At 44.8% G+C, this 72,089-nt stretch overlaps 1 protein-coding gene and 1 pseudogene across 1 annotated transcript; one reads left to right on the top strand and one right to left on the bottom strand.

Moving 5' to 3' along the window:
* Positions 1–18,226: 18,226 nt before the first annotated feature.
* Positions 18,227–19,238, bottom strand: LOC144774354 (28S ribosomal RNA; annotated as a pseudogene).
* Positions 19,239–21,210: 1,972 nt separating this feature from the next.
* On the top strand, positions 21,211–22,149 carry LOC144773937 (olfactory receptor 52D1-like). Its single transcript, XM_078658992.1, has one exon. It carries the CDS (start codon positions 21,211–21,213, stop codon positions 22,147–22,149), a length of 939 nt encoding a protein of 312 aa, XP_078515118.1.
* Positions 22,150–72,089: the final 49,940 nt, after the last annotated feature.

Consider the following 72,089-nt stretch of genomic DNA (forward strand, 5'->3'; position numbering starts at 1 on the left):
CTCGCTTGACTTTCGGTATGACTAATTTCCCGTGGGTGGCGGAGCGGAGATTGCGAGAATGTAGGTATGGGTTGACGAGGTGTTGAAGATAACGGGGAGCCCAATTGTTCTTTATTTTGTGCATGAAGCTCAGGGCTTTAAATTTGATTCTGTTCTCTATTTTGAGCCAATGTAGTTTACGTCTGTGAATTGTGATAGAGGAGGTTCTTGGGACTTTACTCAGGAGTCTGATTGCAGCGTTTTGTACTAGTTGCAGTCTATGGATGACAGATTTATTTGCTCCTAGGTATAGGTTGTTTCCATAGTCGAGTCTAGATGTTATTAGCGCATTGACTACTGTTTTTCTGGTGGACTCAGGTAGCATCCAGCAGATCTTTTTTAACCATTTGATAATGGTGAAGCAGGTAGCTGCAACTTTGATGGATTGTGAGCGCATACTGAGTGTGTCATCTAGTAAAAAAACTAGATTTTTAACCTGGGATGCTGGAGTGGGGAGGCAACCCATTTCAGAGGGCCAATGTGAGGGTTTCCACAATGTCTTTTCTTTTCCTAGAACTAAGACCTCCTTTTTTTTGCCGTTAAGTTTAAGAGAATTTTGCTGCATCCAGCGAGCTATATTGGTGATACCAGTTTTGAGGTTTGAGGGAAGGTATTGTTGTGAGAGGAAAGTGAAAAGATGATTTGAGAATCATCGGCATATGAGAAGAGAGAGAGTCCTGACTTTTCTGACTCCAACTGATACTGATGATACTGTTGCTTATGCCTCCTTACTTCTACTCTAACTCCTGCTCATACTAATAACTGGCCTTGAATTTGAAAAAAATCTGTGTTTAACCTGACTTCCTGACTTGGGGCCATATGTAGGAGGCCCAATACCGGTCGGTGAGGGTGAAATTGGTTACATTTCACCGTTACCGACCGGTATTTTGGCAATTGAGATGTAGGGAGGATTCGGTATTGAGGAATCGATAAATACCGATTCCTTATGGCCTTGCATTTAAGGAATCGGTAATACCGATTCCTTAAATGCAATGTAGGTAGCACTTAAAACAGTTCACCTCACCCTTAAGGAATCGCTATTTACCACCAACCCTTAGTTGGTGGTAAATAGCGATTTCCTTTCAAAAAGCACTTTTTTGCTTTTTGAAGTGTGCCATGTGGCACACATCCATGCCCTTAGGGCATGTATGTGCGCCACATGTGCACACATGCACATTTCAGGGGTGCCAGAGGGTGTCCTTTGGACACCCTGGCACCCTTGAAATACCTCCCACGATTACCGAATCGGTAATACTGATTCGGTAATACCGAATTTTTTCGCATTCATTCCTATGGGCCTCCAAGCCCATAGGAATGAATGGGTAGGTAATCCCTTATTACCGAATCGGTATTACCGATTCGGTAATAAGAAATATTAAAGATTCGGTATTTTTCACCGAATTACTCCCTACATATGAAATACCTATTCCTAAATACCGAATCGGTATTATTCGGTAGTTAGGAATCGGTATTTCCAAGTTATCTACATATGACCCTTGGAGCTTTACTGAAATCTAACTCCTTTATTCCTCAAGCTCCTTGAAAGGATCAGAATTGGATGGGACAAAATGTGCCCAAATCCCCTCTGCTTGAGCATATCCTAGCCTGCACTTTTGACCTGATACATCTCAGCTGTGTGTCTCTTAGTGGGATGGGAGATGTGGTAAAGTGGCTAAGGGCTTTAATGCAGACTTAACATCCATGTGACCCTGATCTAACCATTTCTACTCCCAGTTTCTCAGTTCCTTCTTCTGTCAAAAATGGCAGTGCCTGGACTCAGCTGAGGGTATTGTGTATATTACAGGAAAACTCGCTCAGTTACTGATGGTTCCAGGGATGTCAGTAGTTTGGAATTAAATACAATAAACCTTAAGTGAAAGTGCAGCTTGTCCTTTAAACCGAACTTTAATTGAACAGGCGCTTTACATGTGAGGATGGTTTCCAGAGAGGCTTCAGCTTTCCATGGGGGCTCTGAGCAACGTAGGGTCTCAAGACATCCGTGTGCGCGGGACCGGATGGTGTTTACGTCCGACTAGCAGGGACTGCGCACTGGAGAGTGAAGAGGGACTCACGAACCCCGGGGAGTCCGCAGAGAAGCATGCACTTAGGTCAGTCCATCTGCTCCTTATTCCATCCAGCGCTGCACAGGGAATGAACTGAAATGAATTGACACATGTCAGAAAAAACGCCAGTGGCAGCGACAACACCTGCGCTATAAAACTATGGCGTCGCTGTAGATTGTGCAGAACCGCTGCGACTGGACCCTGTCTGTCTGTGTGTCTGTCACTCAAAAGAAGCCGAGCCGAAGTCCACGGGATGCAGGTCGGTGCTGCGCGCGGCCTTGTGAAAGGTTATCAGAGGACACCGGGATCTCTGTCTACGAGTGTGAGTACTCAACGCAGCCCCGTGCATGGCACACGCTTCCAATACATGTATACCTAAAGGACCCGTGCCACCAGCCGGACTCTTAGTAATATTTAAAACAAACTGTTTATCTAAAACAGAATGTATTCAAAGCGCTAAAAAAATAGGCATTATTTTTTACCCAAATGTATCGCAGTTCTTTCTTGGACAACAGCAGGACCACGTACATAGCCCAAGTCCTAGGCGATTTTAAACAGGCTAGTGGCAATTTTGTAGTAACGTTTGCACCATCAGTCCAATGCAAAAAAACTGCATTTTCACCATTCAGTCGGGGCAAGTGATGGTTCAAGAGTAGTGCAACATTTCCCAGCAGAGTAGCCCAGCACCAAAGCAAAACTGTCTGGCTCTGGTGCAATCCTCTCTTGTAGGGTTTACACCAGCAGCTTCCAGGTCTGTAGCTCAAAACCCACCGAGCTATTTGATGGTAAAGGTGTGTTTCTGCCTGAGCCTCATTGGCAACTGCAATTTGTCTGCGCCATGCGACGGAGAAGGGGGACCCCTTGGAGTTCACACTCCTGGGGACAAGATACAAGCTGAGGAGACAAGGTGAGGAGCTCCGGCCGGGTGCCTCCTGGCTAGGGATTGCCTTGGCCCTAATCCCCTTGAATCCACCCCCTCCATGGACATTTATACTCACCTAGGGTTCTTATGAACTGCGGTGTTTCGACTCTCCTACTCCCGCGATTGATCTCGAAACCTCTGAAGAACCATGAATTTTTCTACCGACCACGGAGCCCCAGTAACATGGCCGATGCCCGGTGGAGCTGCCTAGTCAGCTATAGAGGAGATTGGCTGTGGATCACCTCCTCGTCCGTCACCTACCCAGCCGGACATTGGGCATAGTTTCCTCGTCTCTCCGTTATGTCTCCTTCCTCCCCCTCCTTCCAATGAATCACCGATGGTCTGCTGATGGCAGGGCCGGCCTTAGGCATGTGCAAGCTGTGCACCTGCACAGGGCCACCAAACCCCAGGGGCCGCCACGCCAATATATATCCTTAATATAATAATCCTCTGAGGATGGATACATATTTGCGTGGCGGCCCCTGGCAGGGATTTGGTGGCCTCCGGCTCTGTTCCACTTCCAAACACCCTGAGCCTACCCCCTCTTCACTGGCCTCGGCGCTCCGCCCCGCCCGGACCCCCTCTTCCGGGGTCCCCCACCTACGCTCCCTGCCCAGGGCCACCTTGAACCTAGAGCCAGCCCTGCTGATGGCGGAGCAAGATGGTGACCTGGGTCCACCATCTTAGTGGCTTCGACTGATTCTCTTTATTTAATGCAATATTATATGGCGCGAACATTAACCGAAGGTGTCAGAGCGCTTTACAAAAGAACCAGTTGCGTTACATAAGGCCTTTGGATTATAAGAGTTATATATGAGATACAAACAGAAAAAAATTGCAAATTTACAAGGTGTAAAGTCACTCACGGAAGAGATAAAAACAGGAAAATATAGCACATGTACAAGTTGTAAAGTCACTCAAGGAAGAGATAAAAACAGGAAAACATAGCACATGTACAAGTTGTAAAGTCACTCAAGGAAGAGATACAAACAGATAAACTCTAAAATCACATAGGAATGGTAGTAAGTACAAAAGTCTATTACATATACTAGTGGTTAGAGTTCTATATATACAAATAGTAAATTGACTCAGGATTACATTTTAACACTAATTAGGCTTGGACAATGATATAAAACATATTTACATATACATATATATTTAAGGCAGTCCAGCAAAAAGAGAAAAATTATCTCTAGGGTCATCAGGAGGAGTCGTGAGGGAACGAGGAACAGAACAAAGGTCAGACAAAATGGTGGGTCAGGGTCGTGGGTATAGACGGAGACAAGCTCCAAAAAAAATGTTGGGATGCACAAAAGTTTTTTACAGTCACTGCAACACTGGATGTGGTGATTGCTGGCCCCCAGCCGTTTTGTTTGACTCTCTTTGACTTTTTGGTTTCCCTGTAGTTCTTTCCCCCTTGCTGGTCTGCCTGACCCAATCGGCATTCCAACCCCTTTTTACTTCCCTCTTCTACCTTCTATTCCCCATAGGACGTGTGTCTATTTTATGCTTTGCTTTAGGAACTCATGATGTAATCTCGGTAACTCGCTAATCCTCATGTAAAGCGCTCTGAAACCTCCAGCGCTATATAAAACTCTGCAAATAAGTAAATAAATAAATAAATAAGCCTTAATGTGTTTGAGGCAGTCAGGCTGAACATTTATAAAGCATTCCACGCAGTACAGACCCCTTCTTGGCGCTAAACACCCTACTACCAGAAAAAAAAACAGCTTGTAATGGCACTATATAAACATGCAATCACAACAGCAACAAGTAACTTTTCTGACAGAAACATGCAATATAATATCACTGAAAATGCATTGAAAAGTAAGTTCAAATGTACCCTTCGAAAGGACATCTTGTCACAAATCAGTGAATTATAAAGTTATTAAACGAATATAAAACTCGGAAATTATAACACAAGTAATGCACCCACTCTGTAGAACGATGTCTTCAACACAATGGGAAAAGTCTTTACTATGAACTTTGAAAATCTAGCGCCACGAAGTGTCCCCCTTGTCACAAGCCATCTCTTTACAAACCAACTAAATACATAAACCTACCTGTGGAATTTCTGCGTTTAAGGTTTGGAAATAGATCACATGTAAATTAATGGGGTCCAGCATAGGTACAAATCCTCATTAGATTCTAGGCAAATCACTGATTATGCAACTGGAATGCAGCACACACCACTTCTTGGCGCTAAACGCCACACCACCAGAACTACTGAGCAATGGCTTTTGATTCGTCTGCCCTGTGTTTGCCTTTGTGTAAATATGCAATGAAAAGCAGCATACAGAACCTGCCCCTCACTCCTCACAAGGTGTTCACTGATTGAATAGGTGTAAGTTTATTTTATTTTATTTTATTTTATTTAACTCACCCTACCGCTCGAATCTACCTTGAAGCCTGAGTTTAGAACAAGGTGCATGGGGTTTCCAAAGTTGAAACGATGTTTCTGCAACCTTTTTTGAGCCATACGGAAAGTTTATGACTTTGAGAAGTTTGCAAAATACTTTCTGCATCACAGCTGTGTGAACATGGTGTGTTACAACAATTTATGCAACATATTTCCGTATTAAGGAAAATAAAATGCTTCTGCAAAAGATACAACAGTTATTTTTTACAAGCATATGGAATCTACACTTAGATGGCATCAATTTGTGGCTTTTTTTTTACTTTTGTGACAAGTGTGCATCAAAAAAATAATAAAAAATAGCCATTACACCTCCTTACCAAGGTCAGGGCAGTAGGCTTTTCTATTGCTTGTTGTAGATCGTTAGTGATTCAGAACTGCTTAAAGGGATAGGCTTTTTTGTCTTCACACTTGAAGGCCCCTTTAAAAAGCTTTTATTGGTTAAACGAAGGCAATAAAACCATCATTACCACTCCGATAGAAATCTTGATTTATACAAAAGGATTTAAAAGCAGCCTTTCGCTCACTCAAGCGGAAACGTTCGCCAGCCTGGCAGAGCAAACCTAATGCCAGTCAGAAAACTTTATTTTGCCAATACAAAGTAGGCATAAAAAGTGTACTACATATACAATACAATTTACAACATTACAATACAGATACAAGTTCATGACCATTTACACAATCATAAAATCATTTCGTTTTTAAAAAATAAATAGTTTCAGGTAGTTATAGATCTCTTTTTTAGTGCCAGTAATAAAAAAGATGCTAAAGAGAAACAGATAAAAGGATCAGGAAGTAGCAAACCTAATGCATACAGGGATGTTCTTCGAAATCCTACTACTCAACACATGTGATCACCCTCTCCCCTACCTTCCCTTTCCATCTTTTGTGCATAGAACATGCTGCACCAGTGCAAGTTCCACCCTCACACACACAACAGGTACAGAACACGTGCAAATGTCTTTCACAGACACTACAAACAAACACAAAACTAGTGCAGCACCACTGTAAGCTCCCTTCAAAATTAGAACAGGTAGAGTATGCCCAGTACAATACAGGATTCTCTCGGACATGCACACTACCATTACTACACAGCCAACAGCAGTGCAAACGTTCCTTTCTCAAAACTGGTCTTGCGTGCATAGAAGCTATGCAAGCTTCCCTGCCTTACAGGGTATGTGCCAGATAGGCAGTAGCAGATAAAGATTCCCTTACAGAAAGAACTGGTACAAAACATGCAGCACCAGGGCAGACTCCTTTTTGGGCTTTCTCTCTCACACTCAGGTCACACTCTCATGAACTCACACTCTGGTGTGAGAATAATGCACCTTTCCCCACACACAGGTACACCATGAGCTGCTCATTCAAAGTGCCCCCTATATCCCCATTACAAAAGCAGTAGAACGAGCTTCATTCATGTACATCAATGACATGTATGTTTCAAGCAATAGCTCTGCAAGCTTCGTAAACACACACACACACACACACACACACACACACTACAGTAAAAGGCAGTGTCAGAGCAGCAACATTGCAAGCTTCTGTCAAACTTGCACAACATGAACTAAAAATCAGCAGAATTATGGGCCCGATTCACACAACTAACTTAAGACAATATCCTAATCTTACTACCATTTTGGTATTCACAGAAGGCACTTACTCATTTTGGTATTCACAAAAGTTAGGAGTCTTTAACTTTACTACTCCTAAACTGAGAAAAATCCTAACTTTAAGACTTTCGGTATTCACAGAAGGCATTTAGGAGTCCTAAATTTAGGACTCCTAACTTCTGTGAATACCGAAATGAGTAACCGCCTGATTCATCAAGCAAAATTGCGCTCGCAATAGCTGCGAAAATGCTATTGCGGGCGCAATTTCCCCAATCGGCATTCACCACGACAATAGCGAAGTCGCAAACACATAATAGCGAATCCGCAAATAGATTCGCAGAATCCCGGCAGGAGAGCATTAGCGAATCGGAAAATGCGACAAACCACGGATACCGCGAAAAAAATTGCGAATTCGCTATACAATCGCAATCGGTAATCATGAAAATTCGCAAATAGCGAAAAAACCCAAAATCGCTGTTTGCGAGGCGCAAATTAAGGACAACCCAAAGCAGGTGGTAACCATAAAAGCCATTGAATTTTTTTTTTTTTAAACCGTTGGCCAATCAGTAACAGGTGCAGGCCTGACCAAACACACATACGGAGAATCAGCAGCAGCATTTGGAGTCTCACAATGCCAGGAATGTACATGGTGGTCAGGCGCCAAGGCTACAGCGAGCAGCACGGAGGAGACGCAGAATCCAGGACAGGATATTCCGCCAGCGGGTCACCCTGCTGGGCCAAACCAGAGAGCAAATATATGCAAAGTACCGCCTGAATGGGGAAATGATAATCCAGCTAATACAGGACCTTGACCCCCTGATGCAGCACCCAACAAGGCGGACCAATGCCGTGCCTACACATGTCCATGTATTGTGTAGCCTGCACCTCCTGGCCTCTGGGAGCTTCCAGGGGATAGTAGCGGTTGCTGGGGGGATATCCCAGCCCACCATGTCCCGCTGCCTAAGGAGTTTCCCTGACGCAATGCTGACCCAGCTACACCAACACATCACATTTCCCACCAGCCAACAGGATTTGGATTCGACCAAGCTACAATTCTACAATGTTGCCCATTTCCCACATGTGATAGGATGCATTGACTGTACCCACATCGCCATCTGCCCACCAGCTGCAACGGAGTACATGTACCGCAATCGCAAGTCCTACCACTCCCTCAACATCCAGATGGTCTGCAATGCTAAGACATACATCACGGACATAGTGGCACAGTACCCAGGGAGTACCCATGACTCATTCATATTCCGGCACAGCGGCCTCCACACACGACTGGCCAGAGGAGACTTTGGGGAAGGACACCTACTTGGTAAGTACACTTTGTTCACAATGTCACATTGCGATGAAGTAGCTGCGCTGCACAGGCACTCACCCTCTGCTCCTCTCATTCAGGTGACAGTGGCAACGCCCTCCGTGAATACCTCCTCACCCCATACCTCAACCCTGCTACACTACAGCAACGGCGTTACAATGTTGCACACATACGGACAAGGAATTGCATTGAAAGGACTTTTGGGCTACTGAAGAGCAGATTCTGCATACTGCACAAGACAGGTGGGGCCATGTACTACAGTCCTGATGTGTGCTGCCGCATTGTGGCTGTCTGTGCAATACTACACAACATTGCTACCAAGCGCAGTATACCTGTAGACATCTCTGGCAGTGAGTCGGAAGGGGACGACAGGCCACCTGCAAATGGGCGTCATGCACGCGGGGAGAACCCAGCTGAAGGCCACAGACGCCGCAACCACATCACAATGAACAGTTTCTAGTGCACCCACTCCCCTCACCCAACAAATCACAATTGCATGCAAATGGAAATAATGACAGGACGCCAATGTATGATGCAAGAATAAATATTATTGTTTGATTCACAATAATAGTGCAAGTTGCCATCCTTCCTATGCAATCAGTATTGCCCCATACTGCTGCATCCAAAACACAGGGCAGGCTTATAGTGTCAGCCTGTGCCTGTAAAAGTACATGTTAGTCAGGTGCGCCTCTGGCGCGAATCACCCAAGCGCCTCTCCCGCTCCTCCTCTGCCACCGCACGTGACCCTGCAGTGGGCCTGGTGCTACGTCGTAACACCGCTACCTGTGAGGCAGACTGGCTGCTCAGACTTGAGGTGCCCTCGCTGGCATCGTCCCCCCCCCGACATTGCCAGGTACAGGGAGGTGGAGTGCCATAACGGCAGTGGTGAGGTGCTCTAATACTCTGGCCACATCCTCGCAGCATTGGATTAGCTGCTGCTGCTGCGCCAGGGACCGTCGCGATAGCTGGGATGTCGCATTGACGATCACGTAGTTAGACCTGGTGTATGACGACAGCCGCGTCAGTAGCTGCCGGTGGTGGTGGCACCCGGTGTTGCGCTGTGATATTAGCGCAGCACTGTTGGCCTCCATGGCTGCCGTCATGCGGTCCATCCTCTCCCCCACACCTGCCATGGCTGCCGTCATGCGGTCCATCCTCTCCCCCACACCTGCCACATTGCGGCCAATATTATGTAGCTGCATCTGTATGGCCCCTTGCCGGCGTGCCTGCATCTGGTGAATGCGTAGCATTCTACGCTCTATGCTCATGCTCGGCATCGCACTTCCATCCCCCTCCTGCCGCTGCGTGCATTGTTCTGCAGGCGAACCCTGCCATGCCTGCTCTGCTGGCTGCCCACAGTGGGTGGGCGCTGTGTCACCGCTGTCGCTGGAGCAGATGTGGAGGCTCCAGCTGCTGCGGGCCTGGCTGCAGGGGTTGGTGCAGCGCCTGTTGGTGCTGGCGCTGATGCTGTGGGCCTGGCTGCAGGGGTTGGTGCAACACCTGTTGGTGCTGGCGCTGATGCTGTGGGCCTGGCTGCAGGGGTAGGTGATGCGCCTGTTGGTGCTGGCGCTGATGCTGTGGGCCTGGCTGCAGGGGTAGGTGCAGCGCCTGTTGGTGCTGGCGCTGATGCTGTGGGCCTGGTTGCAGGGGTAGGTGCAGCACCTGTTGGTGCTGGATGTGTTTGTGACGGCACCTCCTCCGCATCCTGTGGTTGCTCATCGATGAGCAGCCTGTCACTGTCGCTGCTGTCTGCGCCACCTGTGACGGGAAGTGGACGTCCATTAGTTGCATGTATCTGTCACACGTGCAGTTGCTACATGCATGCTGGATGACATTCCCTGACTGGCTGTGGCATTGCGTACTTTGGAACCTGTCTGGCTGCATTGGGGTACTTGTACATTGTGGCCACACTACATGTCCCACAATGCTTTAGGGCATTACCTAATGTGCACCGATGGCATGACTTTGGAACATTATGGGAGGCTATAGGGTAATGGCCATTCATAGGGGACAGGGTCGCAGTCGCATGCCACTTACCTTGGCTCTCTTGGGTGGGGCGGGATGAGTCCAATCTGATGACCCCAATGCACGCCTCGGACTCCAACATGTCCTCGACGCGGTCCTCCATGGCGGTGTTTGGAGGGACTGTAGGTCCTCCCCCTCCAGTGGCCAGGGACTCTCCCAGCCTCTCGGCAACCCTCTCTTTGGCACGACCTCGGAGGTCGTACCACCTCTTCTTTAGTTCATCAAGTGACCTGTCTGCCACGCCCACGGAGTTCACTGTGGCCGCTATCCCGACCCATATTCTCCGCTTCTCCTGCTCAGGCACCCTCCTTGACTCTTTCCCACACAGTTTAGAGTGGTTCTCTACCACCCCTTCGATGAGGTGCTCCAACTCCTGTTCGGAGAACTTCAGTTTTCTCTTGCGCCCGGTGTTGCTGGGCCCTGGCACAGCCTCCTCTGCCATTGCTGCAGTGAGATTGGGTGTGGTATTCCAAGTTTGCAGGTGTCCTTGCAGGAGCTGACTCAGTTGCTGCCTCGAGGTCTGCCTCACTGTGGTGAATGGGGGTGGGAACTGGCTGCTTCCTGGTTGTGATGTCATCACTGTGCTCGAAAAGCGACTTCCCGTTTTCCCGATCCCGCATATTTGCGACTTCGCAATTAGCGATATCGCTATTTGCGATATCGCAAATCCTACACGGATGTTGCCGAAAATAGCGATTAATCTGCGATTTTCGACACTCGCTAACGCTTTTTGCAGCCACGTGCGAATCGCATTTTTTAATCGGAAAAAATCATGAATACCGATCTGCGATTTCTAAATTGCGATTCGCAGTTAATCGCAATTGGGAAATCGCAGATTCCGGTTTTCATGAATCAGCCTGTAAGTGCCTTCTGTGAATACCAAAATTGTAGTAAGTTTAGGATTTTGTCTTTAGTTAGTTCTGTGAATCGGGCCCATAGTTTTCTTATAGACGGAACAGGTATAGAACCAGCAGTAACAAGGTTGACTCCACACACTAAACAAGTCCAGCTCAAGCAGCAACAGCAGGGCAAGCTTTCCTTACACTCAGACACACCCATACAACAGGCAGAGCACAATGCGCACTCATGACCGATATAACATAAGCATAGTGTGCAGCAGTGCACGCTTCCTTCACAATCACACATTAACAGTTCAGCAATGGCAACAGCAATACAGGTTTTCCTTGCACATACAATAGTTGCAGCACAAGCAGCAGGACTGCTAAATTCTCTTCTGTACTTTCAGGCAAAGTGCAACTCCTGTAGCAGAAGCAGCACCCGTCACCTTTATAAGCCACAGGAGGTACAACACAGGTCGCAGTACTGCAGATTTCAATCGCACACACAGAAAAGAGACAGCATGTTTAGCACCATTTACACACAGAGAACAAATAGCATGGCAACCGTAGCGCATGCTTCCTTCATACACAGAACAAAAGTAGCTCCCTCAACTTTCTCACTTTTATCCACACAATGCAGTTACTGTTTTCATATTAGTTTGGGAGTGAAAGTGATAGGTTTAATGTCAGAAACATTTTTATTCTATTCTGTGCTTGCTTTTTAGACAACACATCATTAGCGGATAGTTATTGCCACAGGGGCAGATGAATGGGACATATCACACCTCATGTCTGCCTACATATGTGGGCATTGTTATAGTACAAATTGTTCACCCCCTAGGGTCCCTTGGGGCCATATTGTCAAGAAAGGGCGATACATTATCACTGCTTTTATCGACAAGAAACTGCAGCTAAAGCAGTGATAATATGTCCTTGTGAATTCCCATAGCAGCCCAGGTTGTGGTGTTAACCTGGGCTGCTATGGGAATTCACAAGGGCATATTATCAAGCCCATTGTCGCCGCTTTAGCGGCAGTTTCCTGCCGATAAAAGCGGCAATAATGTATCGCCCTTGATTGATAATATGGCCCTTGGTTCCTTAGAAGATAATAAAGAATTTATACTGTTACGAAAAAAGAAATGAAGGTGAGCTAGCTAGAAACAAGGCACATTTTTGGAGTCCTAATACACACAGCTCCAGATCTCTGTTGGGAGACAGCACTGTATACAATACTCCACAAAGCCAATCCTTGCTCAAGATTGGATAACTTTTGTGCCTATAAGGAGTGGCCCATGCATGTAAGAGTGGTGGGGTGGGTGGGGGTGAGCCAACAGATGACGACGAGGGAAAATAAAATATAAAAAATAAAAACCCTTCCCTTGGACTTCCTTGGACTTAGCGATGCGGGGAGCACAAGGTAAGAGGTTTTCTTCTTTTTTTTCTCCTCGTCATCTTCTGTCGACTCCCCACCTCTCCGCCCCACTGCTCTTACCTGGATGGGCCGCTCTTGGTGCCTATTTCAGTTTGCAAAGCCAATAGGTCTACAGTGGCAGACAAAACATCCAACATACATAATTTAATCAGCAAAACATAAAAAAAATATTTTATTAACAAGAACACAAACAATCTATACATACTACTCACACAACTACTGTAGAATACAGAAAACAAAAATAGAACCTCTCGCGAAGCTGAGACCTACAGTCTTATTTATCCAACCATTCACCCACTCAACCATCCACCCACCCTCTGTCCTTTTCAACACCCACCCCTGCCCGTCTATCTGCCCACTCATTGACCTTCCAAATAAAACCTCTGCCCGTCTGTCCATCCACCCTTCTTAAATTACCCAATCCCATCCATTGGTCCATCCACTCACTGTCCTTCCAACAACCATCCACAACTGTCCATCCATTTACCCACCCACTATCTTTCCAACACCCACCTCCATCTGTCCATCTATTTCCCATGCAGGTGTATAATATGCAAATATAGGTAAGTACCTGATGGCTATTAAAGATAGGTGACAGGCATGCACTATATTTGCCAGATAATAAGCATTTTAAATACACATATCAACAATGTAACTAACCACCCTCATAAACAAGCAGCCACGCGCACACACAAGCAGACATCCAGTTGTGTTTAGTGCATTCTGGAGCCAGCACTACAATCTTTCCAGGCTTTGGCATCAGCATATCCTGATGTTGCTGTATCCTGATGTTGGTATATCTTGACAACGGCATCTCAATGTTGGGGCATCTTGAAATCAGTATATCTTGACATCAGTATAGATTGTGGTCTAAACATCCTGATATGGGCGATTATTCTTTGTAGCTCTCATCCCTCTCTATTCACCATGCCACATAATTCCACTACACAAATCCATTACACACCACATAATTCCACAACTAACAATGCCAATCCAACCCATACAATTCCACAACACCCCACATACATCCACTCCAAACAAAACACATGGGTAAAAGACATTGTCATTTACAACTCAAAAACTCTAACTCTCACAAATGCAAGACCTATTGCATTGTCAATGCTAGTTTCCATTTCCTACCACATAGTATTTGCGACTCCCACTTATTGTTTACCTCCCTTCTTTTTCTTTATTTTTTATTCCTCTTTTGCCGGTTAAGTCTCTATTTCTTTCTCCCCTCTTTACCTTCCACTTATTCTTTCCTTTTTATGTCTTCCAGTGTTTCTTTCGTTATTTTTCTTCCATTCTGAACCTTCTCTTTATTTTTCCATCCACCTTCTTTATTTGTTAATTATTGAGCTTATGCAGACCACATTTATTGTGTTTTATATAGTCTTATGTCTCCTCTTGGTCATTTCAGAGAGCTAGCAAAGCTGTCCAAGAAGCAAGGGAAATTGGAGTCTTATCAGAAGGGCAGCACCCATCCCTCATGTTCTTGAATTGTGACCTTTGAATAGAAAGGAGTTCAGTTAAGCCTGAGTAGTTCAATATTTAGGGACCTACACACAGCTGGCTAACCCAACCTTTCTTTTTTATCATTTTTCACTTCTATCTCTTTCTATTTTCTTTCTTCTCATTCATTACTTTTCCTTTCTACTCATGATTTGTTTTATTGCTTTCTGTCTATACTTCTTTGCTTTTTTACTTATATTTTCTTCTTTCTTATCACTCCTTTCTTCTAGCCCGTTTTCTCTTCTTTTATTTTCTCACTATTTCTTCATCTTCATCTGCCATGATTTTTGTTTACTTTTCACTTTCTTCTTTTCTTTCACACTTTCTTCCATCTATCTCTTTCTTCTGTCTTTCTTCTACCTCCTTCGTCGCTTTCTTACTATGTCATGTATTTAAATGGCTTACTATGACCCAGGATGTCACAGCTAGTTTGACTGGCCCAGTAGGCCTAGTGGCAATGTTGGCTCTGGCTACTGGAACAGAGTTTTACAAAGCCATTGAATTTAATAGATCTCTACTAATTGATGTAAACTTTAAAGAATACTTGAAGTTCCCACCTGGCACATTTTTCTCTTTAAATATAATGAGGAAATTGGAATGCAGTTTATGAAATGTTAAGCTTATGTTGCAGATATTAGAAGTAACCTTGTTTGTGCCAAAAAAGAATAAATTAGAAAATTAGACGCAACAGGAGAAATTATTAAACATATTAAAATTAAACTACACCTGTGAATTATTTAGAGTTATCAAAAGGGCATAGGAGATAAAAGGATGCACCGTAACTAGGTCTATTTGAAGATACTATTGGAAAGAAAGTAGGAAAAGCACAACATATTAATTTTAATGACATTACTAAAATGATAAATTGACCCTATTGATAGGATGAAATATTTTCAAGACAATCTGATATGTCCTCTTTTTGTCTGCACTAGGGATATATTTCAGATGTCCAGTAACTAAAGATTCCATACCACAGAGGAGTTTCTTGTCCCTTACTTTAATAAATACTGACACCAAATAGTTTTCAGTAATAATTACTATGGGTTTAAATAAAGTTGCCATATATTGGTAGGGCAAGACCAGAAAAGATTGATCACATTCAGGATTTGTTTACCTATGTTCACCATTAGCGCATTTCAGTGACTTGACTTATTTTAAAAGAAATGCCCTAGTTGTTGCAAGACTGGTCATCAAGCAGGCATTTAACAAGTTCTATGGAAGATGTGTTTGCTAAGGACTTATTGATATTAATATCCATAGTATAAAACTACTACACAACAACCCTAATGTCATCATAAGCATAAAATTGACTTCTAACACAGGAATTGAAATAAAATGATTAATACAGCAACTCTGTCCCGTTTCACCATGTTTATTTGTGTTATTGTGATATTAAGGAACAAAGTAAGTATTTTGGTCAGGAAATTTTGTAAATAGATTTATGAATGCAGTACCAATTGTAATGGTCGCCATTGCTTGTTTTGTTTAGCTCATTGATTGGTAATTTTTTTCGAGTTAGGATTGAATGATTCATCTTTATATATTCTGGGACTCTTCTTATAATCAACCAAGTTGATAATATTTTGGGCTGCAGCCTTGGTTGATTTGTATGTTTATTGTAGAGATCATTTAAGCCAATATTGTCATGCCCCACTGCTTTATTTAAGTTAGAGTCTTTGAATGCTTCAGTTATTTCAAGAAGTGTAATTTCTTTATATAGCCGTTCAAAATCCCATTGTTCTGGTATTCTGTCAATAGGGATGAATTTCGGCGTTTCCTATTCTTTTTTTCAATGATATCTTTGTAGTATTGAAATATATAATCGCACTGATTTGGCAAGTGGCTTCGTCTGCACCATCAGTGATTATTCTGGCAATTTTCTGCTTGCCATTCTTGAACATTGCCTGGTAGTACTTAGAGCTGGCCTTTGCTTTTGAATACCTTTTCTTTAGCATTCTCTTGAGCATTTAATTTTTCTTATAATTTTTTCTGTATATTATTTAGGACTCGGACCGTGTGACGCTCCTCTTGAGCAGTACTTATAGGATTATTACCAGTTTCATTTGGATGTTCATTGCGATTGACTGACTTACGACTTCATCATCATCATCATCAAGATACTTTAGTCAGATCTACTGAACCATAAAAGTCACAGAAAAAACAAACAAACAGTATAATGCACCATCAAATAAAAGGGACATTTGTTAAAATCACTCAAAACAAGTATTAAGAACATCAGTATAATGGGGGAAATATTCAATAATTAGATCATACCTTTGCAGCACGTAAGATGTAATTTAAAAGAGCATAAATAGCAGTTTAATTTCCCAAACAGTGGAAATAAGCAAAGGCTGCAACATGAGATCTGGTGTCTAATACTCATAAAATTGGACACAGGAACAGCTTTGTTTGTGCAGTATAAAATTTGCAAAAAGGCAAAAAGTGCATGGCATATATCACTGGTATTTTCTGAGATACAAATCACAATTTCTTCCATCAGGTCCATAGCAGCTTCGTGATGCTGTGGAATTTTCAAATATTTTGGATCTTCGGATATTGTGTCATTTAGATCATCAAAGTTAGTTATTTTTGTCTCACTCTTTCTCTTGCTAAAGTCCTATTGCCTTTCTTTTGTTATTTCCACTAATAACTAAGGGTCATCATTGGAGTCATTTTCAGTGTTATTGAATGCGTGCTAAACATCCTTTGCCCGTTTTTGTTTCTTTCTCTTCGATCCCTTCTTTTTCCTGCAATTTGTTTCGTATTTTTATTGTCAAAATGCAAAACCATGAGCTCATTTATATTTCTTTTGTTTTCATACACTTTCTCCAATTCAGCTAGCAACACTTGTTCTTCCTTTGACTATAGTTTCGATGGTTTACTGCTTGCTAGAGCTGCAAGTCTAGCATTGGTTTGTGCTTTTGAAGGTGCATGTCTGGCACGTTGCGACATGCCAATTTTGTTTTGAATCTGAGGTCACAGAAGCTACAAAGGAACTGTAGCTATTTTTTTTAGTCTACCTTTACAATTTGAATAATGGCATACAAGTTATAGAATTCGGCTTCATTGTCACATTTTGAGCAATATGTTTTTAGGTATAATTGTTTATGTTTAGTGGAGACATGCTTTCTAAGTTTTTTAAAAGTTTCCATTATGTCTCCATATAAATCCCAGTTCTGTATGTTATTGGGCTATAGTCTTGATGCAATAGTGTCACTCTTGGCTGATGAGGCTACAAATTCAATACTTTCACTAAGGTCTACATTTTCCTCATCTTCTATTAGTACGGAGGATGAATAGGGTGACACAATGTGATTCGATTCATTGTTATTGTGTTGTTAGATTTAGGTGCAGAATTGGCAAAATGAGTAAGGAGGTTAATGATTTGTGGAAAAGACAGCACCTCCTTTCGCCATCTTAGTGGGATTTTCAAATCCATCTGGCATTGGGGTTGTTAACTTAATCATTTCTCACAATCATGCTGACAGCCACGATAGAACCTTGTTTGGCCTATCTCTATAGACTTATCCTCAAAGAGTATAGTGGTAGAGAGATAGTTACCAGTGGAACCACTTGGAGGTAAAGGCCACTAAGACTGAGAAGAGGTTAAGAGAGTCATAGTTACTCTCGCCATTTACCCGCGTATCCGTGACTTCTTCACTTTGACATTCAGGACACTGGGCAGAAATCTGATCGTGTCAACACTCACCTCAGAACTTTGTGATGCTTTGTTCAAATGAAACAGTCAGATTCCACTGGTCTACACCAGTCAGCTGCTCAGCACTAGCTGAGGTAGAATTCCATTCCTGCGCCTCAGGGGGGTGCATGGGGAGTGGTGACCACCACAGCTGCAATTATCAACAGGAAGGATCAGGCTCGCATCCAAAGTCTCTGCTGCACCAGAGGGCAATGACTCATCCAGCTGCGGTGCGTGTTTAGCCTCGCTTCGCAATCCAGCCTTAACGGCTCAGCTCTTAGAGCCAATCCTTGTCCCAAAGATATGGGTCTGACTTGCTGACTTCCCTTATCAGCATTGTTCCAACATGCCAGAGATTTTTCACCTTGGAGACCTGCAGTGGATATGGGTAAGGTCCAACGCAATATTGACAACATCTTCCCTGGACTTTCATGGGCCAGCAAGAGCTCACTGAACGTGGCCGGACCCACAATGATTTCCAAGGCTCAGGCCCCTCTCTTAGGATGAACCCACTCCAGGGCACCCTGCCCTTCACAAAGAAAAGAAGAAAAGAGAACTCTTCCACGGGGCACCCACCTGCTTCTCCAGGATATTTTGTGTTACTGTACTGGATACCGCAAAGTTGCCTGTCTCACTCTGGCTCCAGGGATCTTACCCCGACTCCCTTTCAATTGGCTGAGGGCAATTTAGCTCATCTTCTGTCCCTTCTGAATGGTGCTCGCCCATCTCTTAGGACCAGCAAACCCATGTTCAACTGTTGTTCACATAGAATCCTTCTCCACTTCAACCGTCAAAGTTCTTGTTTGAATATTTGCTACTACCACTAAGATCTACACTAGCGGCACCTCTCCCCGGGCTTCCATGAACACTGCAGCACCCCTCCTACTTGTCGCGGCTTAGACCTCACAGCTCATAGTGCAGGCAATGGTTGGGTATGTGCCCAATGCTCCAGCGCCATACATTTTCATGGCTAGTTGATTCAGCAGGTGAGTTGTTACACACTCCTTAGCAGGTTCCAACTTCCATGAACAACGTCTTACTGTCTATATCACCCAACACCTTTTCTGGGGTCTGATGAGTATCGCATCAGGCACCGTAACCCAGCTTCGGTTCATACTGCAGTGCCAGTTCTGCTTACCAAAAGTGGCCCACTTGGCACTCACATTTGATTCCTGGCTCCAAGCAAACCATTTAGAGTTTGAGAATAAGTTGAGATTGTTTCAGCCCAAAGACATCTAATCATTCACTTCACCAGATAAAACTGGGGTTTCCGAGCACCAGCTATTCTGAGAGAAATTTAAGAGGGAACCAATAGTAGTTGCCGACACAGTCCCAATAGGCAGAACCAACAGAATCGGAGCAGGTTTAAGCAGTGAATGACACACAAATAAACCATTCCACAGAAAAATAGGAAGTAGCAAGGGGAAAAACTATCAAGGAGCGAAGAACCCATTAAAAAAGAAAACCCCCAGGGCTTGTTTACAACACATCCATCCAATGAACTGAATGACTTTTATAGTGTATAGAAACAGGAAGTAAACGATGAGCAGGAAGTGAAACTGACATCTGAGATTGAGTAATTCCCTATAAAGGGATACCCACTCAGGAAATTAGTTTTCAACTAGAGGCTGGGAACAAAAAAAGTTAAGTACTACAACTCTGCCCCCCAGGCCTCCAACTACCTATGAGCCAGAACGCTCACAAGCAGCACTTCCAGACTGCACATACAGAGCCAGACAGAGAATGCAAACCTTTATACAAGCCTGAAACTCGGCCCTAAAGCGGAGTGCAATCGCGAGACTATAACTGCCACACCCAGACTCCTGGTGAGTACTCCATGGCCCGCTCCCTCACTGTACACAAGCTTATTACAGAACATTGACATGTCCCTTTTATGCCTTGCTGCAAGAAGTCTTGTCCCTACAGTAGTGTATCCTGCTTCAGTTGTGATTAGCTTGTTATTGGGATAGTATCTACGGTCTCCCTAGGCAAAGATCATTATTATATTATTCGTTTTCTTTATTACTGGTGGTGTGATTTTAACTATTCAATGGGATTTGAGAAGGATCTTAAATTACAGAAAGGGTTTGTAAGAGCAAGATAGTGTAAATATTTTCAATTTTCTGTACAAAAGGGTGGATAACTCTATAGGTGCCTACTTAGGCTGATTTGAAAGCTGCTGCTTTATGTGGTCTGATCAGGTGATAGATAGTCAATGTTTATTAGGTCGTGTATCAAACCTACTAAACACCAGATTGGAGTAGCATATTGACGCTGTGATCATTAGAGTGGGTAGGCTTGTCAATGAGGTCATAGCGATCCATGTAATCAATTATTATGTGTGTACATGAACAGGTGGGGTAATCGACCCAGATATTCCACTCTGCACAAGATGATTGATCAGTATGTTAGGTGAGGTTGATGAGCTAGAGGAGACCTCCATGGATACTAGCAAGGTTCTCTTTTGGGGGAATGGTAGGAAATTACAGGTAACTGAAGATTCCAGGCTGGATTATTGGATATTAGGAGGAGCCGTGGGCTGAAACCTCTGTTTCCCTGATGTGTATTGACATATAATATGTTGGGGAAGGCTGTCTCACCTCCTCTTCCATGTCCTTGTTTTTAGTTCATATGTTAAAGAAAGCCAGCAAGAGGTGTATTATATCTGTAGTGCGTTTCCAAATAAACCAGGATGGGGATGTGTTTGAGCTGGGGACAGGAGCATTTGAGTGAATTCATCAGTTAACCAAGGTTGATTTGAATATTTGTATTTTTGTTACTATACGTATTTATTATTAGAAGCGAGAGAGGTGGTTTTCAGCGAGGTGGGTCATTTTTACCCATCATCATTTAAAACCCATGCATTGCTGGCTTAAGTCCACATGTCATGGCCCATGTGATAGTGTCATGTGTATAGAATAATAACAAGTTCATGGTGATACTGAGTAAACAGTGATATTATTCTTTGATCATCTTTGCCGGATATTCAGTGGCAGTATCTTATCTACCTTCACCCAGTTCTAAATGTTGAAGATTATGGGAACATCATGGCAAGGCTCATTGGAGTGATATTCTAATCCAATCTTTTAGTGCTTGAAGAAGTATAGTTTACGTAGGGGTGTTCCCAAATTTGTGTTCAAGATATCGTTTGAGGCTCAATAAGTCTGTGACACCATGGGTAACCATGCACACAGGTATATGCTATAGGTTTAGGCATTTCAGTGACTTAAAGTTTAATAAAACTGGTCTGTAATGTAAAATGACATGCTCTTTTCATTATCTCTTCCTATATTGTAGGATGTCAAAATTAAGTTAATCATTGCATTTTAGAATGGAAAATTTGACATATATGTCTGCATTTATCATCACTGCATATGGAGAACTGACCAACATGAAGTATTTCTACATTATCTGTGCCCTGATTGGCTACATGATGATCCTCATTGCTAATGGTTTGCTCATAGCTGTCATCGTCACCCACAAAAGCCTTCACAAGCCCATGTACATCTTCATCTGTGCACTGGCTGTCAATGGAGTGTACGGGAGCACCGGCTTCTTCCCAAAGCTCATGGTTGACCTCCTCTCCGGCCGACAAACCGTTTCCTACATTGGCTGCTTAACCCAAGTCTTCTGCATTCATACGTACATGGGGTGTGAGCTCACCATACTAGGAGTGATGGCCCTTGACCGCTTTCTGTGCATCTGCAACCCCTTGAGATATCACAGCATTAAGACATACTCCACTGTCTGCAAACTCATTACTGCTGCCTGGTTTTACGCTATTGGCCTTGTCTCCATCAATTTTGTACTAACAGTCAGACTTCCTTTGTGTGGTATGACCATCAAAAAAATCTATTGTGACAACTGGTCTGTTGTGAGGCTGTCATGTACAGACACATCTGTCAACAACATATTTGGTCTCTTCATCACAGCAGCGATCAGTGGATTGGTGCCTCTTCTAATCCTCTATTCCTATGTTAGAATACTGATTGTTTGCATCCATGCCTCAAGAGAAACCCAGGCCAAAGCTCTGCAGACATGCACACCACATTTGTTGTCCATGATGAACTTTATTGTGGACATTCTTTTTGAAATATTCCTCCACCGGTATGAGTTAGTTGGCATGCCTCAAGCAGTGCGCATCCTGATGTCAATCCAATTTCTGGTGGTTGCGCCCCTATTGAACCCAGTGCTGTATGGATTTAAAATGTCTGAAATCAAAACACAGATTGCAAAGTTAACCAGGTCACGGAAAACTGCAGATGTCTAGCTATATTGCTTTTGGTTCACACATATTCAGATGTTGACTGGTGATAAGTAGTTCAAGGTGTTCAGCTACTTGTGTATGGCACAACACAAGTTTGTATAGAACTGGAGTAGGTCTTGATGGCTCTGAACAGGGCATGATTTGAAGAATATGAATATCTTCAAAGCAAAAGGAGTTATGAATGCACAAAAAATGCATTCTTTGTTTTCCATATGAAGGAAGTATTTCAGAGGCTTGTTAAGGCATGGACAAATGGGCAATTGTCCAGTACCCCAACCTTCCAAGTGGCTCTTTGGTAAAGTGATCTTTCACACCTCCTTCTAGTTTTATTTCCCAAACCTTACCCCTCTCTCCTGCTCCTGCTCCCGCTCCCTCTCCTACTCCCACTCCCACTCCCTGTCTTTCTGTCTCATATATATATATATATATATATACATATATATATATATATATATATATATATACACACATATGTACATATATATATATATATATATATATATATATATATATATATATATATATATATATATATATTCACTGAAAAAACCATAGGTTATAGACCATATATAGTTAGGAATTAGCATTTACAAAACCTTATTTTACTCACACAAAACCATTGAAACTCGCATATATAGTTAGTTGCACTAACTATATATCGCGCACCCGCAATCCACTGCTGATCATGTCACATATTACATCATTCATGACATGGTCAGTGACATCACTGATGACATCACTGATGACATCTCAAATGACATCACTGATGACATCACTGATGACAACATCCAGTGACTGTATGTTTCTGTAAAATTAAAATATGTCTTACATATTGAAGAATGAGTGGATGTATAAGTGTCTGGATGAAGGATTTAGTAGGTGCATGACTGACTGTATGAGTGAGTGATTAAATGTGTCTCACTGAGTGCATGGGTTAGAGACTAAACTGTCTTAATTTGTGCATCATTATGTCTGTTCTGTAAACTGCTGCATGTGTTGATCAGTAGCTATATGAGCAACTATATGGGTTATTGATTGGTTGCCCAAGTATTTGTATGGGAGACTGAGTGTGTGTGTGGGTGGCTGGGATGTGTATGACTCTGTGCATAGATGTGTGAGCAGTTGATTCACTAGATGTATGGGTTCAAAAGTGCATGTGGAAACAGCTGTATGGGTGGTTGACTGTGTGCATGAGTGTATTGGTGAGTGAATGGATATCTCAGTGCTACATGTCAAAGTAAGTACATATGTAAAACACAGTACATGTGAGAGTTGACATATAAAATTAAAATTAAATGACATTTTCAAATTAAATGTATTAAGTGTTACCACTTTATTCCAATCAAGATGACTTCAGGTGTGCCATACTTTTGTCATAAGTAAGACTGTTAGTGTTCTAGTTGTTCTTTAGAACACTCTGGGACATTCTGTCATTGGGCTATAGTTGGGCTACATCTGGCTGATATTTGGGCTACATTTGGGCTATTTTGTCTCTGGTGGCCATCTTGGGAGACTGCATATCAGAATTTTTTTAATGAAATATAAGAGGATTTGAGAAGTCACTCAAAATGTGCCCTAATTTTTCTTTCTTCAGCACTAATCATAATTTCTATGGCAAAATGAACCCCCTCATTTTGTTCCTTTGCAAGTTAAATGTTTTAAGTGTTAACACTTTATTCCAATCAAGATGACTTCAGGTGTGCCATACTTTTGTCATAAGTAAGACTGTCGCAGGGTTTCTGTTCTCACACAGAACTGTGCACAGAGGAGTGGAACCTCGGCGAATTAGGGTGACCCAAAACACACCTTAGTACCCAACTCACCCCTTACCGAGCTAGCTACAGTGTCTCATTGGACATATCAAACCCCCAATGTTTAGACAAACCAGAACATGAACTTACAGTACCTCAGGGTACGTGGAACACATGAACACTCTTTCGTTATATTATCATTACAAACCAGAACATGGAGTAAAGAAGACACATGTGCATTTGAAATGTTTATTTACTAATGCCGTCTTCTCAGGCGCAGTATCTTAGATAATACAAGTATACTTGTTATCAGTAGCAAAATTACCAGCATGGTTACTAAGACATAAAAAGCGAATGGTGACAGCATGTCAACATACTGTAATGAATAAGAGTTAACAACACTTATATCTCACCCTCCCTAACACATATATTATATTATTAGCTAAGAAGGTCTCTTTGGGTTGTTTTAGGGCGGGCCCATACCTTAGTGTCCTAGCATGAAGGAATCACATCAGCATACACCAGCTCTCTCTGCATGTGCACCGCATCAAGTGTGTTCTATGTGCCTCGTGCAAAGCTATATCAATCCCGCCTGAAGCCTGAGTTGGCAAAGGCTGCACTTGTGTTATGACTATGAAGGCGTGGAGATCAGACCTCATAACAATTCCATATCGTGTTGTTCCTGAAACTTCAGCACTCTTCGTGCAGACATATTTTATTAAGCAAAGCTGATATCAGAGCAATAACATATTATTCTCACATACACCACGGCAAACTACTAGGTTGAAAGCTAAGTCAACAATTAAGTGTCGTGTGCAGAAGTTGCAAGACAGAAAAATGGCGTTTAAACCTCAAATGTACCTATGCTAACTTAACACGATATAAGGATATACAGGAGCTACATGACACCCCCCCTTGATCCGAGAACGGACTAAATATGATAACAGAAGTGTCATCCCATGAGAGCAGAACTCAACAGTAAACGAGCATGAATCGAAACTAAACATTAAAAAGGTAATGCTAAAAAATAGCCCAAAAATATAACGTGGCTCAAGCCAATAGGCACGGAAATAATAAAAAGAGTTTTGACAAATAAGTCAATAAAAACAATGAAATGCTATCAATCAGCACGTCAATCCGAGGCAGTGTCTATGATAAAACTGTATATGAAAAGTAAGCAGCAACAGCCTCCAATAGGAAATCACTGTCCTCATCCGAAAACAGTTCAGCCATCCAATTTAAAAGATGAAAAGAACATACGTGTTCTCCCAGCACCGGATCCTCTATAACCATCAGAGGACAGCTCGGTGGGTTTTCAAGAACACTTAAGTCCAAGAAATTCTGTGCTGCCGACAATATATCCCAGGGACCCATTAGTCCATGCGCCACTGCAAAGGCCATAATCCTCTCGTCAGAACAAACCAACTCGTGAGCAATGATAGGACTCATCAGCTGATTAAAATCGACGTCAGGAGAAATCGGTCCGCAGAGACACAAATCAATGGCCCAATGGAAATCACAGGTCAGGCAGTGAAATACAGGCTGGACACAGGTGAAGTAGGAGAATCGAAAAGATAATCCATATGCCGTGCTCAATGTCGCCAACGGCAGTGTACCATAATATTCAAGCATGCGGTTGCGAAACCGCGTCAGTAGCTGTTGCGCGGGGTCTTGCACAGGCAGGACATCCATATTTAAAGAGACAAAAAACCACTAGTGCGCCAGCTGCTAATGCAAGTAAAAACGGGAACCCTCCAAACAAGGATGAAAAAATAGAATGGAAGAAAGCAGGGATGACTCCAAAAATCTTTTCAAAGGAAGTCACGAGACCACTGCTAACAACTTTAAAAAAATGTGCAAGGCCTTTTGTGGAGGATGCGTTAAAGATAGTTCGAACCATCGCTCCGAAATGCAAAGGCAAATCAGTATTCAAAAGAGCCTGAACCTCTGTACGGGTGTTTGCAATGTGAAGCACGAAAGTTTCACGGGCCAAGCTCAAGGCCACCTCTTTCTGGGACAAAAGAGCCCTTATTCTTGCCATGCCGCTGAATTCTGCTCCCAAGGCTGGTATCTGTGGCCAGATGGAAGACTCCCTATGTTCACGTGTGGGAGGATAAAGCACATTTCTGCAGCAAATAACCCGCTCACTTACTGTTACTATGAAAGCTATACCTTTAATTAACCCACAACAGTTTTCATTATTGAGCATTAAATAACTACCATTCTCTAATAATTTAAACGTGGGGATGATAGCAGGAACTGGCGTGCCATGTAAAACGCAAGCCATATTCGGTCGGTCCTTGTTGCATGAACCGTGTAACTGTATGTGTCTACACATTAAAGAATGATCTGGTGTCTCAGTGCACTCCTCCCCTGTCAGATAAACTTCCTGGTCATCCTTAAAACATCTGTATGTGTATGGGAGTGACCAGACTTCATGAAGGAAACCGCTACCTAAAGGTTCATAACGACCTATGGGCACATATTTCATACAATTTGAAAACTTATATAAAGCAAAAGGCAGCGTTATTAAACCGTGGATAAGCCACGTTGCAGCAGTGGCTTCAGCCACGGAAAAAGGTAAAGATTCTAACCTTTCAATATGTAACATAGAAAAGGAAGCATCACGCATTGAAAGTAAGCGTTGTTTGTCAGTCAAATTAAACGGTGCAAATAAAGAAGAAACGTTCATGCACCCCCAGGGAACTTTACCCATTTTTAGAGTTTGAAGGGTCCATGCAAACTGCATGATTGATCGTAATTGATTTTGACCATGGTATAACACTGACACTTCATCATGTACAATATCGACGACTGACGACACAATATTATCCAATGTGTAAATTCTAGAGGAAAGCACATTAATGCTATTGTCAACAACTGCAAGCACTTTCTCAAGATTTGCTTGATCAATAGCTCTAAGGCGTGTAGCAGCCTCAATCTGTGATAGCTTCCAAATTTCATTGTAAACCCCATATAACCACCTTTTCGACCTGCCACTAGCCGGGCCTTTAATGAAATCATTCAAGTCCACGTCTGCATTTAGTTTAGAAAGGTGATCCTTAACCGCAGGTAAAGTTGAATGTTTCAGCCAATTTTGACACAATTTGCCTACAGAATACGAGGTGACAGTATGACCTAAGTCAAATCGGGGATCAGATCTAACAGTTTTAAAACCGTCAGCTAAATTCAAAAATCTATGCTGGCAAGAATTAGCACTACGGTGCCAGAGCAGCCAACCCTTAGGATTTATACTGGAAATGTTAAAGGAGGAATTAAGAAGTAGAGTCTGTAATTCTCTAATGGACAACTGAGTAAAATTACTCCAACCATCATATTCCTCCAACTCCGGGAAAGAAGGAGTGTTTAACTTCTTAGAAGTAGCCAATCCAAAGCATGTGGTCTGGGAAATCATTTCATTTAGAAACAACATATGATTTGGGATGAGACATGCACGGTGCAAAGCCTCAGTGCCTCGTACCTGCCAGGCCCTTGAACCCCAAACCGATTTAAGGTCTATTGTATCCTTCCATAACTCATAGCCTCCAGTAACTAATTGATCAAGGAAGGCCTTAGAATACAACAATTTAGTATCAGTAAGTCTAACCTTGGACATTGGCATTTTTTGAAATTTAAAATAAAAGGACTTGGGATTGGACTGGTTAAAGTCAGTAAAGTAAGTATACTTCTTTAGAAACGTTTCAGAACTCCCTTGTTGAGGCGCTGGGCAATGTTCCCACTGAGTAAAGTTAACAGTATCCCTTCTGGAAGATGTTTTGTGTAAGAAGTGATTGCCATAATGTTGGTAACAGAATAATTTACCATAATTAGCAGATTCTAAATATAAATCCTCAGCATCAAATGCAGCATAGTACTGCAAATCAGAAAATAAACTTTCTACAGCATTGACATCCCAGTCATCAGAACGAATGTTTTGTTTCACCACATCCCCCATATTCACTCTAAGTACATTAGGGACATTAACGACTTCCGTTGGGCCATGAATCTGAAACCGAACTGCATCCCACACGATTCCATCAAGGACAGGCCATGCTGTGATGTTAACCAAAGTCAAGTCTCTTTTTAATCTGTGTGTAGAATGTGAAGAGGAAAGCGGGGCCAAAGTTCCATTTAGATGAGTAATGCATGTTCTTTCCTCCACATAGTGTCCATTCATGATTCGAAAAAAATAAAACACAAAACCAATTGACATAAAAAGGTAAACTGAAAAAAGGACCAGCCAAATGTATGTCCAAGGGGGAATCAAAAAATGTTTTTTAAACAGGCTGGCATAAACTGCAATTCGAGAGGGTTTCTTCGAGGCAAGTGAAGCAGAGTCAAATGAAAATCTGGATTCCGTGGCTAAACGTGCTTGCAGGTCATGCACGGACAAATCAGTGGGGTAGGTATAGTCTATCTCATCAATGTTAGTTCCGGGTAAATTATTTAATAACGGACTTGAAACAGCAGGTAATTCGATGGCCACTTCAGGTTCAATATTAGAAGCAGTGGGCATAACTGAATTTCTCACAATGGAAGGACAGGAAACAGCCGGTGTCATGCTAAGAAGAATCGGCCACTCTGTGTATCTTGACATTGTCAATTGAAATAAACCTGTTTTCCTTACGACCAGGAAGTGGTGGTAAAATGACTGTTCTTGTGCCCTTCACTCCAAGGACAGGAACCGGCGCTCGATAGGAAGGACCAAATTATTTCTTGTTATCGATCTTCTCTCGAACCAGTTCGCCAACTTGGGGTAGCCAGCCAACTACCGGGATCTGCAACGCATCATCCGACGTGGAGGGCAAATGTTCCTTTGCAAGACTGTCTCTGGTCTTTTGTAGATTCTGTAAAACATTGCAATGTTCATCTGTGTCAAAGGAAGTGGCGCGAACCACACAGTCTAGACCGTCAAGGTCAGGGACGTACATCTTGATGCCAAAGAGCATTTCGTATGGGGTCCGCCCACCCAGAGACCTTCTAGGGAGATTATTAAGAGCACGCTGCACGCCATAGAGGTGAGCCAGCCAGTTTCTGCCAGTGCCTATAACTCGGGCTGTCAAAGATTGCTTTAAATCACGGTTCATTCGCTCAACTACACTGTTACCCTCAGGTCTGTAGGGAGACGAAAACTTGACTTGGACCCCCAACGAAGTCATGGCATCCTTATACGCCTTAGAGGCGAAAGCCGGACCCTGATCCGAATGGAAGGTACCACAGGCAAAAATCCCTATAAAGACACGCAAATCTCTGATGACAGTCCGTGAATCAGCGCTGCGATGTGGCCATACCCACACAAAGCGTGTGCATGAGTCAACTGCTACTAAGATGTACTTATACGCAGTATCAGACGAAAAAGGACCGCAGTGATCTAAATAAACACAACCTAGTGGTTTATTAGAAATGTACAACTGAGTCTGTGGCGGACGCGTAGCAGTTGAAGGTTTAATCTGCTGGCATATGTCACAAAGAAGGACATAATCACGCGTCTGTTTGTACAGTCCCAGCCACCAGAAACGTTGTTGTAATTGAGTTACAGTGGCCGAGACACCCGCATGCGCAGACGCCACACCTTCATGTGCCGCTGTAATCAAGTCTGCTCTGCGATCCGAGTTGGGAATCAGCCGTTCCCCAACCTCAGGAATTGTCACAAAAGGAACCTTTTCGGGACTTAAGTGGTATATGTACTTCGAAGGGAATCCCGCAGGATGTTTACTTCCCTTCTCAGAGGCAGCAACTGCCGCCAAGATGTCGCTATCAATCTTGGTTTTCGATCTAGTAACCGCTGCAACTAAGTATGTAGATACTGCTGATTTCGCCGCTTCATCAGCAAGCGAATTGCCAACAGCGTGTACTCCCACGCGCTGATGATCGAGAGTATGAATCACATAAACGAGTGGCAACATAGCCTTAAGCTCTGCCACTCGAACCCAGATCATTTTATGTTTTATTGTGCTACCCTTGGAATCATGAAAATCATTTTGAATCCAAAAGAACAAGTTCTCATTGTAAGACTGGACACAGTAGTAAGAATCACTTACAATCAGAGTAGTAACACTTGGATCTGCGTACTCCAACGCTAGTAAAAGAGCACGAAGCTCCGCCAATTGTGCAGTGCAATCGCCCAGGGGCAACGTGTGTACCTCCCTGGAAATGAATTCATCGTTCAACATAGCACCAACCACAATAGCGCATGCGGAAACGTAGGCATGTTTAGAGCCATGCGCAACCTGCGCCGACCCATCAGTGTAAATGATGCAATGGAAGTCCTCCAAAGGTCGCATAGCCACAGGAGCAGGATGAACGAACTCATACTGCAAGTACTCTTGCGACCGTAAAGAGGCGTCAAAAATAAACGAGACATCCGTGGACGTCAATGACGCTGCCCATTGAATCCACCGTGGGTGCAAAGCTTTAGAATTTGGTACACTGGCTTTCGTGACTGCCTCCAAATGAGGACAGGGTGTTACCACTAACATGCGCTTCCCCTGTGACAGAGCTCGTTCTTTAAGAATAGCCATCTGTACAGCAGTTAAAACTTTCTCCACAGTGGGAAACCGCAATTCAGCCGAAGTGTACAAGTGTGACTTGTAAGCAATAGGCACTGTGTCTCCTTCATTAAAAGTCAGGTACGTGAAACCCACCGTCCCTGGAATTATTCTTATCACCAGGTTGGTGTGGTTATCACGAGTCAGTAAGTATTCAGAAGCGAGCAGATCAGCCTGCAATGATTGCAGAATGGCCGAATGCTCAGGCAGCCAGCATGATTTTGAGAAAGTAGGTTGTATCAAAGCATACAAAGGCTTGATACGCTGGGCATATTCCGGAACATAAGTTCTGCCGAAATTCAAGAAGCCCAGCAAAGACTGTAATTTTTTCAGTGTTGTAGGAGCGCTCAACTGTGCGCACTTCTCCAAGAAGTGAGGAGCCAAACCTCTACCTTCATTGTTGAGCTCATAGCCCAAAAACAACACCGTGTGTTCAGCAATGTGCGATTTTGCAAAGTTAAATTTATAACCCATGTCAGCGAAGTTACAAATAACAGAATTTACACGACACAGATGCTCCCAAATATCGTCGTCTGTGAGATATATATCGTCCACATACGAACAAGCATCTGGGTCGAGTGCCTCCAGAATAGAGACAATGCGAGCGGTAAATATACCAGGACTATTCTTATAGCCCATCGGAAGACGCCGGAATTGTTTTTGGACTTCAGCGCTCGTAAAACTGGTCCATTGGGAGCTAAAGCTGTCCAATCTGTGGGCATAAAAACCGTTGGATATGTCAAGCGTTGTCTTGAAACGCTTTCGCACTAGACTATCCACAAGGGCAGAGCCGTGAGTATTCTGTACTGCACAGTTACGGCAATGCGAGTTTACATGCCGGTAATCCAAAACCAAACGATATGATCCGTCAGGTTTGTTCACAGTAAAAAGGGGATTATTCATCGGTGACACACACGTTTCAATAACTCCCTGATATTCCAATTGTTCAAGGATTTCCGCGACGGAAGATTTTGCTTCACGCCGAATGGGATATTGAGGTTGAGGCTGCGGCTGAGTCCGCAACGGAATTTCGTGGCAAGGCGACAATTTATCCCAACCACATTGGTTACGGTACAGAGCCGGCGCGAGAGCCCGAGCCCACTCTTCTGCAAAATGCTGCGCATGCTCTTTCGAGACAGTGTTCGCGAAACTGGGGAGGATTACCTCCTCCCCTCGTGGCGCCGCGATCACAAAAGGTGGGGGCCAGTCAGCCTCCGAAAGCAAAATATCATATGTAGAAGACAGATTTTCCCAAAATACCCCTTTAACGGTACGCTGTATGTCACCTTCAATTAACAGGACAATTTCATAAAGTCTTTCAGGGGGAGCAAGTCTCGTATCCGCTGTTTCTATTACAACGTACACATCAGTCGCTGTCACCCTCAGTAGTGGACGCAGCGCCTCTCTGACTATGGTTATCTCCGCCGCGCTGTCCAGCAAGGTCAGAGCCCACGTCAGATTCCGAAGCCGCGTTCTCACTATCTGTGGCATATCGATGCGCTGTTAAGGCTGCGACTTTCTTTTTCGCAAACTGCGGTCTCTTTGGCGTAGAATCCTCCTGCTTCCATGCGCCTTCTGTCTGGCGGGGCTGGCCACGTCCTTGTTTGCCACCATGTCCCGTCCGCCTCCTCCTCCACCGGTCTTCGGGGCCGATGAGTCCTGAAAGGAACGAGGAGAGCGTTGATCAGAAACCTGAAATCGATCAGGTGATTTAATCATCGCGCGATCGCGCAAATCATAAACTTTCTCAGCTGGCGCAGGGACTTGTGATGCAGGATATGATTCCTGAGTTTGCTGCTGTTGCTTCCCCTGTTTCTGTTTCTGAGGCCAATTTTGTTTTTTGGACTTTGGTTGTACATCTGCCGCAGCAGATTGCACTTGTGGTTGTTTCTTCTCCTTAACCGTGAAGTACTTTAAACCCTTACTTGTGCGACCGATAGTTTTATAAGCGGCCACCACAATCTTCGCCAACTGGCGGGGCTTTTCGGCATCGGGTAACGCTGCCAGTGCATTAAAAACCTGGAAGTTCACAGCATCTCCCTTGACGTTGGAGAGTATGAGATCACTAACAATCTCAAAAGAACCACACAGGCGCATACCCAATTCAACCGCTGCCTCAGGACCGTGATCATCCTGAACACGTTTTATGATCATAGGCAGTACAGCCATAGATGGGGTGCCGAAACACCTCGCATAAACAGCCGCAAAAGTCTTACCCCAACTTTCACAGTCAACGAGCTCGGGAGTGATATCCTTAGGTAAAGTAATCGTCAACATTCTATGTTTATCAGCAGGAGTAGAATTGGGAAACACGGCTTCCAGTTGGTCAAATTTCTCGGCCAGCCAAAAAGGAAAATCATCTTTATTATCAGGGCGTTGACCAAAAACCGAATTTACCATGACTGGATTGAGCCGTAAACCACCACGTTCCGTTTGAACGGCAGGACCCCCCGGGGGACCACCCGGGAGATGACGACCGATGTATTGTACTAATGCACGAATCACGGAAATTGAGACTACATGTAGCCTGCGAATTTCTGCAAGGGTACAAGCCCCGTGATTCGGGTGCGGGGTAAAACCACCCTACGCAGGCCAGTTAGTACCTGGAATTGAGAGTGGACCTAACCTTGCAGCGGACAAAGAGTGGGGGAGGGCGCCATCAAACCAAACTCGATGCTGCCAATGATCAATAGGTATTTCCAGTGCCCTGTACGGTGTATACTCAGCCGGTACAGGGGAGGCCGTGTAGGAGTGGAACAAACCAGAAGTTGCGTCCACAGCCGGAAACGTAACCCAAGAGTAAAACAATTCAAAAGGGAACGCCGGATCAGCACACACCACTAAAATCACAGCCATCCCATCCACCGGGACTTGGTACGTCTGTAGATGTGTGCGCACCGCTACTCGACTATGTTGCGCAATCGCCACCGCCGCCATGTTAACACTGGAAACACGGAAAAACAAAGAATACTTTGTAGCACAACTGGGTAGTAATTCAAAGAAACCGTTTAAGAAAGAATTAAGCTTGAATAAGACCTATTTCAAAAAATAGGTAGGTTTCACCGACACCCCGTTTTCCGGAAACGGAGATGAAGGGGTTAAGGTTTGAACGATATACTACACGAGTGTCATGATATAAGACCACCGAAACCGTTGGGCGCCATGTCGCAGGGTTTCTGTTCTCACACAGAACTGTGCACAGAGGAGTGGAACCTCGGCGAATTAGGGTGACCCAAAACACACCTTAGTACCCAACTCACCCCTTACCGAGCTAGCTACAGTGTCTCATTGGACATATCAAACCCCCAATGTTTAGACAAACCAGAACATGAACTTACAGTACCTCAGGGTACGTGGAACACATGAACACTCTTTCGTTATATTATCATTACAAACCAGAACATGGAGTAAAGAAGACACATGTGCATTTGAAATGTTTATTTACTAATGCCGTCTTCTCAGGCGCAGTATCTTAGATAATACAAGTATACTTGTTATCAGTAGCAAAATTACCAGCATAGTTACTAAGACATAAAAAGCGAATGGTGACAGCATGTCAACATACTGTAATGAATAAGAGTTAACAACACTTATATCTCACCCTCCCTAACACATATATTATATTATTAGCTAAGAAGGTCTCTTTGGGTTGTTTTAGGGCGGGCCCATACCTTAGTGTCCTAGCATGAAGGAATCACATCAGCATACACCAGCTCTCTCTGCATGTGCACCGCATCAAGTGTGTTCTATGTGCCTCGTGCAAAGCTATATCAATCCCGCCTGAAGCCTGAGTTGGCAAAGGCTGCACTTGTGTTATGACTATGAAGGCGTGGAGATCAGACCTCATAACAATTCCATATCGTGTTGTTCCTGAAACTTCAGCACTCTTCGTGCAGACATATTTTATTAAGCAAAGCTGATATCAGAGCAATAACATATTATTCTCACATACACCACGGCAAACTACTAGGTTGAAAGCTAAGTCAACAATTAAGTGTCGTGTGCAGAAGTTGCAAGACAAAAAAATGGCGTTTAAACCTCAAATGTACCTATGCTAACTTAACACGATATAAGGATATACAGGAGCTACATGACAAGACTGTTAGCGCTCTAGTTGTTCTTTAGAACACTCTGGGACATTCTGTCACTGGGCTATAGTTGGGCTACATCTGGCTGATATTTGGGCTACATTTGTTTTTTTTTGTCTCTGGTGGCCATCTTTGGGCTATATTGGGCTACATTGGGCTACATTGGGCTACATTTGGGCTCTAACATATATATAGCCCAATGTAGCCCAATATACATTTTTCAAAGTTAATTTTCGTAAAAACCACTGGAGCATATATCTTGAGACATAGCAAAGGCACATCGGGCTACCAGTCCCTACAATTTTGCCAAGTTTTGTGGAAATCCATTCAGCCGTTCGAGCTAAAAGTGAGTCCAACCGCCCTATGGAAAACTCAATGTTAAAAACACGTTTTGGGACCCCCCTTTTTTCTCGGCCCCCGCTTGACGAAACCCCCCCCAAACTTTCAGGGGACGCTCAGAAACAAAATGTGCCATTTTCCTGCAAATTTCAGCCAATTCCATCCATCAACTCCAAAGTTATTCAACATAGAATTTTCAGAAATCCCTATTCAAAAAAATCCTAACTATATATACCTACTGGCGACTGCCAGTAGGTAATATATATATATATTCTTTCCTGGGATTGTTGCCGGGATTTGACGAGCGCAATATATATATATATATATACACAAAAGGGAGAAAAAAACTCCTGCTGAAAATCCCTCGCCTTCTGGGGTGGCTGAATGCCGACGGAGCAGCCGGTAACAATATCCCAAACAAAACGGCGTTCCAATCGTGCACTCGGGCAGCAACAAAACAGGGCAGACGCAGTATATCCAAGTAAAAGGTTTATTTACTCCATAAACCCAGGTTTATGGAGTAAATAAACCTTTTACTTGGATATATTGCGTCTTCCCTGTTTTGTTGCTGCCCGAGTGCACGATTGGAACGCCGTTTTGTTTGGGATATATATATATATATATGTATGTATATGTATATGTACTCGTCTCGGCGTTTAGTGGAAATGTTGGTGCGCTACACAGAGAGTGATCGGGGGAAAATTCAAAAACAAATTGACGAGATAAATGTTGAAATTGACAGTATGTGTACAGACAATGTGGACATTGTTTTGGAGTGCAAAAAATACAGAGAGGTTATGTTGCTGAGAGTCCAGAAAGAGGAAGATGTAATCAGGAAACGGAAAACATACAAATTCGAGCGAGACAAGACCGATTACAATGCATCTTTACATTCGCTCGCAAGTTTGATGCCATTAAAGCAACGAAAGCTACAAATTCGCGAGTACCTCATCACTACTTGCACCATCCCGCTCAAAGTCACCTGATAACTCAACTAACACAGACCTCAGTTCGAACATGGACAGCGGTTCTGAATCTGACGCATCCAAAGGGGCGCCGCGGCTGGGGTTTACCCGGTATACCCTGGCTCAAGAACTGGAATGTATTCGCCAGGACAGACGGGACACACTGCGCCCCAGAATTCCACCTCAATCAAAAGTGCAAGCGCCAAGCGACGAGAGCGCAGGAAATGCAACACAAGGCGCAAAACCCAAGAAAAGGAACTACAAACGGTGGAACACCAACAAAAAGAAGTAAGCAACGTGCCTAATACACTTGAAAATGGTTTTTCAGTGAATACTCTTACATCCACTGCTCTTACTGACTCAGAGATTCGAATTTTGTCGATGGGCTTATCTTTTAGTCCACCGAGCGACTTTAACTACGCTAATACAAGAATAGACCTTTTTAAATTTACGCGTAAGCTAAAGTTGCAGAAACACTTTGCTAACTGTAAGTTACGCAACACAGCAGGGAGATCAGATGTTATGTCAACAACTATGGGGTTAGCTGTGAATGATATAACTTTAATGCAGGATCTGGAGGCGTTGAGATTGGAAGAATCTTCCTCACAAAACACACAGGAGGTGCACACTGCCCCCACTGGCAGGTTGACTAAATTCAAACCGCGTTCCACATTCACACCCATAATGCCCTATGATAACATCGACATTTTTCACGACGCCACCATTAAGGATGTCAAGACATTGCATGCAAAAACATTGAAGTCTAAACGACATAACCAAGGTACAACAATGAATATCATGAACTGGTCAAAAAAATTCAAAAAGATGGCAACATGATAGTCAGACAATCTAACAAAGGCGGAAACGTCGTGCTCTGGCCTAGACATTTTTACATGGAGGAGGCGCTCTTGCAACTAAATGATTCAAACTGTTACAAGCACTGTGATGTAGGGGTGGTGAGAAAAGCACAATTCGATTTTTATTCCATGTTAATGGGTTGGCGGTCGTGTGGGCTCATTAGCATGGATGAGTTGAAATTTCTAAAGAATGACCATCCAATCACCCCTGTCTTGTATCTCATCCCCAAAGTGCACAAAAATGCTGACAAACCGCCCGGAAGACCTATTATTTCGGCATGTGGGGGGTTGCTGGAGAATGCTACGACCTACATTGACTCATTCCTACAAGAATATGTTGCAGCACTCCCATCGTACATCCAAGATTCAAGTGATTTTTTGAGAAAAATCAATGATGTAAAGTGGGAAAAGGACTACTGGTTAACCACTTGGATGCTATGGCATGTTCATGGGGTCAATGTAAATTCCATTGAAATCAATGGAAACTCCATGACGAGTTACCCTTGTCATTAGCATCCAAGTTAACACTCGATGTAACATCGCTTTACACCAGTATTGTGCATGCAGACGGAATGAGAGCTGTTAACCATGACCAGTTTCTGCTTAAATCAGAACTATTTCATGTTCCTCAACCAATATTACCAGCAGGTCAGGGGTGTAGCCATGGGGGCCTGTTTCTCTCCTAGTTATGCCTGTCTGCACATGGGCTACTGGGAGAGGCAGGTCCTCCATGGTGATCATCATGACATCTGCACCCGCCATATCATACATTGGTATAGGTACATCGATGATGTCCTGATGATTTGGCGAGGATCACATGAGGAGGCAGTCAACTTTGTTGAAACCTTGAATTGCAATGTCTTTAGTTTGGCATTCACATCTCATCTTAGTCAGTCTCAGGCACATTTTTTGTTTGGACATCACGATCGAGGTCAATCAGGACAGGTTGGATACAAAATTGTACAGAAAGCCCACTGCAGGCAACACTGTTTTGCATGCTGATAGCCACCATCCCCGCACCTAATCAGAAGCATCCCCTATGGGGAGATGCTCAGAATCAGGCGCATTTGCAGCACAAATAACCAATGCAAAATGACGCAGGCAGCTAGTAAACAACGGTTTCTAGCTAGAGGGTACAAAGAGAGTCTAATTGACACAGCTATAAACAAAGCAAATGCCCTGTCCCGTGATGACGCTCTGGTCCATAAAAAAGCTCAGAGATCCATAGATACCAAGGTACCTCAGCCAACAAGACTTATCTGGACCTACAATAGACAACATGGTGCACTAAGGAAGATAGTTAACAAACACTGGAATTTGATCAGGTTAGATCCAGTGATTGGTGATCACATGCCTAGTAAAGCGGCGATCACATTCAGGAAGGCGTATTCCATGCAGGATGCCTTAGTTAAATCAAGTCCTGAGGTGATCCCCCCTTAAAACTGGATGGCGCCAGTAAGGGTTTTAGAAAATGTTCCAGCTGTAAGGCATGTATGCACGGAATCAATAAAACTAAGTTCCTAACAGCATTTTCCATGGTGCCCTGTAAAATTAACAAACAACTCACGTGTAAGAGCGAGTACGTGGTATATGTGCTGGAGTGTCCGTGTGGCCTGCAATACATTGGAAGCACCAAATTGCAGGTCCACAAGAGGATACTCCAGCACATAAGGGCCATCAACACAAATGATGCCACGTACCCAGTTGCTAGGCATTTTAAGGAGTACCACAACAACAACAGTGGACTCCTTAGGTATTATGCCATAGATATGGTGGGTCCACTGATGAGAGGAGGCAACAGGGAAGGTATCTTAAGAGCTTTGGAGACTAGATACATTTTAGAAATGGATAGCAAGACCCCTCGTGGCCTCAATTCCACAGAGAATTTCTATACTTGTCTCTATTCAGTCACGGTTATCTTCCAGTGTAATGTTTTCCCTTATCATCTATGAGGTATTTTCACAGTTGCTTACTATAACAATGCTCGTATTTTACCACTGTACCAACTATACATGTATTACCAGCTAGGTTGGTTAGTGGGGTACAAATCAAATGAGTTTGCCTGGTTCATCCTATCGGAATATGTATCACGTCGAATATTAGCTATAGATTATGCTTAATCTGTATGTAAGATCTCACCGTATTCGGTTTTTATCAGTATATGTAATTTCACAGAAAGTAATTTTTGTTTCTTTCATCACATATGTACAAACAATTGGCAGTCCGTGGCTAAATAAGTGTGGGAGGATAACCTTATGTCCAATGTGGTTTTGGTGGCTCTGCAATTGTTTAACATCAGCAGAGCCACAATTGCCTAGCTATAAGAGGACTAAGTTGGGAAAATGGATCATGATTTCTTCTGTTCCATATGTCATGTACTTAAAGTATAGAAACTGATATCAAAGGTAATTGTGTATTTAAACACAATATCCCACGAACGAATGTGTTAAAATCAATCAAATTCAATATAATAATTTTTTTAACTTAAAATTATTTATTAGCTTTAATCCTGGTATTTTATACCAAAAATATAGTTTTAGCACTTATGCATTTATACAGTGATTGTTGATAATGTTCGGGGGAGTAATTTACCATTGCACTTTAAATAACGTGTTTTCCATGTCCATTGTCTTAAGATACCGCCCCATTACTGTGATAGCCAATGAAATGTATTGTTACTTTTTCACTTGCACTTTAAATTCCGCTCACTTCTCTCATTGCATCATGTGACCAAGGCCTCTTGGCAGGCCGAAACGTTATGCTGACGAGGTGTGCCTAAATAAAAAAACTCACCTGCATCCTGGGTCTTCTGTTCCTCTTTTTGTCGCGGTTCCTGATTGTGGGCGTGCTGTCCATTGGAACAAACAGGCATATATATATATATATATATATATATATATATATATATATGTCACTTGATATACAAATAAAGCGATCACTCAGAGGTCTGCCTACACCAAAGCTTGGTTTAATCCAGGTTACGCGTTTCGCTTGCACAGCAAGCTTGGTCACACGTCCCTGACACCTATGGTTTTTTCAGTGAGTTTCAAAGGTTTTATAAATGAAAAATTATAACTATATCGTCCCTGAAACCTATGGTTTTTTTCAGTAAATTTCAAAGCTTTTTCTAAATGCTAATTTCTAACAATAACCTCCCTAAAACCTATGTTTTTTCAGTGAATTTCAAAGGTTTTTAAAATAAAAATTTCAAACTATAAAGTCCCTGAAACCTGCGTTTTTTTCCAATACATTTCTAGGGTTGCTTAAATGCTAATCCCTAGCTATAACTTTCTTGAAACCTCTGTTTTTTTCTATGAATTTCTAAGGTTTTTTAAATGCTAACTTCTAACTATGCCTACATAGGTAGTACATGTGCAGAAAGAGGAAGAAAGGTGCAGAAAGAAGCAAGAGATGTGCAGAAAGAACTAACATAGGTGCAGAAAGAGGCCTACATTAACTGTACCTTACAACAGACTCATACAAAGTAGCCTAATCACTAATCCGTCTTCCAAGATGTCTTAAACCTCACTTTTCTCTTGAAGGTTCAATATTCATTGACTGCTCAGAATGTTAGGCCTACTAAATGTAAAACAGCAATCCTAAGCACATCACTGTTGTAAGTCTGACCAAGTTTGTGAAGGTATGCATGCGTGTGTCTCTGCTTTTACCTAGAGACACGTTACATAAAAATAAATGTACAAATACATGAATACCGGTGTTTCCAACAGCATAATCTGTAAATTTGTGTACAAAAAGGTAGAAGCAAGAGAAGTGCAGAAAGAAGCAACAGATGTGCAGAAAGAGGCAAGAGGGGTGCAGAAAAAAGCAAGAGATATGCAGAAAAAGCGAGAGAAGTGCACAAAGAACCAACAGAGTTGCAGAAAGAGGCAAGTGGGATACAGAAAGAGGAAAGAGAAGTACAAAAAGAGGCAAAAGAGATACACGAAGAGAGAAGAGGGGTGCAGAAAGAAACAAAAGAAGTATAGAATGAAGCAACAGGGGTGCAGAAAGAGGCAAGAGGGGTGCATAAAGAGGCAAGAGGGGTATAGAAAGAGGCAACAGGGGTGCAGAAGGAGGCAACAGAACTGCAGAAAGAGGCAAGAGAGTTCCAGAAACAGACAAAAGAGGTACAGAAAGAGGGAACAGGGGTGCAGACAGAGGCAAGAGAATTGCAGAAAGATGGAAGAGGGGCGCCGAAAGACGCAAAAGAGGTACAGAAAGAAGCAATAGGGTTGAAGAAAGAGGAGAGAGAAGCGCAGAAAGAAGCAAAAGAGGTGCAGAAAGAGGCACGAGAGATGCAGAAAGAGGAAAGAGCAGTGCAGAAAGAACCATGAGATGTGCAGAAAGAGGCAAGTGGGGCGCAGAAATTGGCAAGAAATGTGCGGAAAAAGGGAACAAGGGTACAGAAAGAAGCAAGAGAGGTGCAGAAAGAGGCAAGCGAGGTGCAGAAGAAGACAATAGAACTGCTGAAAGAGGCAAGAGAGTTGCAGAAACAGGCAAAAGGGGTACAGAAAGAGGGAACAGGTATGCAGACAGAGACAAGAGAGGTGCAGAAAGAGGGAAGAGGCATATAGAAAGAGGGAAGAGGGATACAGAAAGATGCAAGAGGGATGCAGAAATTTGCAGCAGAGATGCAGAAAGAAGCAAGAGCAGTGCAGAAAAAAACAACAGAGGTGCATAAAGAGGCAGAATGGGTACAGAAATAGTCAAGAACAGTGCAGAAAGGAGCAAAAGAGATACACAAAGAGGCAAGAAAACTGCAGAAAAAGGCAAGAGAGGTGCAGAAAGAGGCAGGAGAGTGCACGGGGTGGCTGAAGGGATAGAGAAAGAGGCAAGAGGGGTGCAAAAAGAAGCAAGAGAAGCACAGAAAGAAGCAACAGAGGTGCTGAAAGAGACAAGAGAGGTCAGAAACAGGCAAGAAAGGTACAGGAATAGGAAACAAGGGTGCAGAAATAGGTAAGAGGGCTACATAAATTTACAAGAGAGGTGCAGAATGAAGCAAGAGCAGTGCAGTGCAGAAAGTAGCAAAAGAAGTGCAGAAAGAATCAAATGAGGTAGAGAAATAGGGAGGAGCGGTGCAGAAAGAGGCAAGAGGGATGCAGACATTATTCAAAAGAGGCATAGAAAGAGGCAAGAGCAGTGCAGAATGAACCAACAGAGGTGCAAAAAGAGGCAAGAGGGTTGCAGAAAGAGGAAGGAGAGGTGCACAAAGAGGCAAGAGGGGTACAGAAAGAGGCAGGAGGGATACAGAAAGAAGGAAGAGAAGTGCAGAAAGAGGCAAGAGAGGTGTAGAAACAGGCAGGAAAGGTGCAGAAAGAGGGAGCAGGGATGCAGAAAGAGACAAGAGAGGTGCAGAAAGAGGGAAGAGGGATGCAGAAAGAAGCAAGAAGGATACAGAAAGAATCAAGTGAGATGCAAAAAGAGGCAATAGAGGTGCAGAAAGACGTAAGAAAAGTGCAGAAACAAGCAAGAAAAGTACAGAAAGAGGCAAGAGAATTGCTAAAAGAAGCAACAGAGGTGTAGAAAGAAGGAAGATGAGTGCAAAAAGAAGCAAGTGAGGTGCAGAAAGATGCAAGAGATGTGCAGAAAATGGCAAGAGGGATGCAAAAAATGGAAGAAGGGTGCAGAATGAAGCGAGGGGTGCAGAAAGAAGCAAGAAAAGTACAGAAAGAAGCAAGAGAGGTGCAGAAAGATGGAAGACAAGTGCAGAAACAGACTTCCCGGGTGCAGAAAGAAACACGAGATGTGCAGAAAGAGGCAAAAGAAGTGCAGAGAGAAGCAACAGAGGTACAGAAAGAGGGAACGGAGGTACAGACAGCGGCAAGAGAATTGCATCAAACATTAAAAGGGGAGGGTGGCCAGGACCGTATCCCCTGGGGCCAAATTATAAGGAGATCGGGCATGCATCTCCCTTCCCTGAGCCTTAATAGGCCCTGGGGACCCCATCTCTGGGGCTACATACAATTTAAAGGGTGAGGGTTTACTCTGCCCACTCCCTGAGCCTTATAAGGCCCCGGGGAACCCGTCCTCCAGGGCTGCATGCCACTATAAAGGATAGGAAGGCCACACAGCACCTCTTTCCTGAGCATTCTTGGCCCGAGGACCCCTTACCAGGCCCCGGGGACCCCATCCCCCGGAGTGACATGTTGCTATAAAGAGGAGGGAGGCCTCAGGCCCCCTTGCCTGAGCATTCTTGCTCCTCCTCTCTGAGCATCTTTTGCCCTGAGGACCACATCCCCCAGGGCCAGAGATGAATGCCCTGATGCCCACCCTAGGGGACCCACATACTACATGTTGGGGGCTGTAGGGGTGCCACAGGAACTCCACTGCCCCGCTGAATCACCACATGGTCCGGGAGCCAGCACTGCTCACATCCAGAAAGAGCAGCTATTTATGCTGCTCCCTCCAGGCGAGAGCAATATGGGTTCTGTCTCCCTGTCCACTTCAGTGCAGGTAGGGAAACAGAACACAGATCAGTTCCCCAGCTGGAGCATTTTTAAACCTCTTGATGGCTGAGAGCAGACCTAGTGTTTGCTCCCATTTGGTGGTAGATTTAGAAATGTTCCCGCCAGACTGCAGCAAACACATTTTCCTGGCCACTGTAGTGCAGGCAGAAAACTAATGTGTCCTTTGGTTTGGACCAAGATCTAGCTTCCTGCCAAATTTGGTGAAATCCGTTCAGCAGATTTTGCAGTACCGCTGCTTTAAAAGGTCTATGGAACATACATGGGGAAATTTGCTTTTTGGACACTCCTTTTTTCTCCGGCCCCCACTTGACGGATTAACCCATAGCTTTCAAGGAAAGAGTTGAGGTGATTTTTTTGTTTTGAAAAGTTTATTGAAGATTTATCAAATGTTGCCAAAATGACCAGCAAACCAAAAAGGTTAGGCATTGATTCCTGAATCAGCACCTCAGACACGATATCCAGGGGCATTAAGCAGCTGGATGAAGGTTAGAGAGTCCTTTATTTGTTTTCAGAAAAGACACTGGCATGATCAAAGTAATGAATAATGTGTTACCTACTGTTGGAAATTCAAGGTACTTACCGCAAAAAATATTTCTATTACAGAATTCGGATTGCCCAAGTTGTGAAATCTTTCTACACCCACAGCACACTTTCCACTAATAGGGAAGAGGCAATGACTTTCCACCAATGATGAAAGGGCAAATAAGAGTTTAAAATTGTGTGCTAGAAAACGCCGGTTTCTTAAGCATTTGAGGAAGGCATCCAAGCCGAAACGCGCCATGCAGTGTGAAACAAAAATAAGCTCCATGAACCCATATGTGCTTAGGTCTTCTTTACGAGATATTGACCCTGGGTGGCATATATATATATATATATATATATATATACATTTCATTTCAAAAATCTTTATTTCGATCACTGATCATAAAAGATACATTACAATATGTACAATTAAAAAGTTATTAAACAGTGTGATCCAGTAGTTAAGATGATAAAATTTGAGTACATGAAAACATTAGATACAAATCAATTTAGTGGGGGCCCATTATACCAGTCTTTTCATAGCTCGGGTACGGATGAACCAAAGTGACGTTAAAAATTTTGAGATTGCAAAAACCACAGTGGGAGAAAGGTCTGATTTTAAAACTCTGTAAGCAGTACGGTGAGATCTGAATCCCAGGTTCCTCAATAGCGGAACTAACCAGTATTTCCTGCTCCGCTCGTAGCCCTTGCAGAAGAAGACCGCGTGCACGTCATCCTCCTTCGGGTACGCACACATTGGGCAGGATGATGCGGTGGAGCAGGATTTCCAGGACGCTGTAAATGAAGCTAGTGGGAGGCATCCATAGCGCAACTGTAAAAACAACTTCCTCGTTATATATATACATGTATGAAAGGCTCGAAGTGAACTGCTGTCGAAGTGCGCCCTTACCGGCGGGCAACCTGGAGCTTTGATATATATATATATATATATATATATATACAACACAAAAGACGGCATAAATACAGCTCACTATCCCATAACCAATCAAGTACACAGGGGTATACGCACCAGCGTCTCTAATTTAAGTGCACTAGACACTGATACCAGACCTAATGTACAGATGGAGAGAATATACATTAGCTAAGTGGCAAATTTGAGACAAGTTGTCATTAGAGGTTAAAACGGACACAGATTAGCAGCACGATGTGCACGCAACATGTTTCAATACCATTGTGTTCATGTGGGTGTTTTTTCTATTGGAGATAATGCATGCAAGAACTGTTTCGCAATTTGTGACATTTAAACAAATATGCTTCCCGTTACGCTCATTTATAATTTAAGGATGTCATTATCATTTTGTTATTGTAAATACTTTTTACAATCTGAAGGTGTGTGTAGAAAATGCTGCATGACTTGCACTTTATTCACCAACTCTTCTATGTACCTCACACCTCACATGGTTGTTATGGCAACCTGCTTCGCCTGTGTGTTACGAGTGTAATATGTTAAAATGGAAACTTACCTCAGTAAATCAGATGTAGTGAGCAAGGTGGACTTGTCCGTCGAAACACATCTGCGGTGAATCCCTTGGAATAAAGACTTTTCTTTGATCCTAACATCCAACGGAGTCGGTGCCTGTTTAACTAATTTCGTAACCAGGATTGGAAAAAAATAAATATATATATATATCACACAGCAAACAGAGTACCATCGAGCGCTCAGCTTAAAGTATCACAGAAGTCCAGGTTCTATGCCAAAGAAAGGTTTATTAAACTCATAAACCCTTGCGACACGTTTCACGCTTACAAAGCGCTTGTTCACACAAAGTTTTGTTGACAAATTGTCGTGCTTTATGGACACAAACATTTCTCCATTGTCAGAAAACATAGAAAGTGGACTGTTCGTGTGTCAGCTATGTTTGTATAACACAACATTAAACAGTAAACATGTTTCACAGTCAGGGTTCGTTCAAAATAAACAGTTATATTTGTGGACAATGATGTTTATACCCTCAAGTTCAAGCGCAATATGAAAATAATTGAAATAATTAAGCAGGCGCATTTTAATCCCGGGTCCATATCGGAAAAGACCCCCAAGGTGCATGCTGATATCAGTAGTCAACTTTATGTACTGTACATAAATTCTGCTATGAATACAAATGTAAAGAGCCCCAGGGTCACATTCTACATTCCGTATAGCGAATTATGAAGGATTCTGGTCACAGTATTGGCGCAGGGGTTTCGACTTCTCTAATAAGATTAATGGCTGATTAGTGCCCTGTACATATTAGTCTGTTCCCAATAACCTATAACAAGTGAATGTTCTTGCTCCAAACGGCCAGTAAATGCCACATTTCAAATAAGTTAAATAATTGCTGGTTAGTGCAATTCTGCTATTTAAATCATTTCACAAAACATGTTCACTTATTATTGTCGTAAATGAGTTATGTATCTGAAAAATATCATAACAAAAACAGTCCAAGTCCTAAAAGGTCCATATGATGATAGCACTTCATTAACCTCATGCGATCTAAGCTTCAGAATCCAATTGTGCACATATAAACAGTGCTCCATTAAAAACATACAAATGTACGTTACATTTTATGGAGGATCAGAGATGAATCATGGAGAAAGGATTAGGGTATCTCTTGTCACTGGCCCGCGGCAAGGTCCCTCCCTTCCTTCCTATGAGAGAGCAAGAGAGATAGACAGAAGATTAGGTGGAATAGGGGTTATCTCATCATAAGGCACACAATGTTTCTACAGTGATATAGAACCAAAATTACACATATAACAGTCTATTCTGCATGTAAGTGTCTAACCATTTCCTCATCCATATTATGTCCCTTTGGGTAGAGATTTCACAGATTGATAATGAAGGAGCAAATCATTGGAAATATATATATATATATATATGCCACCGAGCAGAAGAGGGGGCGGCAGGGAAAACAATCTATGCAAATTAGAAACATGCTACATTTTAGAGTTAGATTCTAAACACCCAGGTGGCCTTAAAATATCAGAAGATCTCTATACTTGCCTCTAGAAATTGACAAATAAAACAATGCTGTCGTAGAACAATCAATACCCAAAATCTAATCCAATTACCATTTATAACAACATTGTGGGATATGTAAGGACATCTATACAGAGTATAGATAATCCTACACTGAGACATTACGGGAGGAATGCTTGGCCCACAGATCTGATATCTTAGAGTGACAGATTTGATAGACTGCAACGCAGGTAGAAAAATGAGTTAATAATGGTGGCAATCAGGAATTTATACAAATATTAGGCAAGCAACAAAGTAGAGATAAGCTACCAAAACTCACCACTCAAAAAAAGAGAAAAAGTAATTAATTGATTAATTACGATTTTATTCAAGTACAGGTAATTCAACAAGTAACCATGTCTTAGCACTTGAGAACTTTAAAATAAGGTGAAGGGGTGAAAATAGTTCATGCACTTTATAGCATATAAAAACCTTAGCGCTTGCACTTTAAGCGGTCGTTACAATTTCATAGTTATGGTTACAAATTAGAAAAGAAAAAACACTGAACATCAAAATTTATGGTTAGGACCACAAATCAAAACCTGCACACCAACTGCAATGCTGGAGTCGATAAGGATCTGTAGATATGTATATGAGTTAATAGTCACAATACCTCTAAAGTTGATCTTTTGCATGCCTAACCTTAGCTAATTTCTTGATACTTCTGAATTGATCTATATCAACCCAAATATAGGCACGTCCTTGAATAAAGTTCTAATTTCATGTCAAATTTGGTGTAATTCCATTCAGCCGTTTTTTTCACCATCAAAAACTACAACCTCCTAAGGGATTAAAAATGGGAAATAGCACATTTGGGACCCCCATTTACCTCATCCCCACTTGATGGACTGGCACTTGTTATAAGGAACCCAGAGTGGATATATATTTTCTATGTAAAGGTTAATTCATGTTTGTCAAATAGCACCAAAGGTATTAAGGAAATCAAAAATGGCTTTTTGTATAGAAACTCGCTCTCAACCATAACTACAGAGGCACTAATGCCATCTCTTTAATACATTTATATACACACGCACACACCCACACACACATATATATGTAGTTATAGATTATATATGCCGCTGCTCAGAGTGTAATATGCTGTTTATTACTACTGTTGAGTGTGGGGATGAGGGGGGGTGTTTAACCAAACCTGGGACGCAAGGAGTTAAATGTGTGCTGCAAGGTAAGCTCATATTCAAGTGATAAGCTGACTGTTAGGAGAGTTGTTTCTATGGGTAAAGTAATGTTTATATGTAATCAGTGAGGCAGGACAAAATAATTTTCTGATCACTTTTGCTGTACAGTAGTAATAAACTCAAATGTAAACCTTTGCCCTATAGTAATACAACTGTGAATGTGTGTTTATTAGTACAATTGCTCTGAATACCATGTGCTGTCTCTATCTTTGGCCTCATAGATGGATCAGGCTAACGTGGCTAGCTAAAGTCCAGCAGACCGAGTTTCATGAAGTTCAGTGCTGGGGAAAACAGTTACGGGAGTGGTCACAGATATGTGTTTTCCCCAGTGGTTAATTTGTCAAATAAAAAGTCCCGGGGCTCTCCTCAGGAGGCAACGCTAACAGGAGAAATGTGCTGGTACAAACTGCTTCCTGACTAGCGCCCCGGCACTTATTAACCTGGAGAGGACTTGGCCTAATGGCTAGAGCTGTTGATTTCAGAGTTGGGGAACCAGGTTCGAGTCTTGGCATGGCTCAACATCCTGTGATTCTGGGGAAAATCACATACCTTCCAAACGAGTGTGTCCTTAATTGGTGCTAAAAGCGCCGGTGCTGAGGATTAGGTGCCGGTGCTGAGCACCGGAAAGCTCTGGCTCAAATTAAGCACTTGTTTTCCCGTTTTTAGCTCCTACAGGAATTTTTGCACCTAGCAATAGCAAAATCTGTTGCACAGTTTAACACCAAACTTTACTCAGAAAGTGAGCTTTCGTTGGTTTATGTAAATCTGTTCTGTAATTTTATAGAAATGAATGTTTAAAAAAGTGTTTGGGGGCATAAAGGTTTAACATTTTTATATACCTTGACTGTGTTAGTTAGCAGTGGTTCAAGGACTAGGTACGCATTTCGTTGCTGGCTAAAATTAAAAAACATAAGGGCCTTCCTTTGGTCAAGAGGGCCACTTCAGGGCCACTTCAGGTCTATGTTAAGCAGATCTGCCCTCAACCCGTACTCACACACACATCCACGGTGAAAATTGTCTTCCTTTACTCCACAAATGGTTGTAAAGCAGATGCTTTGATAATCTGTTCTTTGATGACTTTGAAAGTTTCCTCACATACAGGGGACCAAATAAATTCTAACCATTACTTCAGCAGTACTCTAAAGTATTGAGTCAAATTTGCAGCATTTTCAGAAATTTGGTGTAAAATTCAGACAGCCCAAAAAAACGATAATAGCTGTTCATTATTTTTGCAAGACTAGGTTTAGGTTTCACTCCCTGGCTGGAAAAAACATGACCCAGCTACTCGATTTCTCTCTTTTTAAAATTACATTTGTCTTTTCGTAAGGTGACTCGTCTGCGCTCAAGTGCACTTTTTTTTAAAACGTTATTTTTATTTTGTATACAAACCATATGTCTGCTAGGGATGTATGTCATGACAACGCAGGCTTTACCCCGCGCTGCCATTACGACGCATCCATTACAACGCAAGTCGTTACAACGACTTGCGCTGTAGGCGCTGGATTGTGGAATAGTTTAATTTTTTATTCCAACTCCAGCCCACGTAACAGTAGGGAAGGTGTTGGAATAGAAAATAAAACTATTCCTTTACCAAGAGTGCCCTCCAGCGCAAGTCGTTGTAACGACTTGCGTTGTGATGGCAGCGTCGTAATGGCAGCGCGGGGTAAAACCTGCGTTGTCATGGCTGTTTACCGTCTGCTAGTCATTGCATTACATACGGCGGCAGCCTCAAGAAAAATAACTAATCCTAACATATGGTCTGGGACTACCAGCCACCCCCTCCCTGTCCTGTGCACCACACCTCAACCTTTACAGTAATAGACATGCAAAGAGTTTTCTTTGGAAGGCAGGGGGTCTCACGACCCCCTGGCCGTATTTATTAAAATATGAAAACAAATAAAAATGGTTGAAATAAAACATTATTTACACAATCATTGATATGCAAAATTCTGTTTTAGATTTACAGCAATGTAGACAGGTATGAAAGGGCTAACCTTAACAAATGTCTAATACAGCGTGTTTCCTAACCAAATCTAACATCCTACGTATGAATTTTGCATCCTAACATTTTTGGGCCTACAGCAAGGTCGTTAATCGGTGTCAGATCCTTATTATCCAGCTACGCCCTCATGTCTGAGTTCGCATGCGCGACAGGGCTCGGTTACCGGGAGAGTACGTCCCTCTTCTGGTTACCCCGTATGCTCCGTGAACTCCATTAAACCAAAAGGAGGGCCCTTTCCCTCTGCGCCATTTGATGACGTCATAGTGTACGTGCGGGGTGGCTAACAGCCCAAGGAAAGCGTGACTCCCTCCCCCACACCCTTCCAACCAAGCGGATATCCTGCCCCAGAAGTTCTAGGAGAGACCATTGGCCCCTCCCCCTGGGCGACCCCATTCGAGTATGGTGACGCCCCCTAAGGACCTTAAATTGCTGCTCACCGATCATGACCTTACCGCCTGACCAAGGAATACAATAAATACGACAAATATGTGACCTGTGAAAGGGAAAAAAGGCCTACGGAAAAAACAAAACCAATTAAGCACTTCAATGCACACAATTGTTCACATTCCAATACTGCCACCTGTAAAAGGGAAAACGGTCTAAGTAAAATTCCACCACACAATATTCACAATGTCCTTGCATTATTCACGGTAAAATATGACCAATGTACCAATTGAAACTCTGCTTCGAGGGCTGGTGGGTGGGCAAGTTATTCAGCCCCTCGCTGAGGGGCACGTAGCGGGCGTGGAGAACGCGGGGGCAAGAGGGCACCTCCCGCGCTCTCCCGCCTTTTATTTCTTTATCTACATTGGGGGCTGACCAGCTCACACTGACTCGCCTCCCCTGGCCCCTTCCCTTGACCCGGAAGCACTTTTCTGCTTCCGGGTCAATGGTGAGCCTGCAATGAGGATACGGGGGAGGGGGGAAGCCGGGCCCAGCCATACGTGCGAGGGGGCCGAGCGGCCCCCCTTTCCTTATGGTCTGGGACTACCGGCCACCCCCTCCCTGTCCTTTGCACCACACCTCAACCTTTACAGTAATTAGACATGCAAAGAGTTTTCTTTGGAAGGCAGTGGGTCTCACGACCCCCCGGCCGTATTTATTAAAATATGAAAACAAATAAAAATGGTTGAAATTAAACATTATTTACACAATCATTGATATGCAAAATTCTGACATTAGATTTACAGCAATGTAGACAGGTATGAAAGGGCTAACCTTAACAAATGTCTAATACAGCGTGTTTCCTAACCGAATCTAACATCCTACGTGTGAATTTTGCACCCTAACATTTTTGGGCCTACGGCAAGGCCGCTATCCGGTGTCAGATCCTTATTATCCAGCTACGCCCTCGTGTCTGAGTGCGCATGCGCGACAGGGCCCGGTTAACGGGAGAGTACGTCCCTCTCCTGGTTACCCCGTACGCTCCGTGAACTCCATTAAACCAAAAGGAAGGCCCTTTCACTCTGCGCCATTTGATGACGTCATAGTGTACATGTGGGGTGTCTAACAGCCCAAGGAAAGCGTGACTCCCTCCCCCGCACCCTTCCAACCAAGCGGATATACTGCCCCTGAAGTTCTAGGAGACACCATTGGCCCCTCCCCCTAGGCGACCCCATTCGAGAATGGTGACGCCCCCTAAGGACCTTAAATTGCTGCTCACCGATCATGACCTTACCGCCACAGGCCAGCATAGTTGACCGACAATCTGGCCCCGCCAAAACAAACTCCTACTCTGAAAGGTCATACCTACCTCGCGAAACCCTCTAACCATGCTAAAATATTCTTTGTTAGTAACTTATTGCCTCTCTCAGTCAAGTGGACTACATCCTGCAAGTCAAATTTGTCCCCCCAGATGCACCCATGTGGAATACTCTGCAGTTGGGGTGTTCGGAACAGTTTCTCTATCTTGTTGTTGATCCTCTTTACCGAGTGATTCAACGCCCTAACAGAGTCCCTTCCTCCACTGCAGCCTAGGTATCAACTGCGACCACACTAGGATGCAACCTGGACACAACTTCGCCAGCCAACCTGCTACTGAGATAATCTCTTCCAACAGGACCCTCCTGCCCAGTTTTACCAAATCGTTTCCACCCAGGTGTAGGATAACCACTGAGGGCGGCGGGGTGTGTTTGACAAGTAACTCTGAAAAGAACCCCCTAAGCTGATTAAGGCAGAGCCCCCCCTACCATGAAAGGAGACCCTGAAACCCCTCTGCTCGGCCCTCCGTCTACATTTGCCTGATAGAAAGACTGGTTTAGCGCGTTTAACATATGAATGACCAACAACCCAAACTACATGTATCCTCTTTCTGTCTTCTTGTGTTCGCCGTGCTGTTGAAGGATGCTGCAGATGACCCAGTATCAGTTTCCGCCCTGCGTCACAGGCTCGAGAAAGTAATACATAAACAGAACAACAAGGCAGGTGTCAGGGTGATTTAGTTGTACCCCACAACATGTGCAGCCGCACATAACCTTTATAGCAGTTGGAAGACCATCTCCCAATCCTCATTACACTGTTGGCATGTAACCCTCTGGCTGTTGCTTCAGTGGCCTGCTCCTATTCTGAATGAGTGTGTGCCAAAATCCCTGGGATTTAAACCCACCTTGCTGATTGCCATTGCCAGCACTCTTTTGAACTGAAACCTGGTCAATGGGGTACCGTCTGCGTGAATCAACAATGTTCCTACTGCCGCGCTTGCTCGTTGCCTGATAAATGCTTCTACATGAGACTCCGGGCAGCAAGGGTTAGTCCGTGCCTGGTGTAGTACCAGGCTATCCCCCGGGCCTCCTGATCAGTTTTTGATTTCCTTATGGTTACACACATTGTCTCGCCCCTTATCTTTGTGTTGTCGAGCCGGAGAACACCTAACGTGTCTAATTTGTTGTTAGCCACCAATTCGCTTACCCTTAAAGCCCCATAAAAAGCCAAAGAAAACACGGCTATAAATAGGAGTACCTCCCCTGGGGAGCTACAAATGACAGACAAGGCATCCAATAATGTTGCCAGCCGCTCCAAACCTATTGGTTGTCTGCAGTCACCGGTACTCGCTTGTAGGCGCCGCCACCCCCTCAATGCCTTCCGCACTATGACACTGTTTGTGGGATCTCTAGCACCTTTCAGCTGTGCAAAGAAAGAGACGGCCGCCTTTTGTCTTCTAGCTGTCGCCGCTGAGCGCCCCTCTTTGTGCAATGTGTCCATGTACCAGGTAAAATTGACCTCTTGGTCCCATTTATCCTCCCAGCCCTGCCCCAAAAAAACAGCAATAAGACATAAACACCCCTTCGTATGCCGTCCTGGTCCTGGGCGCTAAGCTGGCTGCCACGAGGTCCTGTAATTTGGGGCACCAATTTTCCAAAGTGTTGTTGGGAAGTGTGCCGGTGTAGCCTCTGCAGATGGTAGATGTTCCCTGAATACCTGCATCTTAAAGCGAGAGAGTGCGTCAGCAGCGTTATTCAAAACTCCGGGGACGTGTTTGGCCCTAAACTGTACATTCAATTTCAAACATCTGAACACAATCTCCTTCGTGAGGCGGAGTATAAACTTACACCGGGCAGCCTGTTGATTGATACATTCAACCACGGTCATGTTGTCTTAGCAGAAGATCACAGATTGATTGCACAGGTTGTCAGGCCAGACCATTAATGCAACCCATATCGGAAACAGTTCCAAAAATCCGATGTTTGCTGTCAAACCGCACTCTTACCACCAAGCCAGCCACCGTTGCGCCACCCACTTGTTTCCAAGTATGGCACCAAATCCCACACTGCCTGCTGCGTCGGTCCAAAGACCTAAGTCCGCCGAGGAAGTGGGGGGGCCGCCCCACACTACTCTGCCATTGAAATCCTCCAGAAATGCCATCCATAACCGCATGTCCTGGAGAACCTCAACTCACTTTCTCTTTAGCCAAACATTGTTGGAGGGCTGTTCTAAACCTAGTGATCTTTTCCATGGGCAATCTGAAACAACCCTCTACTGAGTCCAGTTCAATGCCTAAAAATTCCAAGCATGTTGCTGGCCCCACCGTTTTCCAGGTGCCAGCGGGACGCCAAAAGCCCGCATGAGCACGCAAAATTCCTGCAATGCCCACGCACACTCCTGTGAACCCGCTGCACCCAGAAAAATAAAGTCATCCAGATAGTGCATGACCTGATGGTGCCCAGTTGTCTGCCTCCAAACCCACTCCAGGAAAGAACTGAATGTCTCAAAGTACGCACATAAAACAGAGCAACCCATGGGCATGCACCTATCCATATAGAATTTGCCTTGGAAGGAAAAACCTAGCAAGTGTTGATCTAGGGGGTGTACTGGCAGCAGCCAAAAGTGGATTCGATGTCTGATTTAGCCATCAATGCTCCAGGCCCAAGTGATCTCAACATATCCACTGCCTGGTCAAAAGACGCATACTTTACACTACAAATGCCCTCATCAATAGCATCATTTAATGATGCACCCCTAGGTGCTGAGAGGTTGTGGGTGAGTCTGTACTCACCCTTCTCTTTCTTTGGAACCACCCCGAGGGGGGAGCAGACAAAATTAGGTACCGGGATTTCATGAAAGGGGCCCGCTATTCTACCTAGGCGCCGCTCTTTCTCAATTTTTGTGGCCACCACAACTGGGTTGTGCCACAGATAGTTGATTCCTACAGTCGGGCGTCCCGGTATATCCCACCACTGGGATCCGGAAGCCATGAGAGAAGCCTTCCTGCAGCAGTCTTGCTGCAGCATGGTCTGGGTGCCTGTTCAGCCAAGTAATCATAGCCAGCACATCAATGGGTGAGTGAGCGACCCTCAAGCCTATCCCCCTATTTTTGTTTCCTTCTTCCCCTGTTTCCAGATGAGTTACCTTTTGAGCGGCATGCTGTTTCTGGGTGGGAAGAGTGGCCACATATGTAACATGCATGTTTAAACTTACAAGGGCCCGCTGCCCTGGTGCATGTACGTCTGTTAAAGTCCCAACTAAGCATGGGCGGATTTTGCGAATTGGCAATCCGTGAAATTGCGTATTTACGGATTCGCAATCCGCAAAATCCGCGAACTCTCGCAAATTTTGCGGATTCCTTTTTTTTGTGTTCGCAAGTGTTTCTGCCATTTCGCAAGGGTTTTTTACCAGTTCGCAGACGCGAACTTACTTGTCGGGTAGCAACGGTCGCGACCATGCTGTTTCTACGTCTGGTTCATCACAGCACCCTCTGTTTCACCACTGCCACCCTCTGTTTCACCACTGCCACCCTCTGGCTCACCCATGCGACCCTCTGGCTCACCCATGCCACCCTCTAGTTCATCACTGTAGATTATGGGGGGGGAAGCACACCTGCCCTGCCTCAACTGACATGAATGAATTAGGGGCTGATTAATGTGTCACTGAATTTGAACTTCCAGGCTGGCACCTGTATCCTTATCTGTAATTGCTTTCTGTTGCAGTGTAATTTTTTTAACAGGACCTTTGTTGTATACTTGTAGCTATTCTCTGAGCCTGCTGTGAAGGTCAGAGCAGGGTCATAGAATAGTTGCAAGTAGGCAACTGAACTCTGAAGGGGCCCCTCAGGAAGCACTACAGGGAATGGTTACTAATAGTAAGATTGAACTTTTGCACCTGCTGAGTGCTTTCAGTTTTGCAAAAATCCAAATATCCAGCAGCATCCACAAAAAGTAATCCTTCCAGGCACTACAGGGAATGGTTACTAATGATAAGATTGAACTTTTGCACCTGCTGAGTGCTTTCAGTTTTGCAAAAATCCAAATATCCAGCAGCATCCACAAAAAGTAATCCTTCCAGGTCAAGATCCAAATCAAAGTGACCAGCACATGAAGAAAGCACTGGGAGGAGCCTGCTGGATAGGAACAGCAAGTTGGAGACTGTGGGGCACTTCCTTCCTCCCACCCCCCCTCCAAAATGGACTCCTTGCAAAAAAAAAGTGCAGGCAAATGTCAACCTGAGGAGTTATTCTGATAAAAATCATAATTTTCAAGGTTTATGCTGCCTGCTGGTGGATTTCTTGTGCGAAATTGCAAATTTTGCAATCTCGCAATTGCAAGATTGTCGCTGCCCGCCGCATCTATGTGTTCGAAAGTGTTTACTCCCGCGATATTGTATAGTATTCAAGTTGGCAAGTGCGAGCAAGCAAAAAATCCGCTTCGCACGGATTTACGAATTTTCGGCAAGTTAACGAGAGTTCGCGGATTGCGAATTTACCGAAAATCCGCAAAATCCGCGAGCGGAACGGATTTTACGCCCATGCTTAGTCCCAACACACACCTTTTTGATTCCCACCACCTCTGGCCCTCCCAACCGCGTCACCCCCCTGCACTGACCGAAAGGGCTGCTGGGGTTTGGAGGGATAAACTTTGCCCCAGCTTGTGCCTGCACCCGCTGTCTGCCCGCCTGAGAACTGACCATACCAAGAAATGGAATCAACCTTATCCCAGGATAATGAGTGGTCGAACTCTTTAGTTTTCCTGAAGGCTATGTCATACTCCTTCCACCCATCTCCTCCATGTGGTCACTGAACATTGTAATTCTACTCTGGTAACAAGCCATCTCTGCCTGCAAGTTGGGGGAACGTTCAGCCGTGATTGCCATAAATACAGAAAAGGCTCTAACCCAATTAATTAGTGTCTCTTCCACCCTGAACTTAGTCAATTGTGCCCGCCATTCGCTAGGCAACATCCATTCCTTCTGTGACTTGGCATATTCCATCTCCCTGTTATCAACCAGTAATGAAAATATATTCACATATTTCCCCGCCCAAATCAACTCCTTCACCCCTTGTGAAACATGTTGGGCTAGGCTTTCCCTCCTGGAGGGTATCGTCCCTTCCCCTTGCACCGGCAAAGCTACCTCCTTACCATTGTCTGCAAATCTTGTTGGTTCAACACTCTTGTCTGTCCCTGCATTGCTGCCTGTACCTATTTGAGGAGAAATCGGTACGTTTGGCACGCCACCGCCACTTCTGGCCACCAAGATTTTTTCCACCATTTTTTGTGCTTCTTCGGAGGGATCGCCCGAGGAAGGTAATGCCCCCCCAATTCCCATCCAGGGGAGTACTGCCGCTATCTGTGCCGCCAGCTCAGGGGGCACTTGCCCCACCAGGTTCCCTACTGGTACCTCTGTAATTGCCGCTGGGACCGCCGTTGGCGTTAAATTAGGGGGTGTCAGTTGAGTGGCCGGAGCCGTTGCCACAGGTGCACTTGCCGGGGTTGGCGGAATAAGCATGGGTGCTGCAGGAGGTGTGGGCACTCTGTCGGGGACTGAAACAGGGGACCCCCCTACCACCCGTGTCTTGGGGGCCCGACCATAACTCCTCTTGGCTCTGCCCCTTTTGGGCCCCGCTTTCAAGTTCCCCCCTGGGTTGAGGAGGCACTATTACCCGTTTGGGTCTCCCCGATGGCCCTGCTTGACTATCTAACCTCTGATTTATCTTCGCCACGTTCTTCCCCAACTGATCCACCTTCCCCAATTTCCTGTCCATAGCTGACATTCTGCGCATCATGCCCTGAAACATGAGCTCAATGCGGGAGCGCTTAGCGCCGCATACACTAGTCATTACTTTCTTTTGCTTGGCAAACAACCTACACTGAAACCAAAGTCACAGCTACGGGCACGATGTGCCTTGTACCTGTATCCAAGTAGGATGCTCAGGGGCTGGCCGTAAGCACCACGCAACTGTGACCGTAACACACCAGCTAGCCTGGGTGCTTGGGCGAGCGCACTCTAGCCCGGCGGCCCAACAGAAGCAGTGAAATGCAGGCCTGCCCGAGTCCTCGGATCGCGATGTCCCCCGTGCACTCTCCGGCAGCTCTGTCTGTAGCGCCGCCCGAATGCAGGCCTACGATGAAAGGAAAGTTATAACACAGTACTGGATCCTCGAGACAATGGGCCTCATAGTTGGAAAAAAAAACCAAGCACTTCATTCGCACACTGTTCCAAGGCTAGTGCACTATTGAGTCACCCCCAACTTGCCTTGTCCTTACCCCTAGGGCCCTGGGAATTAAAGTTTTGCACTAAAACCCCTTGCTGTCCTTAGAAAGGTATCCCCTAGCTGTGCAGATCAATAAACAGGGAACGTTAAAAGCTGTTCTCCTATCCGTGTATTAACGCAGGGCAGACCCTCTTTTCCCCACACCATTACAAACAATTATTTAAACTCCTTGCTGAAATTCAAATTGTTGTTGCACAACCCTGGCTGAGCGAGGAAAATAATAATTTCAGTAAATAAATGCAGAAAACTGAGAGCGTTCAAACTTGGTCTCTCCTCCCAGTACTAACTAGGGCCGCCCCTGCTTCGCTTGTTGACCCTACTCAGAAAAACAGTGACTCGGCGATGCCAATCACATATTACGGTGATGGGAAATCCGCCTTACAACGTACCATGTGCACCTGCACTACCCCGGGCGTTTCCCCTTATTAGCCCTTTGCTTAAGCAAGAATATGGGGCGGTAAACTTAATTCAATGAAAGCACACGAGGCCCTAGCGAGATCTGAACTCGCGACCCCTGGTTTACTCGGCAAGTGCCTTAACCCCTGAGCTATGGAGCCAGCTGATCCCAATCCAGTAATGAACATCAGGGGCTCCTGCCACAGCACTGTGCTCGGCCCCTCACCTTGTGAAAATCGGCCTCGGCTTGGTATGTTCCCCGCCTACCAGAAACCCGAACTCGCTGATTACCGCCACCGATTCCTTCTCTGTCCGTCGCGCTCCCGATGCCGCTCCGCTCCTAAGCCACCACAAATGCTTGAAACCTGTAGACTTCCTGTCCCGTGTACTCAAGTGCCAAACCTGCAGTAATGCAAAGAGAAAATAAAAATTATTCAGCCCCTCGCTGAGGGGCACGTGGCGGGCATGGAGAGGGTGGGGGCAAGAGGGCGCCTCCCGCGCTCTCCTGGCCTTTTATTTCTTTACCTACCTTGGGGGCTGACCAGCTCACGCTGACCCGCCTCTCCTGGCCCCTCCCCTTGACCCGGAAGCACTTTTCTGCTTCCGGGTCAATGGTGAGCCTGCACCTATCGGTGGTGAGGCGCCCCCGGCCGCGTCATCATGACGCGACACCAAAGGGGGGGCCTCGCCTCACCACCGAGGATACGGGGGAGGGGGGAAGCCGGTCCAAGCCATACGTGCGAGGGGCCGAGCGTCCCCCCCTTTCCTGTTACAGCTAAATGAATATTCCATTTTTTTACATTGTAAACTGGGGGGCATTATCCTTATGCATTGAGGCCTACACATCAATAAAAAAAGGTGGCGACCCCCACAAGGCTGCATTGCAGACCCCCTGTACCCCCACCGATTCAACCAACCCCGTCCTGTCTTGTTCTTCGCCCACTTGTTCACCAGTGGAGTTGAGGGCCAGATATGCCCGATACAGTTCCCAAACATTCTTAGGTTAACAATGTTTAGGCATGAGAGCGTTAAAGATTTCAAAGTGTATATTGCAATGAGAGAAATCAGTGCACCATACTTCTATTGTGGGCCTAGCTCCCTTCATCCATCGCAAAGCAATCCTACGCTTTGCTATTAGGAAGCCTAGTGCTAACAATCGGCGTGTGCTTTTATGGAACTCCTTAGTGTAGCCCAGCAATGCCTCCAAGGGGGTCAAGCTCGGACTTACACCAGCTATGTCTTGTAGTGCCAGTGTTCCGCCTCCCAAAACCTCTGAATACCCGGGCAATCCCATGCAAGGTGTGCAAAGTTCGCATTGGTCGCCCCACATCTCGTGCATCTGTCATCATCTCCGAGTCCGCACTTGTACAATGTGAGCTGGGGTGTAGAGCACTCTGCAAAAACTTAAAGTGTAGGCAATGTCTGCCATTTTGTGAGATAGTTTTTGTGCCCATACAGGAAAATGCCCATTGTTCATCAGTAATATCTATCTGTAATTCTACACGCCATTCCAGACGTGATTTGGTGATAGGGGGGTCTGCATCTGCGTTGGCGAGAGTATATAGTATTGAAATCATGTGTTACGGGGTTTGCGCACGTGATAGGTACGTTAGTGGGGTGAATTCATGTGGTTCTAATATGCCCCCCCCACTATTGCTCGAAGCGCATGCTGTGTTCGGAAAAAATGAAATCTTGCAAGCAGGGGGGAATTCGGAAGTCTGTTTGAAGCGTGTCCCACTGCTTTACTGTCTCATCTAGAAAACAGTCACCCATAGTGTTTATGCCTAACGCATGCATTGCTAAAATACATTCTTTCTCCTTTCTCATTGGCAACCACCCACACATTTCCAGTTGTAGATGTTGAGAATAGAGTAGGGTGAGGCATCGCAGGCCGGCCGCCCTCCAGAGTAGGCTCCTCTTCCACCCAACCGAGTCTATAGTGTGATATCATCTGTTTGGTGTCTCAAACAATATACTCTGGCAATGAATAGGGCTCAACGGCCACTCTTTTGATGAATAACTGTAGGCTGTCTGGTCTGGAGCACCATGTAGCTAATGAAATGCATGCCTCTGCTGTGCGACGTAATCGTATAATTCAAAGTCAGGGGCACTAAATCCCCCTGCTGGATACGGCTTAGTAAGCATCTCCCACCGCATCCACGGATGCTTCCCGGCCCAGACCAACCGGAGCATGAAGGACCGAAGTGCACAAAAAAATGATTTCGGCATTAGAATTGGAACAGAAAACGTGGGAGTACTATCATCTTCAGAAGTGAAATACGCCCCAACAAGGACAGCGGCAAATTAATCAATTTCTCAATGGATTCCCACAGCTTATTTATCGCCCTCCTGTAGTTATCTTGAACCACAACTTCTGGGTAAGTGTGGATCTGGACTCCCAGGTAGAGAGTCGGCTCTGTCATCCATGCAATAGGGTAGTCAATCACAAATGGTACTGTGCAGGGGGTAAGAGGGAATGCTGTAGATTTGTTCCAATTGATACTCAAGACCGAATGTTGACCAAAACGCTCTACTTCCTGCAGAACAGACGTAAGTTCCACGAGGGCTCTTTAACATATAAAAGAGTGTCGTCTGCATAGGCAGCGATGATCAAATTATACTGAGGGAACCGTAAGCCACGGTGCCCGTGATACTCACGCAACACGCACGCCAGGGGCTCTGCCGCAAGCGCGTGTAGAAGCGGGGACAGAGGGCACCCCTGCCTTGTAACCCTTGTAATGTGTATTGGTTCTGAAAGAAGTCCGTTCACACGCACATGCGCTGTGGGCTTCTCCTGTAAGAAGCCAACTAATTTGATGAATATCTTACCCACTCCCACTCTTCTCAGCACAGCTCTCAGGGGGCGACATTCGACAGAGTCGAAGGCCTTCTCTGCGTCGAGGAACATCGCAGAAGCTTGCATCACTGGGCCGATACTGGCCATATTGCCAAACAGGGTGCACAGGTTATTTGTTAAAGAGCAGGTTGGCACAAAGCCCAACTGCTCTGGGGCCACCACTAGAGGAAGCAAGGGGGCAGGGCGATAGGCGAGAATTTTTGTGAAAATCTTGGTATCAGTATTAAGCAACAAGAGCGGCCTGCTGGAGGAGCATTGGTTAGACGGCCTGTCTTTCTTTAACAGAGTGATCAGAGTGGCCTCTCTCATACTTGGGGGCATTACCCCATCTATAGCCATTTCCTCAAATAAATGTACTAGATTCCCGAAGTAGTTGGTCAAGATATGCTTTATAAAAAGCCACAGTTAGCCCATCCGACCTCTGTGCCTTGTGGTTGGCCATTTTTTTCAGTGCTGCTGTGATTTCAGTAGAGCGTAATGGTGCCATCAGATGTTCCCTGTGTGAGTTTGTCAACCATTTCATGGCTATAGATGATATGTATTTTTCATTCGACTCATCGGTGTCAGATGGTCGCGAACTGTAAAGTTCTGTGAAATAAGCGCAAAATATGTCTGCTATTTGTACAGCTCCGTACAGTGGTGTACAGTGCTCATCCTGTAACTCCAATATCTCCAGCCGGCCTAGTCATGGTGGCCAGCATTGCACCCGGCCTCTCTCCCTCTCCATACACCTTCGCTGAAGCATATTTTCCCAGATACACCACCTCTGATTGGGATTCGTTGTTATATTCATCTATCCTAGCCATTATCTGGCCCAGCACATCCGGAGATGAGTCTATTGCTGCTTGTTTTTCCTGCCTCGCTAATTCAGTCTTGAGTCTTTGTAATTGTCTCCTAATGAAGCTAAGTACTCCAGCGTGTTTTGAGATGACCACACCTCTACTAAAGACATGAAATGTTTCCCATATGGTGGCCATCTTAGGGAGACTGCCCAAGTTAGTGGCAAAAAATAGGTCCATCTCCGCTCTGAATGCCTCATCAAGTATGGAATACTGAGGAAACCGCCATGTTCAGACACTCGGCTAAATATCGCCTATTTTAAATTGTAATTTGACTGGGGAGTGGTCTGAATATGTGCGTGGAAGGTGCTCGCCGTGTGTTACATATGGGACTAAAGTGCGGGATACCAGCCAGTAGTCTATACGCACAAGTATATCATGTACCGAAGAGTAGTGTGTGTACTCTCTGCCTGTTGGTGACCGGTGTCCTCATATGTCAACCAGGTCGTCGGACTCTGCTATTGCTGCAATTGCCTTAGCTGCTGTTGCAGGTGGGCACTGATGCAGGGGATTGCACGCAGTTAAAGTCGCCTCCCCACAGAATGGGCACTTTCGGGTGTGCAATGAGCTTCGTGTGCAGTGTGCGATAGAATTGAGAGTTGTCATAATTTGGACCATACACTCCCACCACTCGCACATCCAGGTTACCCTTGCAACAATGCACTTTGACATAGCGACCCTCGGTGTTGACTGCCACTGTTTGTAATGTTATGTTAGACCCCTTTCTGACCCAAATAAGGACCCCCATAGCATGGGAAGTGAAGCCAGCTGCCACACAGGTGTCCTTCAATCTCCTGTGTGTCAACAGTCCAGTGGTGGGAGCTAAATGTGTTTCTTGCAATGCTGCAACATCTATATGATGCCTAAGCAAGTACAAAGCCACCTCACGGATCTTGCATTGGTCATTTAATCCCCTTACATTCCAGGTTAGAAAGCTGATTGTGTGATCCTCCTGAGATTGTGTACGGTTATTTCCCCCACTCATGTTTATGCAATAAAATAACTTTTACATTAAGCACATAACTGCCTACATGAACATAATACTCATTATCAATGCCGCCACTGCACCACAATGCCCAAATGTCCCTCCCTCCCACCCCGACTCATGTTGCGTCCCCCAACATTTGACATGACAACATAATCCCCTCCCTCAAAACTTGAACCCCACTACTAGAAACACAGTGTAATACACTGTGGGGCGGTGAGCTCAAACAACACTACGGTTATTGTATCACTAATTTAGTTCCTCCATGGCTGCAACTATATAACTATAGGCTGGTGTAATATTCTGACTACAGCACCTACTACCACTGGTGGCATGGTATGTAACCCAAAACATGCATCCTTTGCCTGTTGTCCCATAACTCACTGGGCAACCCAGAAACAAGACACGACATCCACATTAGACTTTGTCTAGGAGTGTCATGATCCCAAGAATAACAGTACAATGGAAAAAGGTAGTCTCACCGACGATTTAGCCCCTGTTAATATTGTCTCAGTTTATTGAACACCTGGCTCATGTGTGTAAATGAGTCATTCATTTTGGTCCAGTGAACTCCCGGAGTTATTGTCTGCTGCGCGGCTTTCAGTTGCCTGGGAGCTGTCTGTGCCTTGGTATAGCCTTTTCAGCGCCTGTTGGGCACTTCTAGGATCAGCGTATACCTTTGATTTCCCATTGACCGTGACCTTCAGGTGGCCCAGATAAAGCATTGCATATTCAATTTTCATCTCTTTAAGCTTGTGTTTGACAGGAGCAAAGCGTTTGCGCACATCCTGAACCTGTGGGGTGAAGTCCAAGTACGATGACAATACGGAGCCCTCATAGTTGAGTGTTCACAACTCCTGTGCTTCCGCAATGCAGCGCCCCAGTCTCGATAGTTGAGCACTCATGCTATAATGGGGTGGGAGGGGCTCCAGGGGGTGCTTGGGTGCTAGTGACTGATGAGCCAGATCCACTACAAAAATTGCAGAAAACGTGTAGCAGCCCATGAGAGTGGGAAGCAACTTCTCCACATAGAGCTCTATGTTCCCCGTCGCAGTGGACTCCGGGAACCCCATTATGCGTAAATTGTTGCACCTAGAGCGCGCCTCAAGATCTTTTGCCTTCGCCTGTAGTGACTCCACGAGCTTTGCCACCTGCTTCTGTGAACCCGAAGTCTCAACATTTTGGTCCTCAATCTCTAAGACTCGCCTCTCCACCATGCCAAATCTCTCCGCATGTTTGTCCAACCTTTCCGACATGCGGTCTATACGATAGGAAAGAGAGTCTATTTTCCCATCTATGGTGGAGAGGCTCTGTTGCATGGCTTCCAGAATGTGTCATAGGTATTTTCCCGGCTCAAGACCAGAGGCTTCATGCTTCCCTAGATCAGTGTCCGTGCCCTCCTCTCTAAGTCTAGTGGATTTGCGCTGGTCAAATTGTATTTTTGATTGAGTTTTCTCCGGCTTCAACATGCTGCAGTTATTTGCTTAATACCTAGGCCTAAGGCCTGCACATGCGATGGGAGGCTTTCTTCTCAAAGTGTCTTGGCTATAACCACTATTCAAGTGCCCCCAGAAGCAGGAACTTTGGATCATGATAACTATGTGCAAACACTTCTAGTGGTGTGTCTCGCCGACCGGCTACCCACCAAAGTGTCTCTCTCATCCCCTATGCGAATGTTGAATTTCGATGGTTGGGCCTCCGCCCACCCCCCGGCAATACAGAGAATGTGTGCCGCAATGCCGATGCGGGGGCAGAGCCAACACCTCCTCCGTACCTAGGAAGAGACAGATGAGTCGCTGCAGTCTCCAGAGGAGCTCAGGAGAACACTGCTGGGCCACGGGCACAGCCGAGCCCCAATGCAAGATGGTGTCTCCTAATACACGCTCCTCGCCTCCACAGTCAGATGTGGTGCCAGGCGGGGAGCACCAGAGGATTGTAGCCGTCCCCCAGGCCTTCGCAAAGTACAGCAGGGTAGGCCCACAGCAACCAGACAGGGACCGTCTGCCACAGTGGCGGCTTGCATAGGGCATGCTGCGGGCGGAGCGGCATGGGAGGGGTAGGGTGGGAAGGTAGTAAACTCTGACATACGTCAGAAGGGAGGAATGTAATAATTACTTTCCTCCATTCCGTCGTATGCCTGAGTTTACTACCCCCCACCCACCACCCCACAGCACGCCCTAAGCGAGTCACCACTGATTTGCCATCTTCTCCTCTCACATAACGTTGCTGCGTCCAGACGCAGCCCAGGCCCCAACACGCTGGGGAGCTGCTTCCGCAGGTTGCCCCTGGGTATAGCACTATTGCCGAACCTCTGCGCTGCAATCTGGTCATCCCACAGGCGATCACCAAAGTCCGAACCTGATTCACCAAGGCTACAGAGGCGGGGATCCCTTCGGGTTGCGCAGACCTTCTCAACCTCTGCTCCAATGCAGACGGGCTGGGGCCCCATCCGGCCCGCGCCTTCACAGATCTGGGAAATGTGGGGATCAGTGCGCCACCAGTGCTCAGCGCTGTCCCCAAGCACCATTTTCGGTGTTCATAGCCATGGATGGAGTATATTTTTAGAGGATTGCAGTGGAGTGTGAAGGAGCTTGGTAACCTTAGGGCCATCTTGAGGCCGTCCTCAAGTACACTAAACACTTTACATAATACATGATCATGTTCACTTTCACTGTTTGAGAATACTAAAATATCATTCTGAAACACTACCACTTGTGATGTCTTTGAACATATTTGTCATTAATATGCTCTAGCTAAAGGGTTTTGAATAACTTGGGAAGTGTGGCGCTCAGCTGTATGAACGCAATTGTTGATCAGGAGATGATTAAGGTACAGTGCCAACAGGAAAGGGGACAATCTCTTAAACCCCTAGATGTGGATATAGGGACCCTACACCAAGTTCTGTGAAGCTAAGGCCTTGGCACACGTGAACTGCGGTGTAGTCCAATATAAAGTAATGTCAATATACAACTTTGAAGAGTTCATTTCATTGTTCTTGATTTATTCAAAAGTGAGCAAAAGAAAACCAGCCAACACATGTTTCGTCGCTTAAGGAAATAATCCTGTGACTTCCTCAGGGCTGGGGAAGCTACAAAGAATACTATGAACATGTAGTTAAAGAATCAAATACAATAACGGAAAGAAAAAACACAGTTTCTCAGAAGTAGTGGTGACTTGACACCGTAAAAGTGGAAACCCTATAAGTCAAAGCAACTGATATGATAAAATGTTATGATATGATAAAATTACTTCTTGAGCGCACGTTCAACAACGGTTTCTTGGCGCTGAGCGGAGATACATGCTAAGACAGACACAGTGAGAATTAATTATTAGTTGTAGGCCTGGGCAAAGAGCCAAGTCTTAAGGGATTTCCTAAACTTGGAATAGGAAGGGACTAGTCGCAATTCAGGGGGGAGGGTATTCCAGAATTGTGGCGCTAAAGTCGAGCATCTTAGACCCCCATGGTTTTTCCGTTTGAATGAGCAGGGGGTCAATAGATTCAAGCTAGAGGAGCGTAGCTCACGAGAGGGGGCATATTGCTGTATTTGAGTAGCGATGAAGACAGGTCCATTGGACGACAGGGCTTTGTGGAACAAGCAGCCAAGTTTCAAAAGACTGCGTTGGGTCACGGGGAGCCAATGAAGACTCTTAAGCAGTGATTTCGCATGGTGGAATTTTGGCTGGCCGTAGACAAGCCTTGCGGCTTGATTCTGCACCATTTGTAACTGGCGTGATTGGTATGCAGGGATTCCAGTGTACAGAGAGTTGGTGTAGTCGATACGCGACATTACAAGGGCCAGTGTAACTTGGATCAATGCCTCTGTGGATAGAAATCTACTAATTTTTCGAATTCTTCGCAAGTGGAAAAAGCAAACAGAGACCACCGAATTTATCTGAGCCTTTATGGTGAGGTCACTGCTGATTGTGATGCCTAGGCTTTTGACCGAACTGACTGGGGAGGGTGGACATCCAGTGTTTGGGGCCAGAAATTAGAATTCCAAGGGTTAGCTGAGGCCCCAGTGAGGACTAGCTCAGTTTTGTCAGGATTAAGCTTAAGCTGATTTGAGTTCATCCAGTTACTAATTAAGTTCATGGTGGATTGAAAGTTCTCCATGGAAGAGGGTGAAGAGTTGTTAGTGAAGACTTAGTGGAGGTCATCAGCGTAATTAAAAGTAACGACTTCTCTCTTCCGGAGGGTCAAGATCAAGGGAAAAATATACAGATTAAAAAGAACAGGGGAGAGAGAAGAGCCCTGAGGGACCCCACAGGTCAGTCTTCTTTTCTCAGAGGAGATGTTAGTAAGGCAGACTGCTTGGTCGCGGTCACTGAGGAAGGATGTGATCCATTTTAGTGGAAGGCCCCGGATGCCAGCGCTCTCGACTCGGCATCTGGTTGAAACCTTATGTGCCTAAATGAGATAATGAAACAATATAAATGTTTTGGAACATGGTGAGCACTGTGTGTAATGCAAGTACTTAGGGGCCCATTAGGATGGCGGGCGGGTATCCCCCGCCGGGCCGGCGGTAGTCAACGTTGGCCTAGTGGGTACGATCCACCAGCCATTCACACCTCAAAGACCCCCGTCTTTGAAAGGCATGCGGTCTTTGCTATTGGAGGCCCGTAGCGGGTCCCCAGGAAGTTGGGAGGATGGGGGGTGAACATGGGGGGTACCTGTGGTACCCCCCTGCATTGGCATGGACAAAGTGTCAGGCACCGCGCGGTGCCTGTCACCTTGTGCATGCCAATGCACAACGTGCATTCCCTGCATTGTGGCGGGCGGTGTTGTGAGCACCGCCCGCCACAATGCTGGGAATAGGGGATGCCACCGCCACAGTGGCAGTGGCATCCTAATTGCAGGCACGGGACCGCTGCACCCCATGCGGGCGTTCCCGCATTCTGTTACGACCCCTAAGTTAGTGATTGGTGAGGTATTTACATTGCTATTATTATTAGACACAATCTGTAGTCCAACTGGTATGAATGATAGAAAAAGAATAAAGATGGCCACTGTACTCCGCCATTTTGAGGAGACCCGGTCTAGTTCTCCTTCCAGCTGGGTGACCGCAGCAACAAAGTCAGCTGATTGCGCTGATGTTCAGCAGAAGCGCGCAGCGGGCGCGCTGGCAGCACGCCAAAGGCAAGCCTGTCTGTGCCCGTCCGCTCTCAACCCGGTGCCGGGGTCAGGACTCCTGGTCGGGCGCTGACATATTCTGCCGAGGAGCTTTCGGTTCATGCGAACAGCAATCATTTGATGGACATAAACGTAGAAGCCAGGCTAAAGTCTGAAAAGCTTCTGAGAACCAGGGGGGGTGGTAGGATTAGGACCTCTGGGGTATCTCCCCACATAAGGGCTGTGCATGATGAACCATTAAGCCTAAAAGTAGCTGTCCTGAGCACGCGTTCGCTACAAAAACACTACTTAGAGGTCTTTTCCCTCCTCCAGGTGGGAGACATAGACATTTTGGCTGCCTCTGAAACCTGGCTGGGGGACTACTCAACCCCAGATGTTATTGCTGCTTTCCCTGGGTACTTTGATGTCCTTTGGCATAACAGACAAGAGAAGACTAGAGGGGGAGTTGTAGCCATTTTCTACAATAAACGGCTCCTGGTAACTAAAATTGTGGCAGAGAGCGCAAATAGCCAGACATCCTAGGGATAAAAATCTCCTCTAAATCTTCCTGTCTACCCTCGTGGTGGCATATCATCCCCTCCGAGCAAAGCCGAAGGTTTAACAAGGCTTTCTCAGAGATAATTTGAAATCTCTGCTCCCGGTACCAACGCCTCCTAGTGTTGGAGACTTCAACTACCATTGGGATGTATTTCTAAGAGAGCTATCGGCTAGTCAATTGGAGTGAGCAATGAGCTCGATGGGGCTCTCCCAGCTGGTGGACTCCCCCACTCATGTTAAAGGTCATATCCTGGACCTCGTCTGGACTTTGGTGCCACAGGCGACCCTCACAGACATCAGCCCCCTGCACCTGGTCAGCACATTCCTTAATTAGCTGCTGGGTTCCACTGGCTAGAAAACTGCTACGTCCACCTCCCGAGTGGAGAGTGGTGTGCAGCTGGAATAAGATTGAGGCTGACAACCTAATTGGCGCCGTGCTTAGTATCTCCCCCCAAAAATCTACAAAAGATAACCTTGATCAGGAGAGTGAGGCTCTAATGGGAAACTTAAGCAGGACCATAGATCAGGTGGCACTGGCCTGGAGGGAAAGAATTAGAGATAAGGGTAAGGGAGTCCCCTGGTTTTAATGAAGATCTGCGGAAGAGGAAGCAAACTCTTTGTCAAGCTGAGAGATCATGGCACAAATTATAACATCCAGTGGCGCTTGCAAGCTACAAAGCCCTGCTACCTCTATACAAAAAGGCCATTATAGCCAAAAAGGGTGAATATTATGAGGCCAGAATCGCGGAGGCCACCAATAAACAGAGGGAAACAGCGCCGGGGATGCCTGGCTTCACCTTGGGGGTGCCCTCTCACAGGGAAAGCCAGGACGGGTTCCCCAGCGGTATACAGCACCAGGATGCCACGTAACGAGGTAACAGTGCGCTTTACAAGTATACATACATTACATTACATTACATTCAGGACTTCTTTCTCCAGAAGGTCAGGGATATTCTCAATGAGATAGATAACAGTCCAACTAATCAGGCGGCCCTGGACCAGACTCTAGCCCCCCTTAACCTAGGTGCGAAGCTCACCTTCTTTCCGAACTTAGACTTAGCTTGCTTATCATGCCTGTTGAACCGCATCAAATCGGGCTCCCCTGCAGATCCCTGTCTTACAAGGATCTTTCATATGGCCCTTCCCGGGCTAGAAAGAGAGATCCTCTCTCTACTTTATCACTCCTTGGAGACAGGCTACCTGCCTATTAGCATGAAGGAAGCCAGGGTCACCCCACTGTTGAAGAAGCCAGGGGCAACATGTCCTCACAATACTTTCATCTTTCATAGAGGAACACCCAACTACTCCAAGTGAGGCAGGCCGGTTTCAGGGCTCATCACAGTACTGAATTAGCGATGCTGGCTGTGCTCGACGAGCTCAGAGTCAGAGCTGACAACAAAGATGCGAGCACCCTGATTTTGTTAGATCTGTCAGCGGCGTTCGATACGGTCAACCATGCACAGCTCCTGTTTCGAATTGCCAATCTGGGCATTTGCGGATTGGTCCACCAGTGGATTGAGTCCTTTTTGCTAGGGCGGTCCCAAAGGATTCAACAGGGTGATCAAACGTCAAACGTCAAACAGTGGTGATCTCACCTGTTGGTCCCCCAGGGTTCAGCTCTATCTCCTCTCCTTTTCAACATGTATCTCCAGGCATTAGTGGCAGCCCTAGCCGCTACGGACTGTCAAGTATTTAATTATGCAGACGCACCCAACTTATTCTGCAGAGTAATAATGCCCTGCAAGCTCAGTCTTACGTGCAGACCATCCTTAGATACACTGTGAATTGGATGATAGCCAATCCGGATAAAACAGAGGTCTTTGTAATCTTTTCTAAAGGTAACCCCTGAAATGACCTTTTTTGGCCACAAGAGCTCGGCAATGCACCTACGCCAGTGTCTGTCATTAAAAGGCTGGGCATTAATATTGACGCCAACCCTTCCCTGACCAATCAGGTGTCCTCGGTGGTTGGCACTTGCCTCGGCATAATGCAACAGCTGTGGAAACTTGCCCCCCTGCTCTCACCTACTACTCTACTGATGATTGTGTCGGCCACGAACGTGTCCAGGTTGAACTAATGCAATGCCCTTTATATTGGCCTTCCTGAGAAACTAATCAGCAAGCTGCAGGTGATCATGAACGATGCAGCTAGGCTGATTTTTAGGCTCCCTAGAAGGGCCCATGCCACCCATTTGCTGCTTAAGTTGCATTGGCTCCTGGTCAAACAGAGAGCTAAGTTCAGGGGCCTTTGCATTGCCCACAAAGCCATCTTTGGACAGGCTCCTTGTTATATCAAGGAGCTCCAGATGAAATATGCAACAGGACGCACACTGCGTTCGTCCACGGCGGGCCTCTTGGCCCCTTCATGAGTCGAAATGGCATCAAAAGTTGGCAGAGCTTTCTCTGTCTTAATTCCCCAACTCTGGAATGAATTACCGGAACCCACCCTCCTCCCTTTCAGGAAGGGTTTTAAGACTTATCTGTTTAGGGAAGCCCTGGCTATAGTCTAATACATTTGTTTGGTGCTCTTCTGGGATGGTAGAAGCTACCTGAGCTTTCCCTGCAAGTGCTAAGAGACCTGTAGGTGATTACGTGCTATATAAGCTACAATTAACATAACACAACATAACATAGACACGTGTGCTCGCTGGCCTTGCCAGTATGGAGTTGGTTCACATGTGCCGGTTGTTTTTGTAATCACTAATTACTAAAATTACTTAGGGTGAATGCATCGCAAAGTTACTGAAAGTGACGCGTCATGAAACAAAACTTAATGCGCAGTACTGAACTTTTCCGTTGGTAGGCAATATCGCGGCCTGCTGTTGAAGTGCACCCAGTCCGTGGCATAAATCATTTCAGTTAAACTAAAATCCAGGGTTTGCGTGCAACCCTGTATCCATCATCCCATGGACCACAGGCTGCTCTTAAAAAACTAAAAGAAAACATTTCATCTTTTTCTTTTAAACGCTTCCCATTTTCCTTAAAGGAAAACGGGCTGCATTTTAAAAATTATTGCTTTATTGAAAAGCAATCACAGACATGGTGGTCTGCAGATCCTAGCAGACCACCATCCCCGTGATTGTAGCGGTTCCTAGGGGGTAGCAAATTGTGACCTACCTCATTAATATTAATTAGGTAGGTTGATTTGCGACCCCCTAGGAAGCGCTAAATGAAACTCATGGAGTTTCGTTCATTAGGAATACTGATTACCTAATTGTGATCCGCAAAAAATCACATTTAGGTAATTGCTCTTCCTAATGTTGATACATGTGGCCCTGAATCTTTATCTTGAGTTTTAGTTCTGAGACCATCCGGTGCACAGTAAATCACACTGTTCAATTTGCAAAACAAGCCCTGCCAGGTAAATAAACAGGAATCGAACCACACAATATGAATTAGTGACTGTTTTCCATAGACCCCTTTTTAACTGGAACATCTGCCATAGCCTCATTAATAATCTATTTATT

Source organism: Lissotriton helveticus, chromosome 8, assembly GCF_964261635.1.
Source record: "Lissotriton helveticus chromosome 8, aLisHel1.1, whole genome shotgun sequence".
NCBI classification, from domain to species: domain Eukaryota; kingdom Metazoa; phylum Chordata; class Amphibia; order Caudata; family Salamandridae; genus Lissotriton; species Lissotriton helveticus.

Bases quoted from the DNA above. Each gene is read 5' to 3' on its own strand.
- LOC144773937 (XM_078658992.1), top strand. From the start codon at position 21,211: ATGGAAAATTTGACATATATGTCTGCATTTATCATCACTGCATATGGA.